Genomic DNA, 65,763 nt, shown 5'->3' on the forward strand with positions numbered 1-65,763 from the left:
GTACTGCTAATTACAGATTAAAATTCGCATTTACAAACAGTAAACCTTCAACATCGGTGGCGTCAGCCTCAGCAATAACTTATGGTGGTCTCCGAAGCGTATAAGGTCTTCCATCAGCGTGATCAACAGTATCTTTTGCAAACATTAACAAACACACATTGCGCATTACCATGAGGATTACCATCTGTTTTTACAAGCCTACCATGAACTTCAATAAATGCTTCAGAGGGTAAGAACTATCTGATTGTATTATGAACTTGAAGTTCGATTGATTCATGCTGATTTGTCTCTCGTGCTTCATAAGAATAATATTATTAATTGCATCTTTGAGAACTGGCGCATCCATGGCAAATGCTGGATCAGATATACGTTTGAGCATTTGTATTATAATTTATATCGTCTAACACGAAGACCACTTTCTACTATTAGACTAGCGGTTATATTTTTTGTATTTTTCTGACAGGGGTACACCCACGATCTCTGCTAGTTTTTTATTTGCATATTATTACTGTACTAACATTTTCAGGCATAATTTCGGTACTGGGTAATTTTACTGGTTGCGGTTTTCGAGGTGGGCTGAATGGCAAAACTCCGGGTAAGGACATATTTTCTTTGACTCGTCATCCCTATATTTATCAGTGATGCTTGGTATACTACGGGACTATCGAAATATAAAAGGAATCCCCTTTTTTCTGGAACACTGTTGATGTCTGGATCTAATAATTCATCACAATTTTGATATCCTGTTGCGAAAATCGTTACAGTGTTTTCTTAAAGTATGTTAAGACCTTATTGGTAAATCGGGTTGATGGGATTAGCTTAACAAGATTCCTTTCATCACCGACCGCCACATAGACTTTGTCAAGACTCTTAACTATTTGTTGTATTTCTTCCTGTAATTGTGGTTGAGCCGCAGCTACTTCAACTGGAAGTTCTCTTTGAATTTTGTTGTGCTTTTTTAGTTCTTTCTGCTATTTTTCCAGTTGCTTTAGTGGCTTGCTCCAACGTGGGAAGAAGATCTTTGGTAGCCTTTGTAACTCCTTCAGTAGCCTTCGTAACAGGTTTAAATAATTGTACTGCACCTTCTGCAAATTCCACCTGAAACTCCTGACGTGTTTGTAATTTTTGTCTGACAGAATCACGGACTGGAATATATTTTTTAATTGTATAGTTGCTATCGAGCTAATCTAGCTCTGCGAAATTCCATTATTATATAATAATGATTTAATTACTCACACACTACAGCAGCAGGAAGGGTGAGACCAAAAATGAGTGTCCGAAAGGAAACTAAACACGCATACAAATTTGAAAACACAAGCGAAAAAGATAAAGTAACAAAATGAACTAACTCAATTAGAAAAAATCTCGGTTGGTTAGAGGCTTCGATTTGACGTTATTAACCTTGTAGTTTCGTTTTTTTCGTATGAAGTTTTTTTTCAAGAACGGACATGTAAAAAATGTTGTCTGTTCACCCTGCCTGCTCGGGCAGGTAATAAAGACATGATCCAAACATTCAGGCATTGGTCAGTATAGGCAGATTGCACCCTATGCTACGTTGTTTGGTAAATACTCTCCAAAACGTCTGTCTGGCAACATAATTCCTGTTTTGAGTCTGTTGAATATCTCGATTTCGTTTGGGTTAGTTAGTTTTTTTGGGGGGAAGGGGTTCCTGACTTTCTAGTAAATGTTGGGTGGATTGAGTACAGCTCTTGACTTTAGTACTGCTGTCACATTCTCTTTGCTATTGATCATTGTTTTGTTTTGTCGAGAAAAACTATAACTTTCTTTTTAACTATGTTCCTTATCAATTGGGCTATTTGAGTTAATTTGATTTTTGCTTCCTTGTCTGCTTTTATATTGCCAGGGATATATACGATGGTACCCATATAACTTCTACTATGCATTGCTTATTTTGTAAATTTCTAAGGACGAGACTGACCACTTTTAAAAAGTTTTCTCTGCTAGTGGTCTTACCTGATTCAAGGGCAACACGCTGGAGGATTCACTAATTATGACATCTTTTGTACGTTGTTGGCTTGAATCAATTTGAGGAGTTCGGTTGTTTTATTGTCGAAAAGTTCTGCTGAAAAAGAGAACAGACATCCGGCAGTCTCGCCCCCAGCACCGTATCCTCACCGTGAATCAAAAATGCAGGAGCGTATTGTTTCTTTTTGTTGATTTTGATCCATCTTTGTAAATGTTCCTATATGTTTCATGTCTCCTATATATTTCTGAGAGAAGTTTTGCTCTTATTTACAGAGGCTGATCTATTTTGTTTCCATAAGAAATTGCATCGAGTTTGGCTTCCCACACTTACTGGAGGGGGGGGGGGTGTCTGGGTAGTTTATCTGTTCGGCTTTGGATGAGAGTTCTTGGATAGTCTTTCCTCCCGGTTTATTTGGCACTACTTTTCTGCTAATGTCTTGTTGCATCTCTCGATTATAATCGTATTCAATGTTTTAAAAGTCCCAAGCTTCGGAACATGTGCTATTTATTATGAATTTTGATAAGCTGAATTCAAATATGACAATTAGAACAACCGATTGGCTACTGCTTCCAAGATATTTAAGTTTATAGATTTTACGTCTGTGTATATTGTGTAGATTGTACATTTTTAATCATATGTTGTAAACCTAGGTCTTTTCATGTGTTTAAAGCTGCTTTACATGACAATATTTCACCTGTCCTGGTAATGTAACAATTTAAAGAACAACAGTAGGGTTATATAAATAAAATTTATTATGAAACAAAATGCCAATAATATATTACGTATATATACGTATATAATTTAGTCCTTAATCAGTGTCTACTTGGCGCTTCTTGGCTTGTCTCTTGTATTCGTGAAATAGAGCATCTCTTGTCGCTGTCCAGCAATAGTCTGCAAGCATTGATGGGCTCTGTTGGCCCTGATATAGTTTCTACATTGTTGCAATGTCCTGGAGAAAGTGCTCGCCGTGCTCGTCGCTCAATGATCGGCAGTTCGGTGGAACAAAATCTAGACGAGAGTACAAACAAAATGTATATTTAGTGACATGTTGCAACCAGGGCCTTTGTATGCCTTGAGAAGGTTCACCACCAGCTCCCTGTAGTTGTCTGCATTATTGTTTCCGATAAAATTTGTTGCCACTAACTGCAAGGTTTTCCATGTCGTCTTCGCCTTGCCACGAAGTGCAAGATGAAATGCATCATCGCGAAGAAGTTCTCGAACCTCAGGACCAATAAAGACACCTTCCTTTAGCTTCACTAAACCTTGGATATTTTCCACGGAGGTACTTAAAAGCTGATTGTGTTTTGTCCATTGTCTTGGCAACGTACTTCATCAGACCCAGCTTGATGTGCAAAGGTGGTAACATAATCTTCCTTGATTCAACAAGTGGTGGATGCTGAACACGTTTTATCCCAGGCTCAAATGACTGTCGGAGTGGCCACTCTCTCCTGATGTAGTGGGAATCTCCATTCGAAGAGAAAACGGCGGTACTTTGTGTATCCAGTCTGCAGACCAAGCTAGAGAAAAGAACCTTCAAATCGCCACAAAGCTGCTGCTGGTGTTGGTCATAGTGTACGCACCTCAAACGTTGTTTCATGTTTTCATAGGTTTCGTTCATATGGACTGCACGGCCAATTAGCATTGATGACAAAACATTGCAAGTATGCAACAAGACAGATTTGAGACTCATCGTCGACGAATCAATGAATAATCTCCACTCATCTGGATCATGAACGATTGTGAGGGCTGCCATCACACCGTCGATTTTCATGCAAGCTACAAGATCACCTTCCATGAAGAGGAATGGGACAAGATCCCTTTGACGGTCATGTAACATGGTAATCCTAACAATACCTGCCAGGAGATTCCACTGCTTTAATCTGGAGCACAACAGGTCTGCCTTACACTTGGACAAAGTAATCAGTTCACAATATAATTTCGACGGTGCCATCGGCAATGATTGTTGGTAATATAAAATAAGTAGATCATCAGTCACAAATTATGGAGAGAGAGAGAGAGAGAGAGAGAGAGAGAAGTTATTTAATCCTATAACTAGAAAAAGATCAATTGCAAAAGTCATTGTGGCTTCGATCAAAAACAATAGCTGCCGAGAACATAATATGAGACAAAAAACAAAAGTATTATATATATATATATATATATATATATATATATATATATATATATATATATATATATATATATATATATATACGATGTAAGCTAATCTGGCGTATTTGCACCAGAAAAAAGAGCCAGCTTTTAAGGTGAATAATTCATAGCTAAATGCTTGTAGGTACGCCATTTGGTGGCACTCGCCAGTTTCGTATTTTGCATTAGGTTAGAATTTTATGGAAAAAGAATTTACCCCGTGTGTCCTCACTGGTTATGCTAAGTCTTTAAAAAGGGCCTTGTATATCTTAGGTATTATTTAAAGAACCTTTAAGTTCTTTGCTTTGGTATATGATTGATGGGTGTAATATGGGTTATAGAGTATACAGCTTGGCCTTACTTTAAATGTGCTCCTCTCAAAAAAACTGCTAGCGCCGCTTGGTCATTTTTACTTCCTGGTCTTCAGTGGTAATTTATAAAAAATAAAAATGAAAGAGCCGATAACTTTTTTACATTTTTTATATTTGGTAATTCATTGACTGCTCTTTCAGAAGCTAGTATTGTATAGTCTGGCAAAATTCATGTTCCCTATTTTAATAACTGCTACAGATAGTGTACTTTAGACTAATTCAGGCTGATTGTTTTAGCACAAGGGAACAGTCATTTCAGTTAGCTGTGTGCTTAGATCATTTACAGTTTCCACAATATCCAATGAAATTTCAATCATATTACATTAAAGTAGCATAGAGGTATGCCAACATTCTCTCCATTGTGCATATTGCAAATGTAAACAACTTTACATACACCCAACACTTTAGAAGTTCATAATATATGTAGAGCGCCCAATTTAGGAATGAGTATCTGCTAATTATCTGAGATTAATGATATTGATCTGTACACAAAATCAGTTGAACTTTCTTTTGTTCTGTGTCAAATCCTAACTGAAGAAAGAAGAGGCAAATTCTAATAGGAACATCTGCTCTTTCAGATTTCTGAAGAAACTGGACTTCTGGAAGAGTTCATTGAAAACGACAATTATGCAGACAAGCGTTGATTCAACGATACGAAGGTTTTTCGGTTTTCCACTGTACTTGCGCACACACGAGAGCAATGAATGCTTATACACTATACACACAAACATAGAATAGGGGTGGGAAGATGGAAAATATTTAGTTATGACAAGACAGAAGATAAGGACACATATATAAAACTAAATACTGGCAACAACTGGATATTATCGCTGTCTCGGCATGGCCCTGAAAACGACCGCTGGTTTTAGCCGAGAATTTGTTATGAAAACACTTGTCTTTAGTGGCCAAGTTTCTCAGGCCGGGCTCTGCATGCCGTCTAAAATTGCTGCTGCTCCATTTCCTCACTTTCCTTTAGCTTCTGCTGAACTTCAATTACATTTTGATTGAAGCGACGCAAAAACAAATATATACAAAAACACCATGGTAGAATTTAGCCAAATATTTGGCAGTAGCTCTGTTTCCATTCATTCAGTCTGCATAATTTTGCAGAAACTGAGAAGAAAACGCCGGTTTAGTTAGTTTTACGTTCTTAGTCCTCCACGTTAATGAGTAGGCAATGGACGGAGGTGGACAAAGTTTTATGTTTTAAGCAAGAACATTACTGCCAACACACGCTGGTTGAGGCTGGACGTAAAATAAAACACGAGTTTCGGCAACTTGAAAGATTGATTGAAAGGGATGAGGAAATGCTGTCAGAAGAATTGTTTTCTTTCGACAAACCTTCAAATTATCTTTTCTTTCCTTCAACATCAGCATTTGTCTATAAGGTCTTCTAATGAATAGGAGAATCAATGGTAGTCTCTCCCTCTTTCTTGAAAATTGATGAAAATGAAATATAATGTTTCTAGTTAGGTTAACAACGTTGTGGAGTAAGACTAGACCTTCAATGATTTAGTACACTTTCATTTTAACATCGATGGACAATAAGTTCATCCGTTAATGAAAATATGTATCACAGTGATTACGAAGCCTCATTTTTATTTTGTATCGTTTCACCTCCAAAACAAGTAAGTAAATGTTTTAATATGAATCTAAGACTGCGTTGAGGAAATCCACACATCATGGAATCCGATTATTTAAGCCCACAGTATTGATTGAGTCTAGACAGCCTTTCTTCTCATCAAGTTGATGATATTTTCTTTGGTAGAATTGAAATCAAAATAGTCCACACTGTGTTTGTTAGTACATTAATAGGTTCCAAAACGGGTCATGGACCATGAGTATCGTCTGTGTTGATGTCTTCAGGATTTAGATGACACAGATCATCTTTAGCACAAGCCACTAAATTCCAGGAGGCTGTGAAGGAGCTGTAGATCAGAAGGTAATGAAGTTCCCAATTATTCATCCTGTTTCTGATAGGTAATGATTTCACACATAATATTTTATTGAAGAAAATATGTCAAATAGAAAGATGAATAGAGTGTCTCCTTATTCTGTTACAAGAGAGCTTCGATGCGTTTAGTGTCCATGGAAGTCAATATAGGTAGGGAATGATCACTCAGATCTTTATACTACTCCATTCAAGACCTTCTCTTTTGGGACGAATATCCATCCTTCAAGATATTCTTCCAACGTTTCTTGTCAACTCGTCAACGAGCATTTGTCTTGTTTTACTTGACAGGATAATCGATTGACAACCATAGCAACTTTTTTTGGTCAGGAGTGTGGCTCCTTCGGAAAACTGGCGAGCAGAATAAGACTTTGTCATATTTGTTCTGGTAGTCGGGGTCTATTTGAGAGGGAAAATACCACCATAGAGCCTGGCTTTTCATGTTACTTTTGTATTTGTTACCATCACATGTCAAATAGAACGCAATGCACATTTGATAAGGGAAAGGTTATTTTGTTCATATGACCAACACGTCCACCAAACATGCAAACACGCACTATCATACAAGCAAAGGAACATATTATAGACACCCTAATATACCCTTACATATAAACACACATTTTATAAGGGAAATGGCTTATTTTTCGGTGAAAGACAAACACACACACACACACACACACACACACACACACACAAAGTAGATAGCTGTGTATTGTTCGCTCAGTGTGTTGGTTAGTATATGAATAGCTGGGTGCTGGTCATTCAAAATCGCGTGTTGGATAGTAAATCAAGTTTTAAAATCACATTTCCCCATTTATCCTGAGTATCATTTTTCTATTTCAAAAATTCCTTTTGTTTCCATAGTATAATTTTTGTATATATAGCAAATAACTTTAAACATTACATTTGCCCTTGTTCACAGAAAGCCATCCTAAGTTATTGTTGTTGTGACCCTAATAATTTGCAGTTTTGATACGCACACATACACCTACATACATACATAGTCGCCTCATTGCTCCGTGACACTAATATAAGCCCTTTCACAATTCTTTCATTTTCTAGCACTTATTTTGCTGTATTTCTTAATATTGTCTTATTCTTTCTTTCCTTGATAAAAAAAAATTATATCAATATTGTATTGATTTTGACCTTATTCGAAATAAAGATTCTTGTATTTAATTTAACCACCAACGTGATATCTATCCCGGTGTTCTGATATATGTTTATATTAGTATGAAACGGAAAGGAACAAACAGACCATCCATAAAAGAACGGGGGGGGGGGAGAGAGAGAGTGGCATATATTTGAGAAATCTCAAACAAAACTTTAAATTTTTTAAATAAATATTCATAATATAATAATTTTAAAAATCACATTTTAAAATTCACTAGACTACCCAACATTGTTATATATTGCCAACTCGTGTAATAAATAAAAGTAGTTGCATAAGTAATGGCACAATCCATAGAGCTTTAACGCCAAGAGAGATAAATCTTTTGGTGCGTTTAAAGAATAAATTATTTTTTACGAGTTTCTTCCCATGGTGATTATATTAATCTCTCTCTCTCTCTCTCTCTCTCTCTCTCTCACACACACACACACACAGAATTACAAATATACAAAAACAACATAAAGTGCTAAAAGTGGATTCTACAAGAGACTGATAAATAATACATAGATCAATTTGTTTATACAAACGAATAAATAACATCATTGTACGGTTTAGAGAATTTGTCATTTGTACCAATAGAAATAAATAATATATATATATATATATATATATATATATATATATATATATATATATATATATATATATATATATAATAGTTTACCTCACACTGAAAAAGGCAGATTAGGCAACTGAAAAATATTATATTTTTAAATATTGGACTGACATTTAGTATATTTCTAGCGACAGACGTTCAGGTGCTATGCTGGCTTTTTTTTTTTTCTTATTAAAGAAGACCATTTTGTCCCTAAATGATCTTTATTTGAGTGGTGAATAATTTGTATCACTGAGAGTCCACACTAATCCACGACGATTGCTTACTAATAGGTTGAGTAGGTGATCAGTACTACGATGCCCTCAGGGTGAATCCGTACAATCACAAGACTATGTAAATGTTTGTCTTTTGGCAACACATTAACATACGGTAGCTACATTATTTATCATTGCTTGAAACAGATTTACCTGTTCATAAACTTTTAATCTGTAAAGCTAAATCTTACTTAATATCTCGAAGTCTGTATTAGTAGCGAGATTGTTCAAATTGGTATTTTCCCCTTTCCCTTTATATATTAGTGTAATCAAACATTTTTAACGGAATCAGGCATTTCTCCTGATAAAAATGTAGCATTTGTAGACAGGGCCGTAGAGAGCGATCACGATGTTGTTCGGCCCTGGTCCCGTTATTGCCCTCTCCCCCTCTTGTCGGCCCCGGTTGTAGAATATTTCTAGAATCAATGTTAGCTTCAGGGTTAGGCTTATTATATAACTCTGTTGTTAATGCTTCTGACATTGGTGATTTACCTTTGCTGAGTTTTCATTACCCATCTAATTCCCGAATTGGATATGAAGTTTTCACAGTTTTGTTCCAGACATCTGTCTGTGTGTGTGTGTGTGTGTGTGTGTGTGTGAGAGAGAGAGAGAGAGAGAGAGAGATATTGATTGATTTGGATTTTTAGAAATGCTTTATCAATGTTTCAGTCATATCACTACGATGTCTGCAGTCTATAGTGATGTCTAGCACTGGTGCATCATGCCGTAGATATCTAACATCATCTCCCACCCAGTCACATTATTCTGACACCAGTCTGACCAGTTCTAATACTAATCTTTTAATGTTGAGCGCATAGCGAGGCAGCTGCTAATACCATTTTAATGTCTTTGGTATAATTAGGCCATGGTTCGAACCAGCATCCCAGGCGGATGCTCGAACCACTAGGCCACCAGAGCGGTCTTCAGACATCTATAATCTGTAAGACATCTGCTCTGTTTTGTTGTATATGTTCACTTGTATATGGATTTTCACATTTAAATAGTGCTTGCATTATTTCATTTGTTATCTTCTGATATTTTCATTTATATTGTCCAACTGTCCAATCTTTCCTTCCTTTAGTGTTCTCCAGTTTATAAATCTTGCTAGCCTTCTTGTAGATATCCCTATATAGTCCTGTTTTAATTGTAACAACCATCTGACTTGCGTCGCTGTAATTCGTCGTATTTATTTTGATTTATTTTATAATCCTTAATAATTGTATTATATATATATATATATATATATATATATATATATATATATATATATATATATATATATATATATATATATATATATCTGTTTCTATATTCCTACTCCGCATCTTTTTATGCGCACAAGATCGTCTTGTAGTTTCTGTTATTTTTGTTTGTTTCAATACGTCCTTGTCTTTGATAATATTAACGTTTTCATTGTCGTAAAAATCAACAAATATCTGTTTAATTTCTGTCTAATATGGTTTATCTTCTAATACTGAATTGTTAAACTTTCAAATCCACTTGCGGCATTGACTTTTTGCAGCTACTGAGAACGTAAATTCGACGGGGTAATGGCTAGATGTCTGCTTTGCATTATTCTACATTATACTGGCATTCTTTAGTAACATAAACTGTATGAATCCTACTCTCTCTCTCTCTCTCTTAATAGTTATATGACTAATCTCCCCTATCTGACTTAATTTGCATGTATGCGTCAATTAGGTCATCATCAATTATGAAAGCCTGAATATATTTAACTGTTCTTCTGTCTGCTTCAGTAAACTCTATGCTTCTATTTCATTTTTGATGCAACTGAAATTTCCCTCCTCTCTTCTCCATTTCATATTGCATCATATAATTTTTTTTTATAAATTCGATTTTACCCATCTTCATCCGTGTTCGAATATATAAAATTATAAGGTGCTATTTATTTATCTTAAGTTGAACCAACATTCCATTCGAAAGTATCTTCTGTTATTGCATGCTGATATTTAAGTTGAATTAACTTTTTACGTGAACTATTGCTGCTCCCGAACGTTCCCCATCCTTGTTTCATTTACGAATTCAATATAGTTCAATTGTTGTTCAATATAAAATTGTAAACTTCACTGAAAGCTGTTTTTTTCTATGAAAATTACATTATACTTGTTATAATTATGTTTTATCCTTAAAATTTATTTTTATCCCATTAACATTTATTAAAATTATGTTGTTCTTATCCCTTGAATAAATGTTTACTGAATTTTTCTGACTGAAATCAATTTTACATTTATAATACTACGTTGTACAATTATATTTATGTTAGATTTTTGTGATTCTTTCTCTTGCATCATATTTATTTTTCATCAGAAATTGGGTTAAACCCTTATTCTTATTTTGATTTTGATCCCAAGTTTCACCTGTTACAGGTGCAGAAGTAGGTCATCTTTAGAGAGTTATCATTCTTTTTTTGGTTCTCATGTTTTGTTCAGAGTTTGCTTTAGTTCTTCATGTGTCTCTACCACCTTTAAAGCTCGATCTTTTTCTTTAGTTTGCTTTGTATTTATCCCGTAGACTTCTTTCTCGTTTTCTGAGGGCACTGGTATGCTTTCTTTGTTTTTTTCCACGTCTTGTCCCCAGCTCCTGTGACGCTTTTTCCCCCAGATGAAACTGAATTATTTCCCTTGAATATACAGTGGATACGTAATTACAATAGTACAAAAGAAATATAGCACACGCTACTTCAGTACAGTGAACTAATAGCCAATAACAGACGCACCGTGTTGCCTTGTTCGATCAGCAATCACAATTATTTATCCAATATAATTCTAAATAAAAGACAATAATTTCCTGAAAGCCCTCCTCAGACTGAAAAATAATGCACTATTCCGTAAACAAATGCCAGTTCTCCATGAAACAAACATCAATAAAATCTACAAATGAAAATAAGTTTTTAAAATGTCAGAGCTATAGTTTGCTATGAGAACAGTTACTGACGATGGTTCAGTTAACACCAGTTCGATGGAAATTAATGAATTCAATTTTCGGTGGATTAATTGTACGAAAATTTAGAAGTGATAGATGAACGAATTGTTATCAATCAACAGAAAAAATGCAGTGATACAACGAGCATCAATGATAATTAATCACTGTGTATCTATCTTAAGAGACAGACACAGATAAAAACGTTAAATGTGACCTTTAATTTTTAGATTACAAGAAATGAATAAGAGAACTGGATGTTTCTGAGATGGATGAAATCAAATATCTATGTGAGGGCTTATGGTGAAATCGTATATCAGTTAGAGAGTTTTGAGGGCTTGTCGTGAAATCGTATATCTATCAGAGAGTTTTGAGAGCTTATGGTGAAATCGTATATCTATTTGAGAGTTTTGAGAGCTTATGATGAAATCGTATATCTATTAGAGTTTTGAGAGCTTATGGTGAAATCGTATATCTATTAGACAGTTTTGAGAGCTTATGGTGAAATCGTATATCAATTAGAGAGTTTTGAGAGCTTATGGTGAAATCATCTACCTATTAGAAGGTTTTGAGGGCTTATGGTGAAATCGTGTACCTATTAGAGAGTTTTGAGGGCTTATGGTGAAATCGTGTACCTATTAGAGAGTTCTGAAGGCTTATGGTGAAAATGTATTCAATAATATTGAAAAATGACGACAAATTATAAATATTAAAGGAATAAAGAAATATGTATACTTTAAAATGTGCAAATAACTTTTTTATTCGATCACGAGACAATTACCAGAATTAACTCAGATCATACAATAATCTGATTATGAAATTGCACAGTAGCATTACCGGTAGCTATGACGACATGCGCTTTTAGTTTGTTTGCGTAAATTCATTACCTTTCAGCATGCCGAAAGCAATGTTTACCTACATTTTAATTGCTATATACTGATAAGAAAATCCAAGTGCATGCAATTTCGCCTTTCAGTTCCTCTTGAATTACATGGTTTTACTTGAACACTGGTTCCAAATCATTTTGTTGTTGTTCTAGTTGTAAAACACTATGAAAACAGTGTATACTTTCTGCAAAATCTTTAATTAAAAAGTTGTCGACAATGGACCATAATCATTTTGCAGAATGTCCACCATTAAAAGCTAGTTTGCTTACGTTAGTTGCTTTCCATAATATACTGTATTATCAATGCTGTCACACTGATCGATATATTAAACAGTAACTCTTACCACTTATCTATCGACACAGTCACATTTTATCCTTGACTAACCACTCTTGAGTTGTAAGTTGTGGTTGACAGAAAATATGGACAAACGCTAGCACTGTAGTCCAGAACGTGTCTGAATTATCTGTATTGGATATTTAGTACAAACACATTTGTTCATCAATTAAGAAACTCCACAATTTACTGATTTCTACGCTTCTTTCAGATTCAAGTACAATGACTAAAACAACTGATTTAAGTTGACCATGCAAAATGTTTACTTGTACATCAAACGCTAAATAAATATACATGTGTGCATCGACATTTTCTTTTATGTTCATTTGCAGGTGGTGTATGGTTGTACATTAGACACCTTATGTCCATTAGTACGAGATATGTTATTATTTATACTTCTCAGATCAAATCAAACACGATGGTTCAAAACATCTGAGCACTTTCGTGTCTAATTTATGCATTTATATTTTTCATTAACGAAATGCTATGTCTTCGGCAAACTGTTGCATCGGTCTGAAATTCTGGGAATACGTCATGTTTGTCAGACCTTTTGTAGTTATAATTTATGACAAACTTGTTTCCATAACCTTCTCCCCTCTTTTTAAACTATATCAAAACACATTTTAACTCATTCTAGGTAAATCGTGTGTAAGGGTTGTTAAATTTATATAAGCTACTGTGCCTATAATTATCTCCTTAATGATTAGTCATAACAGAAAGCAATTCAGTTTATGTTATGGTTATTAGGTAATCATATCGTACCGGATGCAAGTATTAGCATTTCGAAGTCCTGATTACCACCTTCTAGTATTTCAAAGAACTTCGCACGTTTTGTTAAATGTGATGAGTCTTGCAAGCGGATTATGATAACGTCCACAGTGATGTGGTGTATCTAAAAAGTCTAATGGAATTCTAAATTTGTTCCTTGCATCATAAACTGTCGAACTTCGATAGCAGTTTTAGTTCTTTATCTGCCCCAGGTCGCAGCTTTCTCAATTTATAGTTCACAATGCCTTGAAAAACCATACATTGTCAAAACCTTATGAAGTGATCGCAAAATTTTATCAAGTAGATATCGTAGTTATTCACCTTAACTAGGTACAGTCTATATGTTCACATATTCTTTGTTGAAAATATAGCTTATTATAGACTGGACGGTGTTGCTCTTTTTGTTTATGTGCACTGATACCCCGTCTCCCTGGGACCTCAAAACAGTTTTGTGTCTCTACTTCCTCTCCCGAGCACTGTCTAGAATTAAAGCAGATACGAGTTTGGTTATTGTAGTCTGCGTACATGTTAATACATATTGGTAAACGCTGAAACCTTAATCACTCCGTAGTCACACAAGTCGGAGAAAACATACTAAGAAACATTTACAAATGGTTTTTAGCACACTGAATGCGATTAATTTTTGTAGGTCTTGGATGCTGATGATATAAGAATTGGAATAAGTTTTCGTATCGTTTATTTAATAACATTTTTAAGGCACAGATTTTTACAGTATGTTATAAATGATTTCCAGGATGGAGTTTTCGTAAAGAATTTGTAAAACGGGCTCTACTAAATAAACTGTCAAACATTTTACTATGCTGTCCTTTCTTTAATTCAAACTGTCGACAACATTTATAGTTAAGCTTGCATTCAATCCCATAAGGCTAAATATCGCATTTAAAGACGGCAAAAAATTCGACTTGTGTAGGACATTCGTTGTCTAACAATCGAGTTTGACTTCGTTAAGTTGATTACGTGACAATCAAAATATTGAACTAAGACGTAATCTGCATGAAAGTGGGTGTTGCTGCGCACACATTAATTTATGTGATAATAAAAGACGATGTACTGCTGTCCCAATTGGAATGAAATAGTTTTAGTACGTACAAGTAATGTACTCTCTTTGAAGTAAAGCAGTTTTTTAAAATTCAGTTTTAGAGCAGTAGATAAAGCAAGTAATTCATTATTTATTGGCTCGTGGGGGTCATCTCAAGGTGTTATCAAGTAAAAGTTTACGTCAATTATCTCTTTCTCTCTCGTAAAAAAAAAGATGAGCCTACTATCTGTTTATGTATATGGCACATACTCATCTCAAGTTCACCCAAAGGGCAAGTTTAATTGTAATAAGTGAAGATGTAAATATAGGCGTTTTAGAATGAAGAAGACAGATATTTCATGGACACAGCTGGACAAAGTCAAACCAATAAAACTTAATGACATGATATTATACACGTATTTTTTTTAAAGAATTATGAAGGGGTAAACGAACATACTTTAAAAGAACCAAGGATGGTTAACAAGGCTCAGATTGAAATAATAGTAAAACAAAAATTAAAAAATCTGCAGGTTTAACTTGATTCGATGATTTCTTTTCTCCTAGTTAAATAAATTCAAGGATAACCTAATAAATGTTCAGGGAGAGGGGTCTGCAATATTGCAACCCCAAAAGTACAAATTCAAATGTCCAGCTTTCATTTAGCTTTTTAAACAATTTCTTATTTGTGGGAAAAGAACATACTATATCCAGTTATATTTGTTGAAGAGAATAAACTATCTCGAGGTAATATATAAATAATATTTCTGGTGTGAAAATGAATCCTAAAGACCCCCCATCCGCTAAAATTGGTTGGTTCCAGACAGTTTCTTGTTCTCCAAAAAAGTGCAAATGTAGAAAATGTACAAACTATTTAATTTCTAAATTGCCATAAGAATTTTAAAAATAGTAAAATAAGTTTCTACCTGGCTCGTGTCCAAGATGCATGGTTACAAGGAAGGTAAAGCTACATGACATTGAATAAAACATGTTATATTGAACATTTCTTGAAAGTTCGACAACAATAAATGAAGTGGTTTTGAAGGTGGGGAAATTATGCTTATCACCAGTCTGTCTTGGGAACCGAGATACATGTATGTTTGTGGATTTTTAAAAATATATTTTAACGTAGCATTAACAATTTTTCACTCATATCGCAAAGATGTCTGCAGTGTGGCAGTTTATAGTAATATCTAGCACTGGTGCATCATGTCGCAGACATGTAGCATGATGTCCCAAATAGTCACATTATCGTCACCAGGCCGCCTAGGGGGCCCCGAGTGGCCGAGTGGTCTAATGCGCTCACCGTTACGGATCACTGCCATCTCACCTCTGTCTGCGTGGGTTCGAGTCTCGGATTCGGCTTATGTGGTTATGTGAGAAAGCTTGCCAGTAGCTTCTTGTGGGTCGGTGGTTCTTTCCGGGTTCTTCCTCCACCATTAATACTGGCCGCCATGTATAGCCTATCTTGTGCTGAAAAGTGGCGTTAAACCCTACAACAACAACAACAACCAGGCCGCCTAGTCCTAACACTAACCTCTTAATACTGAGCGCATATCGAGGCAGCTATAAATATCATTTTCAGTATGACTCTGCAGGGGTTCAAACCCGCTACCACCCGCATCCGAGGTGACGCTCTAAACACTATACATATATTTGTTTGTTGATTATGGTATTAATATTGGTGTCATACTAAAATTAATGGAAAGCTGATTTTAAGAAAGGAATCCTCAGAAAAAGAAGCATGTCTTAATGTTATTCCCTTTCATGCTTTATTAACCTTATACTGCAATCGCTGCATGCATAGAACATCGATGGAAATTCCACGACAAAGGTGACCAAGTTACATACACTCAAAGCATCCACTATTTCATATTATTGTCACATGGGTTGACGGCAAAAGCATGTAGAGAAACCCTCTTAAAGTCTGCAGCACTAATCTTGAAAATGTCACCCAAACAATGAGATGTGACACAACCTCTTGGCTTTTAGTACCACACAGCACATTATACGCCCATCTCATGCCCTATTTTATGTTCACCATTTCCAGACTGGCTCCCATTCTTCCATACAATTAGTACCATGTGATCTATACCACTTTTTTGGTCTTTCTTAAATGATAAGGTATTCAACTGTTTGTCAAATAAGTTGCTCTGAACCCGTTTAAGATATTAGGAAACTGTATGTATGCTAATACGAGGAGCGTGTTATATACCATGTAAACTGTATGTTTGCTAATACGAGGAGTGTGTTGTATACCATGTAAACTATATGTATGCTAATACGAGGAGTGTGTTGTATACCATGTAAACTGTATGTTTGCTAATACGAGGAGTGTGTTGTATACCATGTAAACTGTATGTATGCTAATACGAGGAGTGTGTTGTATACCATGTAAACTGTATGTATGCTAATACGAGGAGTGTGTTGTATACCATGTAAACTGTATGTATGCTAATACGAGGAGTGTGTTGCATACCATGTAAACTGTATGTATGCTAATACGAGGAGTGTGTTGCATACCATGTAAACTGTATGTATGCTAATACGAGGAGTGTGTTGCATACCATGTAAACTGTATGTATGCTAATACAAGGAGTGTGTTGCATACCATGTAAACTGTATGTATGCTAATACAAGGAGTGTGTTGCATACCATGTAAACTGTATGTATGCTAATACAAGGAGTGTGTTGCATACCATGTAAACTGTATGCATGCTAATACAAGGAGTGTGTTGCATACCATGTAAACTGTATGCATGGAGTGTGTTGTATACCATGTAAACTGTATGTATGCTAATACAAGGAGTGTGTTGTATACCATGTAAACTGTATGCATGCTAATACAAGGAGTGTGTTGTATACCATGTTCTATCATTACTCAAGATCAAGCTAAGAAAACTTTATGGTGTCATGTTAAATAAAGATACGAGTATTGATGCATTTTTGCTTTAAAACCATCTTAAATTAGGCATATTATGTTAGCACATTGTCATTCCACCCTTAACATTTGCTTTACATGCGATTTTATTTCATTCTGCCCATGATTGTATCATATATAGATTATGTGTCACATAGCATATACAAGCGCTTTTCCATTAGGTTAAGTTCACAATAATTTAAGGGACATATTCAGATATATCAACTGTTGCCAAGAAGGGGGAGGGGTACAGTGAGTAAAGTATGTAAATTTGACCATGTTAGGTGGAATTTTTTCCACATTAGTTTATATCTATGCAATCACGCATATAAAGTTGATAAAATGTACCATTTATAGAGTAATTATGGTAAGCAATGAGATATTTCTTAGTTGTGTTTTGAAACAATATGTTTCAGATATTATCACTTAGGTCTCTACCACCATGCTTAATATTGATGATCTTTCATGACTCGTATCCTCTCTCTACACAGAAGCTGTCATCCAGGTTTCATCTATACTGATAAATATAGGTTTGATCATGAGCACTCAGAAATGTTAAATTATTGAATTTTTATTGTCATCATGTTTGCATAGGTTTACTATGGAAACTGAATTAGTAGTGTGAATCCTGTGACCATAACTTTGTCGTAAAGCTTACGAGTCACAAAACGTGGGTGGGTAAATTTCTACAGTATTGGATAATACTATTTGTAATGGCTTGAAAATGCAGCCATCACAATAAAGTAAATGGCAGATGACAGTTATCTTATGTTACATCTCTATGGCCATAATCTAAGTAACAGAAAGAAAGCAAAAGCAACAAGTTTTGTAAAACTTAACAAATAATTAAATTATCAAAGTTATAAATGAAAATGTGAGAGAAACTTAATGTATTATGAAGTAAATCCAAAATAATCCTGAAAAAGTTCTATTAAAGTCCAAAAGAATGAAAACTTCCGTATAAACTCCAGAACCAGAAATTACTGGTCCAGCAAGAATCGTGACGTCAAAAAACGGCATTGTCCAGAACTCATTTGAATAATAGTTCCAGAATAATATTATACTAAACAAGAGCACTTTCTATTTCCACTAAACAGTCCAAACAAATGTTTTTTCCTCTCACATAATAATTAAGTAAAATATAAAATATGTCTGCAGACTTGATTGTAAAACAGGAACACAAGCAATAAGAATGACTCAAAATCTTGACCAGTCATAATACTAAGTGGCAAGCTAAAAATGCGATTTTTACTCCCAAAACCCTTGACATGGTCGTGTTTTGAAAACACAATTTTCAACAATCTTCAAAAATAGAACTTCAAAGACCACTTCAGTATATGCATATTACATTTAACATGTATACATGGTAAACAGTCATGGTTGGAGCTAATGTAAAACTATCCTTTGGGCAGTTTAAATAGAGGCTAAGAGGTCAGGTATACACCACAATTTCATGTATCACTTAACTGACTGTCAACAGCTATTATGATGTGGTTGAATACTGCAGTGGGTGTGCCCGTTGTGCTAAACTGCATGTCCATTTCATATGGTGTGTGTAACTGGTCAACCGCCATGGTTGAAGCTGATGGAAAAATTATCATTCAGGAAGTTTAAACAGAGGTAATGAGGTCAGGTATAAACCACCATTAATTTTTTGTTCATTGCTTAACTGGCTGACAATAGTTGGTATGGTGTTTTTGAAGACTGCAGTGTGTGAGCCAATTTTGCTAAATTTGCATAGGTAATGATCACAAAGTGGAACAGCCCAATATCAATAGTTAAATCAAAGAGCTGCTAGATGCGTGTAGGAGAACAAAACTTATTATATATCATTGCCTTGAATGAAAATGTTTAAACGATCTTCATTAAAGATTATTGACAAGTTTGTGAACAGTGAAAACACTTCTCTGAAATCAGATTTTACTCCATATACAAAATGGAAAGCACGATTATTTCAGCTGTCGGAACAATGTTCAAGTGTGATCCATTTTTTATGGGGATTTTGGAAGCAAAGCAAGCAGAGCCCAGCAAAGTTAAATGTCAAAATTCTTGGATGATGGACTTTTACTTTGTGAAACAAACCACTAACAAAAGGGGGGGGGGGGTATTTAATTCTTTGCACATAGGCAAACAACATATCCACATACATGTACTTCATTCCTGTGTACCATGTGTGTTGAAACAAGAGCACCACCTGACATATTCAACATGCTGAATTGAACATTCTGATTAGTTCTCTTTATCATTATTTGTTAACTTGTTAAAATACTATAACTGACCTATGAGTTTCATGATGATTTTAGCCATGAATTAGATTGATTGAAAGACTAATAAACACATGCTCATGTTTGCACAGTTGATTTGTGATGATAAAGCGGAAGCACCCATACTGGACAGAGGTGTTTATTACTGTTGTATTACCTGTAAAGACCCCCCCCCATTAAGAAACATATTATGTTCCCTCCCCCAAAGAAATAAATGGTCAGTCCCAAATGTGATGTATATTCATTTATTTGATAGAGACAAGTATATCCATGAACACACAGCATGATATGCAGTTTTGATTAGGACAAGTATATCTCATGAACACACAGCATGATATACAGTTTTGATAAAAACAAGTATATTTCATGAACACACATCATAATATACAATTTTGACAATACTAATGTTATGGTTGTTGTCCAGAATAACTCAGTTCTCCAGACCTGGATTCGCCCAGAGAATCCAGCAGAGAAGTTTGAAGACCAAGATCATCCAGTCTCTAGTGAGTGTAGTAATGAATAATAATGACACTTGCATTACCTTCAAACCCCTTACTGACCCCTAAATATTTGAAGTGTAGCAATTGTAACTTTGGGTGACAAATAATATTAAAACAGGAGACATTTTAGGCATATGGAACTTGTAGTCCGTGCTAGTGGAATTTGAGTTAGAGCTAATTTACAGCCCTGGGCTTAAGTATTTTTTTTTTTTGAACACTGAATTTTCCTTAAATGTTTGCAAGTTACAACTCCAAATAAATACAGCTATGTCCCTACCTTTTTCAAATGAGAAAGTGGCAGTAATTTTACACCATTGTCTTACATATATGTAAAACCAATTTTCATACATGTACTACTTAAAAAATTAATAGTTACAAACAGTTCACTAAATGTAACCTTCATATGTGACCTTTACCTTCAACAGACTCTCTAAACCTTCAAAAACACTTTTCAGTTCTGATTTATAACACATCATCCAGACAAGCAAAATTTTGGAAAATCACAAAATTACACAAATATCCATACACTATGATTCAGCATTTTCTTCAAGAAGCAAGTGGAGAGTGTTAATTGTACATTTTCATATGGATGTTTGCTTGTGTAAATATCAAATTAAGTTTAATCCACATTGAGATACAGGAATAAACAAACAAACAACAAGAATAAAGTAAATTACATGACACTGCGTATCATCACACTTCCAATCTATACAGCTATGGGTATGGCCTGATCTATCTACCTATATATATATATATATATATATATATATGAGATCTTAACAATTTCCATGTTCTGAACCAGGGTCAATTTCCCAAACACTGGGGCATAAGTTAGAGTTTGTGCTAGACATATGTCTAATTTTGTTACCATATGCCCTTCAAACCTATATATAGTTACTAGCTGGGGATCTGAACAGTTTCCAAATGATGACCAAAGAGCAAACCTCCATCCCCAGGGTCTGTCCCGGAAATGTGTATCATTTCTTCTCATGTCCTTTAACCAATAAATGCTTAGAAGGTGTGGATCTCAACCTACAATCTGTATTGGATATACCAGTATCTCTAGTTCCATCTCATGTCCTTCTGTCCCATAAATGGTTGTTGATTGGGGATCTCAACAGTTTCCAAGATGTGACACAGGGGAAACATACCTACTGAGACCATCCCTGGGAAAGACCAGAGAGCATAACCAAAAAACCCAATACATATATCACAGCCCTGGTCTTGAAGATGATGCAAACCATCTTTTAGATTTCCACCTACAATGCCTCAAATATTTAGATTTAAAGAAAAAATTAAAACCACTGTGAACATCTAAAGACTACCCCATATCCTATTCCAATGTTTCAAGTGAGTGTATTTAATGGTGTAGTACATAAACTACATTACTAATGGTGGGTTAAGACAAACAGACAAACAGGAAGACATAAAGGACTTCAAAAAGTTTAAAACACAGCTTCTCGGATTATCCTTAGAGTACAAAGAACTCATCACACACACACCTTGCTCTATAACCTCCACTGGCTATCCATTTGATCCAGAATCAAATAAAAAAATCTGTTCACTATGCTATATTTCATTTACTGACTACAATCCAATATACCTATCTGACCTCACCCATGTGTACACCCCATCTAGAAACTTGCACTCTTTGTCCAACACTCATATTCTCATTGTTCCCACTGTTAAAACAAAGTCACATGTACAATGTTCTTTTGCATACCAGGCACAGCTAACTGGAACAAATTATCCATTAATCTTAGACACAAAGACACTGTAATCTCATTCAAGTGTGTTCTTAAAACTTGCCTATTTCGACTACACGAACAAACTTAGACAGAATACTGTTTACTTCCCTAATTATTGTCATCACGTTTTTATTTTACAATTTCAGTGTTTGTTTTTGTAATCTTGTCATTGTATATGTTTTATTGTGTTGTCTAATACTGTAAAATGCTTAGAGCTCCTATAGATTAGTCCACATTTTATTGTCATTATTATTATTATTATTTTTATTATTATTATTTTTATTATTATTATTATTATTATTATTATCCCCACCTTTACAAAATATGCATGGGGATAAAAGTCAGTTATTTTTGTTGAAAACTTAGACATTATGATTATGAAATCAATTTAAATAATATAAAAATCTTTGATTGGTTGCCAAAGTACACCTTACATGAAACATCTTATCCTGAAATGAAAAACACAATACAGGTACATACATTTATATTTTAATATAATGATATAACTAAAAACTACACACATTACTACATGAAACTATTTAGTCATTTTCAACACCAAATAAACTTTAATAACTATAAACAACAAAAACTCAAGCCTAAAAATTCTTTTATCTACCCAATTAATATGATGTTCTAATTGTCTTCCCATTTTTCATAAAATGTACATTGTACATTCATTTGTCATGACTGTGGAAGGAATGGTTGTGAGGTACAAACAATTAGTGATTGGGAAAAGGTAAACCACAAATTATAATACTGCAGCTGAATATTACTATTATTAATATAAAATTAGAAGGAAAAAATGTCTGTGGTTTTTGTGTAAAACTGTCTGTAGGGGATTTTATGGCATTTGTGAAAGATGAATTCCTCAGATTAATACTTATTCAAAGTCTAAAAATACTGCAAAACAAGAAAATTTGATTTCTTCCATTAATATGATGATTGTAAGATATTAAATTATATTCCATATCATGGTACTGGACAACGACACTGTTTTACATTCAAACATTCATACAAAAATTACTATCCTCTTTCCAGAACACAAACTTAATAATATTTTGTAAACAGATTCCAAAACCAATTCTTTGGAATCACAGTTGGTAATCTATAGATCTCATCAGAGTAAAAATATACACAGAATCCTTCACCACAACAGTTAAATTTCTATCAGTGTAAGCCAAGATAACATCAAGTCTAAACAGACAAAATGGTTTTGGATTCTAATATATGAGAATCACTACCATGTTTCTTCTAAGCTGGCTTGAATAATTCTGTTAAACAAAGGTTTTAAAATTCTTTATGTGATGTGATACCTGACAAAAATGATAATAAATAAGTAGTATAAACTAAAACAAATGCAAGAAGTAATATATCCAGCTGAATACATCTGCAGTTCATACAATGTGCAGCATAGAAATGTTGAGTAATGTAACTGAACTGTGATTTAACAAAAACAGTTCTCAAAATTAAATAAAATTAATGACATTATAAACAGTATCTAGTTATTTATATTGCATGTACTGCAGTCATGCACTCAGTTAAAGGTCAAAAGGATGACAGAATATACTTGCACCTTCATTCTCCATATTGATTTCCAGTACCACTATTCATTATATGTAATGCATATCCAATCCTCCTCCATTAGTGTAAAATATCACTATTCTTTCAATTTGCTGCAAGCATCTGCTGAAAATGATGGTACCTAATTAATACTTTAGCATCTGTATAATGGTTTTGAGATGTCCCTCATTCACATATGGTATATCAACTTACATAAAGCCAGTTTTCATACAGGTTGGAGGAGTCTGGCTCCATTGTATCTTTTGTATCTTCTATTTCTTCTTTCTTTATGTTCTTGTCCCAAATAATCTACTCTGTACGGTGGAATTTCCACAAAATGCATATCTTCTTCTGGGATATGCATTTCTGATAATTGTTCGAATAAGTGTCCATTAAGCCACTGTGCTATTTATACAAACTCAAAAACATCACCTTTCTTAAAATCTGGAAGTTGGAGCTAGTCTAAAATTATCTACGCCAAATGTCTGACATGTACCTGATGGGGCAGAATGCTGTTCATTTACAATATTCCTTTTGAGTTTCCTGGAATTTTATATTTTTTCATATTATGTATTAGTGCTTATTGAAGAAACATTTTCTATAATGTCAGTTTTACCACTGTGGTCTGATTTAAAGAAGTATCTTGGTATAATTAGTATACCAGTATACTAACTGAAGCGTAGCTTTATTTTGCAATTGTTAAAATAGGTAGCAGGTTCATAAAGCATTGTATGCTACTGCATGGTCAATATGTCATTTTAACAAATCAATATGTACATAAACATCAATATTCAATAATTCATTTGTGGAACGATCATACAAACTCAGGTGTCAAAATCATTTTACAAATAAAACATCAGATACTTCCATTGTCAAATCAGCTTTATTTTGTAGAATTCTTCATTAATTAATAAAGTACTTCATTAAAAATAGTAACTAAACACTACAGCTGGTTTACCAAATCACATCATCAGTTGAGGCTGCCAAACACACTGCTATATGCCCATCAATAGCCACCTGACACATGCTGAAAATATTTAAAATAGAAATTAAAAAAAGTCCCAATGAATATACTTTCTTATTATAAATTGGGTTCAAGTGCAACCAAAATAGAGTCTGATCTTCTGTCAAATAATGATATTCCAGATCTATGTCTATGTTGTTTGTTCTACCAATTAAATGACATATACAGTACCTAGTTCTGCCAGCTAATGAATCCCCAAGTCTATACCAACTATTACATCACTAGGACTGATTAAGAAAGGCATTGAATGGCAAGTCTCAATATCAGACACATGTTACCAAACTTAATAAGGTAAGGCTGATACTGAATCAAAATAGAAAGGTCCACCTGTTAGGCTTATGTGAAACTTTTCTTGTCACAGATGTACAAGATAATGAGCTGTAGGAAGGATATGACATTGAAAGAAAAGACAGAACAGGACCTGTTGATAAAGAGGGATTACATGTAGTATGTATATAAGCAATCATGTTTCCTATGAATGAAGAAAAGACCATGAGATCAGTCATCTTCAGACATCAGTCTTGTCTCATCAAAGTCTGACCCATTCGGTGTGGTCTATCTGACCTATTGGGTCTTTATATCGACTTTGGGGTGAGGCGAGGACCTGTGGTATACTAATTAAAACACTAAGTCATATTGTAATATACTGTTTATATCCAATATACACACTAAGTTCAGTCCACCTCTCCAAATGCTACACTAATGTTTATCTACATTGTTTTTCATTATATCTGTCCACTCAGAATATCTATCACTCCATAATGTCAATTAAGCATCCTTTCTCTTAACTCTCCATCTCGTAAATCTTTGTGTGATTCTTATTCCCAACTACATCTTATCTCAGAGTCTGCTGTCCATTTTTCTTTGCTTTCTTTCTGCTTTGTGTCCTTCTGCCTTCTGCTTTCTACCCCACACTATATCTTGTATCTATGTATATACGCATATTGTAATCCCACACCTTTTCCCCACATACAGAATATGATTGGCTAACCATTACTAGATGAATGATAGCTTCCTTCCCCCAGATCATACCATAAGTAAATGGTGCTGAAACAGCAGGATTATGACCCAGTTATCCAAATATGTCATGATGCTGACCTGTTTACCCAGATTTGTCAAAGCCTTCCTGAAACCCCAAAACCTGACTGCTATTTATATGTTCTCACACACAACTTACATTAGTTTCTATGATGCTGACATAGTTACCCAGATTTTTATCATTGCTTCCATCACATCTATCTCTGAAATTCCCATATTCACACAGACAACATATTACTAGCTAGAAACTTAATATTGGTAATGCTATATATTATACTTTTTCCCCAACATTAAAAATCCCTTTGGTCATAAAAGCCAATACAGATATGTTGTGTTTAGAGGACACCCAATGTACCCGTCTCTTGGACTGAGAAGTTTGAAACTGAATTAGGGGTAGCTCTAGATAAATTAATGATCTAGAAGTTATTGTGATGGGGATTTTAACAAAGACTACACATTTTTAACAATGCAATATCTAAGCATTGTCAAATTTTACGGTTATCACAGCATATTCCCTCACCTTCTGGACCTTCTTGCAATGAGCTTACCAATGAGAGAGGGAGACGGCTGCTCGAGTTCGCAAGCTTCAACAACTTGGTACTAGCCAACACCCTGGGACAACATAAAGCTTCATGATGCTGGGCATGGCACTCACCAAATGGAATCCATCACAACCAGATCGACTACATACTGGTTCAAAACCGTTACCGATCTGGAATCAATTGAGCAAAATCAAGGACATTCCCAGGCACTGATGTTGGGAGTGATCACGACCTCGTGATTATGAACTTCCGAGTGAGGCTGAAGAAAATTAACAAGCCAAAGAACATCAGGCTCAAATTCAACCTTGAACTGAAGGATCCTAACATTTGCAAGTCATTCCAAGCCACAATTGGAGGAAAATTTGCTTCACTCCTTGTGATGGATGGTGATGTCAATGAGATGACAGACACCTTCAACACAGTCATGACAGCAGCTGCCAAGAACATCATTGGCCTCCATCGCCTGAAGAAAAAACCCTGGGTTACAGAAGAGATTCTGAAGTTGTGTGATGCCCGAAGAGAACTAAAAAACACCAGACACACAACAGGGGTACTGAAGCACCGAGAAATAAACAAGAATATCAGAAAAAACTTGAGCAAAGCAAAAGAAAATTGGATTGGACAAAAGTGCACAGAAATGGAGAACAGTCTGATAAAGAATAACAGCAAAAAGGCATTCTAAATTGTGAAAGACCTCACCAGACAGAAACAACCAAGAGTCAGTACCATTCAAGACAAAAATGGAAAATGCCTCACAGAAGTGAGTGACATTGCAGAAAGATGGACTGAGTACTGGAAAGAACTCTACAACCATCAGTCCACAGGAGACCCAGAGGTGCTTGAAGTTCCAAACTCCTCAAATGAAGATGACTTCCCCATTCTCAAAGAAGAGTTGGAGTCAGCAATAAGAGCACTGAAGAATGGGAAGGCAGCTGGAGTAGACAGCATCCCAGCTGAACTTATCAAGAATGGGGGAGAATCAGTGAAAGAGCTACTAACAAAAATCTGCAACAAGATCTGGCAGACAGGTGAATGGCCAACACAATGGACCCAGTCACTGATTATAACACTTCCCAAAAAAGGCAATCTCCAGCTGTGCCAAAATTACAGAACTATCAGTTTGATCAGCCATGCTAGTAAGGTAATGCTGAAGATCATCTTGAACAGACTGAAACCACAAGCAGAAGAAATAATCGCTGAAGAACAGGCTGGGTTCCGGAGTGGAAGAAGCACAACAGAACAAATATTCAATCTCAGGGTTCTGTACAAAAAGTACTCGCAACGCCAACAAGACATCTATCATGTGTTCATAGATTTCAAAAAGGCCTTTGACCGAGTGTGGCATGAGGCATTGTGGGCCACAATGAAGAAGTATTACATAGGTCAAAAGTTAACCAATACCATCAAGCAGCTGTACGCCAAGGCTACCAGTGCAGTAATTGCCCAAGGTGCTGTGGGGGACTGGTTCCAGACAACAGTGGGAGTGCATCAAGGCTGTCTCCTGTCACCCACGCTTTTCAACATCTACTTAGAGCGCATCATGAGCAAAGCCCTGGAAAACCACTGTGGGACAGTCAGCATTGGAGGGCATAACATCACCAACCTCCGCTTTGCAGACGACATTGATGGGCTGGCAGGCAGTGAAGATGAGTTAGCCACCTTAGTGAAGAACCTGGATGAAACATCTTCCGGATCTGACATGGAGATAAGCGCTGAGAAGACAAAGCTGATGACAAATAGTGGCAAACAAATCTCAGCCAAGATTAAAGTCAGAGGACATGAACTAGAAACAGTGAGCCAGTTCAAATATCTTGGTTCCATAATCACTGAAGAGGGATCAAGAGCAGAAATTTTGTCAAGAGCAGCACAAACAATGGCAGCTATGTCAAAAGCTAAGACCCATCTGGAGAGACAAGAATATCTGTCTGACAACTAAAATCAGACTATTGCAAGCTCTAGTCATCTCAGTCTTTTTGTACTCATGTGAGGCATGGACCCTGACAGCAGAATTACAACGAAGAATCCAGTCACTTGAAATAAGATGCTACAGAACCATCCTTGGCATCTCTTACATGGACCACATCACAAATGAAGAAGTGCATAACACCATCAGGCGTGAAGTAAGCCAATATGAGGACCTCCTCTCCACCATCAAAAAGAGAAAGCTGAAATGGTATGGCCATGTCACTAGAGCCAACAGTCTATCCACATCAGTCCTGCAGGGCAGCGTCCAGGGTGGCAGAAGGAGAGGTAGACAGAGAAAAAAGTGGACTGACAACATCACAGAATGGACAAGGAAAAGTTTTGCGGAGACACAGGCATTGGCACATGATCAAGACAAGTGGAGGGAACTGGTCAGATGTTCAGCAGCACAGTGCCTCAACGACCACATTAGGTCATGAGACTGATGATGATGATGATTCCCTCACCTACACGAGAAACTGAAACATCAAGTACGCTAATTGATAATTTCTATAGTAATAAATCAGTAAATATCATTGAAGTACAAGGTTCCTTATTTCTCAGTGACGATTATATAATCTGTATCACAAGCAAATTAATAGTAACAATATATATATATGATGCTAAGCATAACATTATCTCTTATAACTGCTTCAAACAGTTAAATGTTGAAAACATTTTATCTGATTTAGCAAACTCCAAACTTTTCTTTGAATAAAATTCTTAAGTCCCCAATGAAGCACTTGAAATTTGGTATACTATTATAAACTCTGTTTTGGATCAACATGCTCCTATAAAAACAAAAAAAACACTCCCCCCAGAAACCTACATGACTCACATCGGAAATCAATGAAGTAAGATGAAATAGAGATTATTTTCATAAAGTCAAGGACTGGCATAACTACATACTCTGGCATAACAAACGTGTGATTCAATCTGCTAAATTTTTTTATCATGAAACATTAATTGAAAATGCATAAAGTAAAAAAAAAATATTGAAAATTCTGAGGGATTTTACTTCAAACATAAACAGTAAGACACCAAATCGACCAATAACACTGGTCTACAATTATTTAGAAGTCGTCTGCTTCAGAGATAAAACATGCTTTTTATTATGGATTTTGATGTGCCGAGTTCAAATATGGCAATTAAAACAACTGATTGGCTACAATTTCCAAGATATTTAAGTTTTTACATTTTACATCTATGTATTTTGTGTAGATGGTAGAATTTTATCATAAATTGTAAACCTAGGTCTTTTTATGCGTTTATGGTTGCTTTACATGATAATATTTCACCTGTTTATGTAACACTTTAAATTACAGCAATAGGGCTATATAAATAAAATTATGAAACACAAGGCAAAATATTACTATGTATGAATGTGTGTGTATGTATGTATGTATATATATATATATATATATATATATATATATATATATATATATATATATATATATATATACACATACATACATGTGTATATATATGTAAGTACATAGTTTAGTCCTTATTTAGTGTCTACTCAGCGCTTCTTGGCTTGTCTCTTGTATTCATTCAACAGAGAATCTCTTGTCACTGTCCAGCAATAGTCTGCAAGCATTTATGGGCTCTATTTGCCCTGATAGCATTTCTCCTTGTTGCAATGTCCTAGTAAAATTGCTTGACGTGCTTGCTGCTCACTGTTCTGCAGTTCAGTGGTGGTCAAAGTGGTTATAGCATCTGTTGCAGATGTAGGAGGTCACAGGTTTGAACCCTGGCTGAGTCATACCAAATACTTAAAAAATGGTACTAGCAGTTACCTCACTTAATACTTAGCATTAAGAGATTTCTGTTAGCACTGGTTGGCCTGGTGTCAGAATAATATGACTGGGTGTGGCACAATGCCACAGTGCTAGACATCATCATAAACTACCACATTGCAGACATCGTAGCAATATGAATAATTTTTTAAAGCTACGTTAAAAATATAAATCACACAAGGTCACACATTTCTGTCTTCTCCATTGTCACCCCACCCTCCTGCATCTAGTAACACGAGTTCCATCACTTCTTTATCACGTTCTCTCACTTCTTTATTTAGCACTACAGCACTGTTCCCATTTCAACTGAAAGCTGCCAAAGTTATGCCTGTTTACAAAAATGGCTTAACATGAAATTCAGATAATTACAGACCAATATCTATTCTGCAAACCATATCCAAACTGTCTGAAAGACATGTTTCCAAACATCTCAATGATTACCTTTCAAAGTACAATTTAATTCACCCATCCCAATCAGGATTTAGATGAAACCACTCCAGTCTGTCTATGCTAACAAAACTGACTGATGACTGGTTGCTTGCAATGGACAATGTGGAACTGGCTGGAACTGTATACCTTGACTTTAAGAAGTCCTTTTATTTAGCTGACCATAATATGGAAACTTGAAATGTTCTCACTCATCACTCTCATGGTTTACCGCTCCGGTGGCCTAGTGGTTAGAGCATCCGCCTTGGATACGGGAGGTCGTGGGTTCGATCCCCGGCTAAGTTAACAATCCAAATCACACACACACTCATGGTTTAAATCATACTTATCTGACAAAAGTCAGCAAGTTGATATTGGTAACATTAAATCACAGCTGATGTACATCAACAAAGGCATTCCACATGGAACTATTTTAGGGCCAGTACTATTCATATTGCTTATAAATGACTTGCCCCTGTATGTACAGCATTAAAAAAACAGAGATATATGCTGATGATACTAGTTTGCATATTTTCTGATTCAAATGTTAAATATTAAACAAACAGCTGAACAACGATTTATATAAAGTTGAACACTGATTTTCACTAAATAACATATCTATCAATCCTGTAATAACCAAGGCATTGTTGCCTGGAACTAGGCAAAGATTATCAGTGAACAAAAATCCAAATCTTGAGCTGTATATTGAAGATAATAGAACTAAAAATGTTGACACAGAAAAACATTTGGGGGTTCCATCTTTGCTGTCCAAGGTTCCGATGTGATAACTCTATCTACACATTGCCGGATCAAACTGATATATTGGTGCCTGTCCTAGCAATATCAGAAAAGAAATAAATCTACATGTGTTCAAAACAAAACTTTATAACAATTATCTTGAAGAAAGTTGTCACTTTAAATACTGAACTACTGAAATACATGTTCTCCAACATGCTCAGTTATTGTGTATGATATACACTTTGTGCCTTTATACATACCGTATCCTGAGGGCCTCAGGGGAGATTAGTACAGTAATACCTCGAACATTCGCGAGGTTAGGTTCCAGAACCAGTCGCGGATCAGGAGGAATTGCGAATGTTTGGTACAAGTCACTAAAAATGCTAATAAATGCTCTTTTCTAGGGTTTAAACCCTAAATATGACCCAAATCATGCTCCCAAAGCACTTTAATTTCATTTAAAAGTTAGCTTAATACATTACCCTTAAAAAGAGAAATAAATGGTTGACGTAAAAATCGAGTACAGTATCGCCTAATGGGTATTTGCCACACCAGCACATTTACAGTATGGTACATGTATACTAATATTACCCCTATACTAATTCATTGGCTGCCGTTTTCTTTTGCACTCACAGTAAGGTAAAACCAAGTAACGAATGGGACTGTAAACTTAATGCCTCATGTTTTCTTTGTCATTGTCAGGAAGGTAAACTAGGTAAACTTCATATGTCACAGAAGTCATATAACGAAGGTACAATTCAATAAAATAAAGAAAACATGTACGTAGAGGGTACCAATGAAAATTTCGCGAATCCGTGAATTCGTGAATCCAGAAACGTGAACGCATGAGGTATTACTGTATATTGTACTGAGTCACCCTATAAAATAAAGTGTTGATCATAAATATCATTATTATTTTCATTTTACATGTGAGTGTGTGTGTGTGTGTGCATACATATGTACATGATTTTGTATCTTAGTAGATATTTGGGGATAGAAAGCAAAGATACATAATAAAGGTTAATACACTGGAAAGGTAACTTTATAACAATGTAAATTTCTATATCAGCACAATGGAAAATGCATGAAAAACACAAAAGTACTTTTAAAATTACTGAAAAATTGGTATAAATTATTCCTAGGAAGAACTGTATAGCTAAAATGTTTCATCACATCACACACAATAAATTATCAAATTCCAACTGGCTAACAACTGCAATTACTTTTAGGGCAGTACACATTTTCCCTATTCTCATTCAGGGACACTACATCTGACTATATATAGTCATACTACCTCTTATAGTGGGCACCATTACCACAGGACATGTCATAAGAAATCAAATTGCATCATATAAAATATTAAATACGTCATTGCCTTCTCTCATGTAAACTGTTTTTCTACTTTTCTGTAAAATTGTCCTGGAGGTTATTTAGTTGTCTTGGTTACTCTCTCTCCCCCCCACCTCTATCACTTCGTATTTGAAAGTGTGTTATGTTTGGATGAAAAGATGGTTTTCCATGTATTTTGGCCACATTACTTCAAAAGAACATAGCAAAGACTATACAATGTAATTAATTTTAACTGACAGGTGTACCAAGATTACAGTATTGTAATGGCAAATAGGTACAGACACTCATTCATCTGTCACTTTATGATATACCTGTATATATAATTTTTAATTTTGTTTTTGCTTGTTAAAACTTCTCTAGAAAATGCACTTGAAAACATTTCCCAACCAGTCTGAAACCCATACATGTGTACACCAGAGAACATGCACAGGCTTGTTCACACTATAGTATTCATTCATTTAAACCACAATGGTCACTGATGAACTCTGAACTCTACAAGGCCATGTTGGGGAGTTCATTCAAAATTAAATGTGAATCTTTTGGACTGTCAAATTTTGGTGAAGTACTGAAAAGTGTAAAAATTAAATTTCTTCTTCATGTGGCAGTGGATTAATGATTTATTCCTATTTTTAATTATAATGGTGTATTCCTGGTATTCAGACAAAGGACTATATTGATAAGGTCCATTTTCTGACCCCTCTCCAACTTATTTTATACTGCATGTATGAGATGCTTAACTTTTATTTTTGACATCAGCTTTTGTGTTCACGTGCCAGTTGCCTTGGTTACAGTGTCAAAAAATTATCAAATAAAGACATGGAAAGTAGTCATCTTTTCCATTTACTTTTCATAGATACTGTTTTACCATGAACTTTTCACTCAGTTTAAAACTGCAATATGCATTTTCAATATTTTGGGGGTATAAGACATTATTATCAAACAAACATCATAAATAGCTATGTTGTCAATAGTCTTTGTGTTTTGCTAACTGGGTGCGCTTATGCATGCATGTACTCATTTAGAAGGAGAATAGCTAGTAGTAAGAACAAAATCTTGACAGAAGTGTTTGACTTCGCTTGCTGTCATAATTTACCAATAATTGATCATTGGAGCAACTTGTTTCATTAATACTGTTTTGTAATTTTTGTGGCATATCTTGGGGAAATTACTGGTTTTTTTGTCTATGGACTTAAGTATGAAATAAAGTCATCATCACCATCATTATTGTTATTATTCTAGAACAATCCCCTCAACAAAAAAAACAATTACTTAATAACAGATTAATGATAATTATGATAATACAGAGACCACTTCATCACCAGCAAATAGTGATCTCTTAAGACTGGTGGTCCCTCTAACATGTTTGTGCAAGATGATCAGTTTTTTCATGGTCAAAATGCAACAGACCCTAAGAATGAAAATTACCCACAATTAATGTACATGCATTTTATTCTTTATTCATAGCTTTTGATAAAATATTACATTCATTTCATTTCCAAATAATATTTTATAGCAATTAAGATTTACATATTTCATAAAACATTCATATTTATATTTGATGATTAATTGTGCATGTACATATATTACTATAGGAAGTGAAAAATTAAGCCGAGGTAATATTTCTTTATCTTCCCATAGGTTAACTTGACATGTACATAACTTTCAGAGTTAGTTCAAATGTGTCAATCGTAATAATTGCACAGTAAGCTCTATTAACACCTGTTCATCCTGTGTATGAGTAAGCAGTTTAGGTAAATATGAATATAAGCATATGTAAAAGTACAAATGAATGAAATAAACAACAGAATTAACCCATAAGGAAACAATATAAATTTTAATATAGATAAAAGTCAAAGGCTTGATTTACAGAAGACATAAAGATATTAACTCAATAGCCAAAGCATATATCTGCCTGCACTTGTGGCAAACAGACAATGGCTTGGATAGTGGGTTTTAAAAACTGTAACATAAACATCAAACAACACGAACCGTTACAATGACAATCAATCACTCATTAAGAGAAAGACAAAGACCTCATTCACCCCTGGCATTATGGATAGACTTCAATGACTAAAACAACAATTTGACCTTAAAGATTTCTTATTATGAGATTATCACAGTTATAAGGGTTTGCCAATGATAAAGAAATAATACAAATCACTGAACTGTCTGTGTACATCCTTGACTGTATCCTTTGAAGATGGAATGTTAAATCATAATTGGGGATTTACATGCATTTGGCATTAAAATGGTGGTAAATGACATGTACTTTAGTCTAGTTTATGGTCTGTAGCAGGTGATGCTACCATCATGACATGTAGGTTTTAGAAACCTTGTAGCCAGACCCAACCTTTTTTGTTTAAAAAACCTCATTAAGTGGTCATGTTTACAAACTTAAGGATTAAATAAAAAGGTCAGTTATGTTTATTTCTGTTCCTGTCACACAATCATTAATAGTAATATTGTTACATTCATTGTAGTGTTGTTATTGCAATCTGCACTTTGGTTGCATATACTCCCAAAGGGTCATGGTTACAAAGGATTAAATAAAGGCCATGAGGTTATCCCTGTTCTTTTGTGACTGAGTTGTTCATAGCAATGTCAAATAACTTATTATGCCAAACACTCAGTCACTGTTTGCATTCTGCAGATGACTGCTCTTGACAGTGCATTTATATAATAAATTTGATCTCTGCATTATGAATGTGGTTGTAACTGACAGGCAGTCACTCATAACAGAGGCTGCTCAAGACAGGTTTTACTGCACAATAGTGAAGACTGCACAAACCCTGACTTGCACTTATTTCTGTTTTGACACACTGTACAACTCAAATAGATGTGATCTGCATGGAAAGTCTACATCTCCATCATAACACGTAACCGCTATTCACTGAACTGGAACAGACGGTTTCTATTATTTCTTTTTTTATCTGATGCATAAACAAGAGAACAAAACATCCTTACCATCGTTTTAAATTTTTCTAACACGGTAAATGTATGAGCATGAAAATATTGTCTAGCACTTAATCTTTTTAAAGTCAAATTCCCAATAGTGCAACAAAATATAAATGGGATTCAAATCTGTGCCCATGTAACAACTAAATTTTATGAAACAACATATTTGGGTTACCTTTTTTGTACACTGAGAAGAATGGCTTGTGCAGTATGTAGATCATTGATATAGTTTTGACGGGAATCTAAATAATATATACATGTATAATGCAAGATAACAAAAAAGACAAATTTATACCTTGGATCAAATTTCTCTTGACATAATGGACAACACTGTTGGGTTGCATTTGTATTTCCTGTGGATTCTAATGGCTTGTCTCCTGCTTCAATGCCTATCAAAGCTGTGGAATTATCCATTCCTTTACAAATACTTGATGTGGCTGTTGTAATTCCTCTCCTTTCAACAAACATTTCTGACATAGATGAGATGCCTTCAGCTTGATTTGATTCTGATGGGTTGTCTCCTCCTTCCTCAATTTCCATCAGATCAAAACTGTCATTGGAGAATTCTGAATCATGAGTTTCCATTTTCATATGGACAGGATTATTTAACTTATTTCCAGGCAGATCATTAATGAAACTCCTGTACTTTACGAATGGACTGGTAATTTTTGTTTGTAACAACTTCTCTGTGTGACTTAAATTCGTTGAATCTTGACACTGGACAAAGGGCTGTTTTGCTGTACAGACTGTGGAATTTTCATTAGTGGTTACACCTGTTAAAAGTACATTTCCTTTCTTGTGAATTTCCTCTTCAAACAAGTCATACTTCACAGGTTTTCTCCTACGACACCAGTCACACATCACAGGAAGAGGAGATAATTCATTTAAGATTTCTTCTGAATTTACTCTGAAGGGGACAACATCTGCAGGGTTTCTATGTAAGGATTTTTCCTCGATCTCCAATTCCTGCTGATAAAATCAACAAAAAAAGAACAAAATAAGCAGGAAACTGCAGAAAATCAGAAATTTTCCAAGCAACATGTGAAATTACTTTCAGATGATCTTTATATGGCCAGCTATATTCAGGTCGGACTAATGGGAAAAGAAAATCTTTACCAGACCTTTTAAATGACCAGCTGATTTTTGAGATTCAAAAAGTACTGCAACTACTTTCAATTTTTCATTGATGTAACTTCTAAACAATTGACTTGAAAAAAGTTTGGATGCAGTGCCTAAAGTATAGTACTGTAATTCCTTACTATGTATCATTTGATTGGGCATCTCCAAGCCCACCAACTAATACTAAGATTTGTTCAAACCATTTTGATGTGGGAACCACTCAGAGTCTTAAAGGCTGTGTCAAAATCATGACAGTTAATGCATTTGTTCAGAACTGGTAGTCTAGTAAGTAGTAAGTTAATGAATCTGCAGCTTCAGGACCAATTGTCACCATCTTGTGAATTTATCAATGAATCTGCAGCCTTCAGGACTACAAGCCACCATCATGTGAGTTTATAAATGTATAACAGTCTACAGGACCAATTGTCATCATCTTGTGAGTTTATAAATGTATCACAGTCTACAGGACCAATTGTCACCATCTTGTGAGTTTATAAATGTATCACAGTCTGCAGGACCAATTGTCACCATCTTGTGAGTTTATAAATGTATCACAGTCTACAGGACCAACTGTCACCATCATGTGAGTTTATAAATGTATCACAGTCTACAGGACCAATTGTCACCATCTTGTGAGTTTATAAATGTATCACAGTCTGCAGGACCAATTGTCACCATCTTGTGAGTTTATAAATGTATCACAGTCTGCAGGACCAATTGTCACCATCTTGTGAGTTTATAAATGTATCAGTCTACAGGACCAACTGTCACCATCATGTGAGTTTATAAATGTATCACAGTCTACAGCACCAATTGTCACCATCTTGTGAGTTTATAAATGCATCACAGTCTGCAGGACCAATTGTCACCATCTTGTGAGTTTATAAAATGAATCTGCAGCTTTCAGAACTACAAGCCATCTTGTGAATTTGTAATTGTATCAGTCTACAGTGACAATTTAGCTACCGGTGTAATCATCATTAATTGATGAATCATCAAAAAGTAATAGACCTAGAATGTCAATGGTAATAAATTAAAATAGTGCTGTTATGATTTTTAAGCACACCATCATTTTCTTTCCTTCGTATTTTATGTTTTAAGTAATTTTTGGTTTATTACAAACTTAACTGTATTACATATATAAATCTGATGATCCATTAAAAATGATATGAACAACAAAACATTTAATTATAAACAGATCCAGCAGCATTTCAAAGTTACTTTATCTGCAGGACAGGAGGTAATTTCATTTTGCACAGTATTTCATCCACAAATAATCCGACATACCCACCCTGACCAATCATCATGAAAAGAATTATTTCATGATGTCCTCTGAACTATAATTCAACATGGTCAAGGGCATATATCCATCCAGTTTTCATGTAAGATAAAAAACATTTTGCTAACTTCAAAGAATATTTCTAAACCTTGAGAACTGAAACAGCTCAACAGAATCAACTGCCTGAGAAATGTTAATTCCAGTACCAAATGATTCCATCTTTACAAGTCAATATGCATCATTTACTACAAGAGATTACCAGTATTAGATTGACCACTCTGTTGGCCTATGTCGTTAGAGCGCCCAATTTGGACATGGGAATTCACAGGCTTGAACCCTGTCCGAGTCATACCAAAGACTTACAAAAATGGTATCAACAGCTGCCTTGCTAGGTGCTCAGCATTAAGAGGTTAGTGTTAGAACTGGTCGGCCTGGTGTCAGGATAATGTGACTGGGTGGGACATCATGCTACATGTCTGCGACATGATGCCTCAGTGCTAGACATCACTATAAACTGCCATACTACACACATCATAGCGATGACTGAAACGTTGTTAAAGCTACGTTAAAAATCCAAATCACACACACACACAGAAACACAAACCAGTATTAGATTCTTATTTCCAAAAGAAATTTGGATACAGCAGGTGAACTAGTGAAAGTACAACACTGCCAGTTATACCCACAAACCTTTGCAGAAAATTATCCATAATGCCTTGCAAAAGCTGCCAAATTGTACAAGCATTTTCATTTTTGCCACAAATCATACTTGTAACTTAAACTGAAATTTATCTAGTGCTCAAAACAACTGAGCCGTTGTGTTGTCAAGGTTTGCAATTACATTCTAGTGGAATATTTTTCCCTGTTTCTGACAACTATCCTCAATCCCTGTCTCGGACAACTATCCTCAATCCCTGTCTCTTACAACTATCCTCAATCCCTGTCTCTTACAACTATCCTCAATCCCTGTCTCTGACAACTATCCTCAATCCCTGTCTCTTACAACTATCGTCAATCCCTGTCTCTTACAACTATCCTCAATCCCTGTCTCTGACAACTATCCTCAATCCTTGTCTCTTACAACTATCCTCAATCCCTGTCTCTTACAACTATCCTCATTCACATGACAAGATTTTATTTCAATGAGATTACAAGGAACTGCATAACAAGATGCATGCACAGATCTGTATACAGGGCTCAAAATTAGGATTTTTTCTGCTAACACATAGGATCATAAAAATAAATTTGTGCATTGATCCTGTCCAAATTTCACTGATCCTAATAATATCAACAGAAACCAGTTCAGCTTCTAATTCAACAATTATTATTCATTAAATCATTAAAAATAACTCAAAATAATAAAAATTTCACGAACACGACTCGCAAATGGTGAACCCTTCTCATTTTTCCAAATACTCAGTTCATGAAGTGCACAATACAACAGCCACTCTTGCGTTACACTTCAGACTTCGTGTTATTTTCCCAGCATTGCTTGAATTTTTTCTGAGTCTTATCTCTTGATTGTTTTTGTAATCACATTCTTTTATCATCTAATTTTTGCCATTTCAGTGACCACTGTGCTCCATGTAAATTCTTCTATATGTTTACAATTTTTAATATACAATATTTTCAAGAATAAAATATGTAGTAAAGCATATTATACAGCATATTTCTGGACTATTTGTAGAGTCGGCGAATGTGAACTTTCCTGATTGGTCATTATTAACCTAATATCCTACAGTGTGTATCATTTCCTATTACTGTATATGCTCACATATAAACCCGTTTGCATTTAGGCCAAACCTCCCTCCAAACTTAATAGGTAAAAACATAAAGTGCATGACCTACATATAAGCCGACCCACAAATTCGAGACAATATCACAAGGTGCATGCGGAAAGTTCTAAATGCATTTATTTCAGCAAACTTATATTAACAAAAATAACATACCTCTCTCAGTGTTGGCATGTATGATTATTACATAGAAATGGTATAAATTTGTTTGAAAAGTTATGAATTTTTTAAAATTTTCTGTTTTCCTATTATTTCGACCTAATTCAGATTTGTTTATAACTTCATCGGACAATGACAAGAATTGAGCATTCGTGGGTTGCTATAACAATACCTCTCCCTTTTGCCTTGTAATTGTAGATACCAAACCCATTACAATATGATTCCAGTATGACAACAGTGAACAAATTTAGGGTTTGATTCAATGGTCACAATTAGGCTAGTGAGCATATTTACATAATGGTGCCAGCGCAAGTACATTGTTGGTTTGAACACGCGCTGAATGAAGTACATTCCATTGAATGACGTACATCCCTTAGATTTGATTCATGTGTGCAATGCACTAAATTTTAATGATATCTCCAAAATACAATAATTAAATTTCAGAAATAATGCATTAAAATTTAAGCTAATACTATAAAAATTAAGTTGCAGCTTGTTTAGACGTAAGCGATCTTACATCCCATTTTACAAAACTATGGTAACTGTGCTTATGGAGTGAAAGGCAATTACACATCAAAGTACTGGTATAGTTGCCGGTCGAAATTCCCTCTTAACCCAAGCCAGTATCAGGGTTTTAATGATTAACTGGCCTGTACTGCTGTCAGAAAACAAAAGACAAATCTGCAGCTTCCTACTGTGTGAAAAATTATGATTTTGTTCAGCCAAAACATAAAAAATAGATTGATGATGATAACCCCCATCTTCTTCCAGGTGTTTATTTGTTCCTAACTTATTCAGCTTATATGCAAGTATGTATGGTAGTTATGAAATAAATATTTGGGGACAGTACACCAGGCTAGTTCCACATGAAGACTGTTTTGACAACATCACCGTAAATTAATTGATGAGTGGTTTCGCACCTGTTCATTTGGACCATCAGCACTAAATGCACCTCATCATGAGCAGGATGTTGACAGGTAATCAGTTAAAACAATAAAAAGATTTGTGAAACAATTAAAGGAAACACCAACCTGTGACCACTTCTGAACTGTTATGTGAGGAACTGGTGGTAATTTTCATGGCTCAAACAGATTAGCAATGGCTGGGTTGTAATGATCCATCAGCAAAATCACTAACCGTTGCATAGTGAATTAAGATTAATTTCATGCCTTAAGTATGATTAAGTAGATCACCCATCTGTTTTATGAATCGAATTAACATTTAAAACATGGTCAATAAATTCAAGTTATGTTTCAGATTTGTGTCAAAACAATACAAAAACAAATAGCACATTAATCATTCTGTAAATTTTTAGTACTTGATCATGCTAAAATACAATGTAGGAATTCATTTCAATGAACTAAGCATATATACACAAACATACTGTATTAACAAGTATGTATGCACAGAAATACACAAAGGGCATGTAATTAACTAAAAGAAAGATATTGTAAAAATGTGCTTTATGAAATTTTGGTAACATTTTGGGATCAAAGATTAAACCTGATAAAGACACAAAATGGAGAAAAGTGTAATAAGAACTACATACTTGACCTGGGAAAGGCGGCAGATCCACAAGAGGTCTCGGAATGTATCTTGTCCTTGACTGCAGAACCAGCAGACGAATTTCTCTGACCCCAATATCAGCAACATCCAGGAATCCTTGACGTTGCACTCTAAAGAGAAAAACATTGTCAAAGAAAACAAGAAAATATAATTTAGTCCAGAAGCTTTCATGGACACAGAAGAGAGTCAAGTTTGTTAGCACTGTACATTTTTTTCAGTATCATGTAAAACAGATTTGGGTTCATGGCAATAAACAATAATTACATGGAACATTTCCCCTGAAATTTAACAGCTATTAAAAAACTATGGCTATGCTCATATTCTCTGCTAAAAAGATAGCAAATAACAATTCTCATACTAATCAATCTCTTAACATCAAAAGTAAGACAATTTCAAGGTATGAAAACTTTGACTGCTTAGCCAATTACTTTATAAATGCACTCAACTTTTAAACAATAACTACTGAAAGCAACTGGCCAACTAAATAGTTCTGCTGAAACAGTTGAAATTTTTTCATTCCAATCCATACATGGGAAATGTTGCATAATGCTGTCCTTTCTCACTTATTATTCCAATATCTGGTGAAATGTGACCAAAAACCAAATTGTAGCATGCACATAATTTCAAAGTCACATAGTTGATATAACTCAACCAGTTCAATTTTACTGAGATCGTAAAATAGATGATGTACAAATGATACTGCCTAATGTGGAACATCATGCATGACCTGGCTCCCAAAAACACTTAACAAACCAATTCACATTAGAGACTAATCCCAAACACTTAAAAAACCAGTTCACATTAGAGACTTGTGTGCTTTTCTCACCATATCAGGATGTCCTTCTTGGAAGATATCACAGCCATTCCTTTAGGTTGTTGAGGTCCAGGACATGGAATGCCCTCCAATTTACAATCCACATCCAACTTTTCAAACTTTTATTAAGATCAAATGAGCTTTATATGTAAGATCTCCAATAGATTCATTTTAATGTTTATGACCTGTGATAAATGACACATTATGTTTCTAATTGTTCATACCATATTAGTTGTTTTATGTATAAACGTTTTATGCTATATATCTGATGATAACATCCTAATGTCTTCTTGTTTGTGTATGTTGTATCTTCTATCATGTTTTCCACATGCATTTCATTTTGCTTTTATTTTTTGTACAATGTCCTACTAATACCCCATAGTCATATTTTTTTAATATAAGTCTCAACATGTTTTTAGGAAAGCTATGAAAAACAATGGTTTTACAACTGACAATGTAAAAACCGATCAAATAAAAAAAAAAATATTCCACAAACGTTCACAACCTAATTATAACTCAGGGGAAGCCTCTGACCTGATCTCTAGTAAAGAGCGTGTGTGTGTGATTTGGATTTTTAATGTCGCTTTAAGAATTTATGGTATATGGATTGGAAATGTGACTGTGCATGTGTTTTTATGTTTTTGGAATTTTAATGTAGCCTTAACAATTTTCTTGTCATATCACTATGATGTCTGCAGTGTGGCAGTTTATAGTGATGTCTAGCACTGAGGCATCATGTTGCAGACATGTAGCATGATGTCCCATACATATTATCCTGACACCAGTCTGACCAGTCCTAACACTAACCTCGAATGCTGAGTGCCAAGTGAGGAAGCTGTAAGTACCATTTTTGGAAGTCTTTGGTATGACTTGGCTGGGGAGCGAACCCAAGACCTCCTGCATCCGAGGCAGACTCTCTAACCACTAGGCCACCAGAGCGGTACAATATATATATATATATATATATATATATATATATATATATATATATATATATATATATATATATATATATGAGATGTATGTGGTTTGCTGATGGATTTGACTTGTAAGTGAGTGTATGTGGTAATCCATAACATAAATATACATACAGTAGTTATACAGATATCTGATGCTATTTTAAAAGGAAGCTAATGCGTTGGAGCAATTTTTAGAAATTAAGGGGAATTTATATAAAAAACAAACATCTCTAGTCTCCACACAAAGCCTAGCATGGTAAATAATACCTTGAAGAGATAGGCCAATTTCCTGGTTAGTAAGGAAAGGCAAGACTGGATGTAAAAAGACAAATCTTTTATTTCCTGTTTAGCTTTTACTGTATGCATTTTACTGGAATATATTATATATGTATTTATTCATGTACAAAAATATGTAAACTGATTTTGAAAATGAATGACAATTGTACCCTACTTTTAAACCGTGTTTTTTAATTATTTTGGCTTGGTATTCTGCTTTTTCAACATTTGCTGCAAGGGTGACTGACCGGCATGCTGTCTAATTTTGTCCATTCAGCATGCATCAGACTCATATTTAACACGATTTATGGGCTCACAATCACCCACTGAAATCTCCATTAACACTTTCCCCAGCTCCAATAATCTGATATACTTCATAATTTACAAATTATTGCCATCATAATCATCAGCAGCCAGTGTTTGCCTAATGAAACTGTCATCTAAATAATCAGCCATTTGGGCTTTTCTACATAGTATGTATTTTAAATGGTACATGGACAGAGAGAGTCACAGGACAAAAAGTCATGGACAAGTCACAAATAGTCACAGGACAAAAGGTTACAAAAACACATAGGACAAAAAGTCACAAAAACACATAGGACAAAAAGTCACAGGACAAATAGTCACATTTCATACTTGTATTGTTATGATGAACATGTAGTTCAAAAAGTCACAGGACAAAAAGTCACAATTCATATTTTTATTATTACAATGAGCATATATGGCAAAAGCTACAGAACAAGATGTCACACTTGAAAAATTTTTAATGCTATAAAATGGTAACATTAATATTGATGAAAAAAACAAACATTTTACACAGAATGTGGAGCAGTTGTGTTAGACAGGAATGCATAGTTCTGACAATAATTTAGCAATTTGGAGATTGTTTTGCTGGCTGGAAGGGTGGTGATAAGAATGTAGAGATTGGCTGAGGGTTTGTTTCTTTAATTACTGTGTAAACAAGGTTATAGCATATGTATGCTAGAAGCAAATGTCTGGTCTCTCTTTATCAAATTATATTTTATGCAGGAATAGGTGGAATTGACAATAATATAGCAGGCAAAAACGTGTAAGTGTTTCAAAACTAGATTTAATAGGACAAATAAATCATTATAGAATATGTTTATATACTACATATAACAAAAGCACAATTGAAATGTTTCATATACATGTATTGCATCAGTAAATGTAATTTTACCATTTTAGCTGAAAAACTTACAAAAATTGAATATTAAAAATTGTTGAATAAAGTAGGAAAGGGAGTATGAAAATCATGGTTGTAATTCATTCACAAAGATGACTTCAGAATTACAAAAGTCATATTGTGACTTGTTGACCAACACCTTTTTCATAACGCCACTAAAAATGATTGTGACACCTGACTTTTGTCTGTGACTTTTTGTCCTACCCCTCTTTTGTAACTGTAAAAATCAGACTTGTGACTTTCTGTCCATGACTTTTGTCCTGTGACTTTGTCCTACAATCATTTAAAACATGTAAAACTTTGTTGATGCAAGGTTCAGTCTATGACATAATGCTTGTTCCTGGGCACAATGTGGCAATCAAATTTAGTTTTACAACCATTTATGTCATGTGACTGGTTCCAGGACTACTCGGCCTATAATTGATTTTTTAGCCCACAAAGAACTCGGCCCACCCAAATTCTCCCATAACATTTCAGCCCATTACAAACTTGGCCTTTCATCCTGTGATTTATATAATAGAAATGTGGATGTATTTACTGTATGTATTTATATTTGTTCAACAGCCATTTCATTTTGTTATTCCTTGTATGTTTCTCGTAATGGTCATTTATTTTGCAATGGAAATGGAGGAAAAAGTCATAGCACCAGTTAATTAAATTATATACTGCATAATCAATATATTGAAACTGCCCTTGTTAACTGTTAATTGAGCTGAAGGTACCACGTTTCTACTTTACTATTTGTGACTGTAAACATGCTGACATGTGTAATCTGATTACAGTCAGATCTCCCTGCCATGGATGCAGGAGGTCATGGGTTTGAACCCTGGCCGAGTCATACCAAAGACTTACAAAACTGGAACTAGCAGCTACACTTCACTTGGTATTCAGCCTTAAGAGGTTAGTGTTAGGACTGGTCGGCCTGGTGTCTGGTTAATGTGACTGGGTGGGACATCATGCTACAAGGCTGCGGCATGACGCCCCAGTGCTAGACATCACTATAAACTGCCACACTGCAGACGTTTTAGAGATATGACAGGAAAATTGTTAAGGTCACATTAAAATTCCAAAAGCATAAAAACGGTCGCACAATCATGTCTCCAATCCATATACCATAAATTCTGTATCAACAGTAAATATTTTTGAATATTCTAAGTTTAAATGCCTCTGTCTGTGTAAAACCACTATGTTAATTGAAATAAATGTAATTTTTTTTTAACATGAGCACAATTGACAAAGCAAATATTTTAAATGCTTATATATTTATTTTTAATATAAAATTTTGTATCTTTGCCTACCTTACTCTGTCTTATTCCTTCTCTCAATGCTAACCATAGTTAAATATTTTATCTATATAAATTTATTATCAGCAGTAAATATTTGACGTCTCCCATGGGTCAGTGGTTCTCAACTGGGTTTCCATGTTTCTTCATCCACCACTTGCAAGGGCACCATATGTAGCTTATATTGCGCTGAGAAATGTCATTAAACCCAAAACAACAATATTTGATATCGTCTTTCCTGACCCAATTTAGTACCTGTAAATAGTCCATATGATGAACCATTTTCATCTGGAAGTTTTTTTAACGAGATTTAAGATGCAGAGCATTTAACAATCACAACTGAATTCATTTGGTTAAAATACTGTATTTAACTGCAGAACATATTAAGAATGTTATGTGGAGATTTCTTAACAAAATTTGTGCCAGCCAAAGCGGTATAGGCCAAGCATATGTGCCAACTCTATACTGGACCAAGAATTTTATGTGGAGATTTCTTAATGAAATTTATATTGGCCAAATCTGTAATGGTCCATCTCCATTATGGGCCAAGATCTCCAGCTACCCATGAGACAATGCAGATGGTAAGTTTTAGGTCATATTTCATCAATGCTATAGTTTAATTTCATCTGTCAGCAGCTTCAAGACATAAACAATGTTATACTCAAAATTTCTGAGAAAATAAATCATCTCCCAGTCAATTTCATGCAGGTTTGTCTAGACATAATGTTGTTTAAGTTTACTAGGCTTGCTAGTAAGCAGCTACCTGGGCCCCGAGTGGCCTAGTGATCTAAAGTGCTCTCCGTTACGGATCACTGCCATCTCACCTTTGCCTGCGTGGGTTCGAGTCTCGGATTTGGCTAATGTGGGTATGTGAGAAAGCTTGCCATTAGCTTCTATTGGGTCAGTGGTTCTTTCCGGGGTTTTCCCGGGTTCTTCCTCCACCATTAATACTGGCCGCCATGTATAGCCTATTGCGTGCTGAAAAATGACGTTAAACCCTACAACAACAACAAGCCGCTACCCTATACCAACACCACATACAACATTATGAAGCATGTCACTTCAGTGTTCATCTGTAGAAGGCAAGTTAGTGTTGTCGAGTCTTTTTCACTTTTACTAACAAAAATGAGTACCTGTGTCTGCTACAGCTGTCTCAGATGAATTTTCAACTAAAGAATAACAATTAAGGCATATGACTAATGATTACTCATGAAGACTAAAATAACTTTCATATGGTATATTGTTATCTTTCTGTAAAGATTTTCCATCTCTTGTATTGTTATGTGTACTAGCTACTACCGCAAAAATATATATGCATTGACATATCGATGAATCATTTCACCTCTAAAAGTGTACTGCTTTTAATTAAAACAAATGGAAACCTTTCATGGGGAAAGTATTGACTTTAATAAACAAAGTTGGCAATATTCTTCACACATCACCTTCACTACAGACAAAAACAGTAGTGGTCATGTTTAAATTATTGTTAAATGAAAATCATAAATGCATCTGTATAATCTAGCATTGTGATACATCAACATGTACAGCTCTTCTTGGGTTTTCAACGCTGAAATTATTATCTCCACTTCCAATATTATTTATATATGGATTTTGTAAAAAAACAAAAACAAAAAAACAAGGAGTCCCAAGCACAGTTGTTGGCATCTCCTATTGCCAGGGACTCTTTATGGGAATATAACGGAACTCTGACTTTGGAAATGTATATCTCATATCCAAATTTCATACACTGTAAGCTTTTAAAAAATTGTGTCAAATGGGAGCTTGAATGATTGTGAAAACCAAAAACAGCTGATTGTCTTTGAAAATGCCAAAGACAACAAACATATAACTTAATCTTAATCTTTAAACTATATGATATTTTATGTTTTATAGATGTTTATGTTTTCACTGATGCCTGTGCATGTGTTCCAGGCTTGATACTTTGAATTTTAAAATCACTTAATTATTTAGTGTCAAGCCAGACACTTCACATCATGTTGTATATACTGTATATATTGTACATAACAAATAGAAGACGTCAAGGTAGATTAGTTCTGTAACTAACTGAGCTACCTTCTCTAAATAAAGTATTATTATTATTATTATTATTATATCATTGTATTGCTGTTGTGTTGTAGGGCTTAACGCAATATCTCAGCACACAAAAGACTATACATGGCGGCCAGTACTGATGGTGGAGGAAGAACCCAGGAAAACCCCAGAAAGAACCAACCCACGAGAAGCTACTGGCAAGCTTTCTCACATACCCACATTGGCCAAATCCGAGACTCGAACCCATGCAGACAGAGGTGAGATGGCAGTGATCTGTAACGGAGAGCGCTTTAGACCACTCGGCCTCCCATATCATTGTATTTGTGCTGCATTAAGTACAAGAGTCCAAATTTGCAACTCATGTACTTTATAAAAGAAGCATACATATCATATTCAGTTTCAAAAATATGAAATAAAATACTTACAAATTTCTTACTTGTGTTAATTATGACTACAAGCTGCCTACCATGTAAAGAGAAAATTTGTCAGGTCATGACTGTTGTAATCAGTGATCATCTAATTCCAATGTAAGAATATAGGAATAATAGTCGTGGATTATCTTCATTAAAAAAAATGGGCTAATAAGTTTAGGATGCAGTATCCCTGGAGATAATGTTGCAGAAAATAGTGTTAGCTAACAAAGTTTAAAAACAAAGAAAGTGGCAGGATTCTAACATGGTCCATATTACAAGCAATATTAAATGTATTTTTGTTGAGTTTTACTGATTCACTCCAGATATGTTCAACATAATGGTGACAAATGACACAAAAAGGTAACTTTTGACTTGATAAACATTCAAGAAAATCAAGACAGTGTAACGGTTCATGTTGACAATAACATTCCTCCAACAAATCAGTCATCAAATGTTGAGGAAATGTCAACTCAACAAATGCTCTAAACAACATGACTATATTTATAAAATCAGTTTTGTAAATAAAGAACACCCACAATCTTTTCAACAACCAGTGTTATTCTGATGCAACGGAATGGGTGTTTAGCTTGGACCTATAATGGTTTCCTTGAATTACGTGATATGATAAATAACACCACATTATTGTATCAGCACATCCTTCCACAACTAAATCATTAACTTCCCATACCAAACTGGTGAAATAGACCTCAAGATTTTGAAGCACAGTATAAAAGATGAAGTCACCACCTGTAATCATCATCGTCATGAAATCCAATACTGATAACTACATGACTGCTATTGACTTGAAGGCACAAAAAGAACAAATGAAGGAGGAAATGTTGTTGTTGTTGTTGTTTTAGGGTTTAACGCCATTTTTCAGCACACGATAGGCTATGTATGGCTGCCAGTATTAATGGTGGAGGAAGAACCCGGAAAAAGCCCAGAAAGAACCACCGACCTACGAGAAGCTACTGGCAAGCTTTCTCACATACCCACATTAGCCGAATCCGAGACTCAAACCTACGAAGACAGAGGTGAGATGGCAGTGATCCGTAAAGAAGAGCGCTTTAGACCACTTGGCCACTCAGGGCCCCCAAAGGAGGAAATAGAATAGTGGATATTAAGAAAAAAAAATCACTTTAACTTCTAAAGAGCCTAGAAATGGCAAGCTTGTATATATAAATACAATAGACTGACAATGCACAGTGTGAAACTAGTATCTAACTAGCCTGAGCGATTTTGACTCTTTATTGAGTCTTTTTCAAAGGCAAATACAAACAAATAAAACAGAAAAACGGTTATGTTTGTGAAACTTTACATGACTGTTTGTACAGGAATTCAACCTTTTAACTTAATTTATGTTTCAACTTGTTTATTTTAGTTTATTGCTGATGCTGAAAAATATTTGTATTGACCAAGAAATTGATGAGTGATAATAACATGTTATTTTTTTTATGTAAATTTATGTAGGCGCAAATTATATCCTGGATATTTCATTGTTATAGTAGTCATAGGCCATTAAGCAAATTTAGAGAATTATTTAAAAGATAATGTGTTGGCTGCAAAAGATAATTTTATTTGTGCATGGTTGTCTTTTTTTTAGTCTTCTTGGTTTAAACTGCTTGGTTTCAATGTTCCAAGGCAGCATATCTAGTAAGATTTTGTTTTCTTTCCTGGTTTGGAGACTCCAGCTGGGGTTGTGAGCAATTGCAATACGTGTTATATCACTGAAAGTGTGGCCAGGGGAAAAGAAGTGTTCTGCAACCGGGCTTCTGGACAGCTTCATTGTCATCCAATCAGATTTAAGAAGGTTGATCTTTCTGTGTAGCTTTTCAGTTTCTCCAACATAATGAAGGCTACAGATCTTACATGTAATGAGATAAATGACATTCTCTGTTTCAGTTTCCTCTTGCAGATTAAGATCCCAGGGGTTTAGAGTTTTCAATCTTTTGATCCAATAATTTTCTCTTTTAGTTAGAAAGTCCTTTTTTCTCAACCGCTTCAATTGGAATGATGGCAGAATCTTTCAGGGAATGGTCATTACTGTTAAAATGATTTGCCCCAGATTTATTTTCTTTGTAATTAATGTCAAATCTATGTCTGGTGAAGTGGTCTCTCAGTGTGAGAGTAAGTCTGACCAACATATTGTTTTTGCCACTTTTTGCATGAGATCAAGTAAATAACGTTTCTCAAATCACAGGAAAAATTTTGCTTGACTGCATTGGTCTGATGAGTGGCATGGCTAGAGAAAGTTCTTTATTCTTCCAAAAAAGGGCACGTATTGCAACGTTTGCTGTGACAGGCTTTAGCTGTTCCGAATGTATGTGTGTAAGAGTGAAAATCCCATATTGTGTTAATTTTAATTGTTCTCAGAAATCACTTTGAATAACCCGTTCCACAAAGTGATCTAAATAGTATATTTATCGCTCTTTGAAAATCTATCTGTCTAGTGCAAAGTCTGTGAAACCTAATAATTTGGTATTTTAGAATTCCACTGCAAGTGTGTTTCGGATGGAAGGAAGGGTTATGTAGTAGTTGGTGAGTGTCCGTGGGTTTAAAAAAGACTTTAGTGTCTAAAAAACCCATCTTTCCGAAATCGACCCATTTAAAAACAACGGTACATGTATCTAGAAAATCAATGGAAGATTCCTTTACAGTTGCGTGAGACATCTTGCCAGTAGCTTCTCATGGGTTGGTGGTTCTTCCCGAGGTTTTCCTCCACCATTAATACTGGCCGCCATGTAGAGCCTATCATGTGCTGAAAAATGGCATTAAACCCTACAACAACAACTTTACAGTTGCCTTTAGTTTAATCGAGGGATGGAAATTATTTAAAATCTCGAAAAACCTATTAAACTTTTCCCTTGAAAATGTCCAAATGAGAAAAAAGTCATCTAGTTTTTTTAAAAAAGACCAAAGGGAGAAACTGACATTTCTTAAAAACTTCTTTTTCCCAGTTGGCCATAAAGATATTAGCATAACTTGGGGCGAATGTTTTACCCACAGCTGTCCCTTATATTTGTAAATACACAGTAACCATTGAATTCAAAATCGTTTTATTTTCTAAGCCCAGTTTCAATAACTCCAAAATTTCATGATCTGGTCTCTTCCGGTCAGGGTTATTCGTAAAACAATCCTGCACCGCCTTCCAGCCCTCCTTGTTGTCAATATTTGTGTATATGCTGTCTACGTCTAGGGCAATGAGGAAGCTTCTTTTGGAATTTTGATAATTTTAATTTTATCCAAATTTTTTGTGTGTATCCCCGAGATAAGATGGATGTTTTGTTGCTAACGGAGCTAAAAACCAATCCACATATTCTGATATTTTATAAGACTCACTCCCTACAGCTGATACTATCGGTCTTCCAGGGGGACTTTCAAAGGGGACCCACCACAAATCTGGATCTTTATGTATTTTTAGTAAAGTGTAAATGTGACTAGGTTTAGGGTTAACTGGCGGTGTTAAGTACACCACTTGTTTTTTTGCTAATAAATGTAATCTTTACAAATGATTAACAATTTCTGTTACAGTTTTACTAGTCTCTGGGAAGATTGGATTGTCTATCTTTCTGTAATGCTTTTGGTTTGCCAATTGTTGTTCAATCTCCCTTATGTAGTCTTCCTTATCCATAATCACTGTTGATGAACCTTTATCTGATTTTCTAATAACAATGGATTGATCTTGTTTAAGAGTTTGCATAGCATTTACTTCTTCCTTGTTGATGTTTGGTCTTTCTCACTGAAATCGCATTTTGGAGATTTGTGCCATCACCTTATCGGTTATTTGTCTAATAGTTGAAGGAAATGTTGAGGGTGGTGGACACCGAGTACTTTTCTCCATGACAGGTTCCTGTTCCCTATGTATGCCTGAATGGAAAAATGTTGTAATTATCAATTTTCTGGTAAATTTTCTAACTGGTTCTTTTAGCATCGAAACATCCACATATCTTGATGTGGAAACAAATTTCAATCCCTTGTTTAGCAAATCATATTCACCCTGCCTAATTCTCCTACAGCTAAGGTTAATGATTGTTCTCCCTAGCTGTTTTCCTATATACGTTCGTTTGCTGTCTTGTCTTTGGGAAAACACTGTTTACCTGAGTCTATTTGATGTAATCAATCATTCTAAAGCAGATTTGCTGAATGAGGAGACCAGTGGATCCCATTTGATGAAATGCCACCTCGTTCGCCATCCCTGTATTGAGAACAGTAACTCCATTCATTTGCATTTTTGATAGGTTTTCATTTAGTTTTTTAATGTTGAAGTTGCTCTGAGATGAGTATTTTTGTCACAAAAAATTTGGAATTGGGGAACTTTTCCCCGTGCAACTTTGAATAATTGTTTCATTTCCTGCCAAGTCTTATTAGTATTCACATTCATTTGCTTTGAGAGCACATAGACTTGTAACATTTATGTTGACCAATATCCTTCATTCTTTTTGAGATACACTGATGACTACAATGAGCTTAAAACTGTATTGCAAGGACAAAATTCACCTTAACGCAAAAGCAACTGCTTCACAGCTAACTATAAAATGTTATATACTGTGATGATACAAGCCAAGGATTGTTATTATTTTGGTCAAAGGGTGTTATTTTTGTGGTGAAACAGGATATTTTGCAGGCTCAAACAAAGCAGTGATTCCATTATCTTTCAATTTGGAAATATAGACACTTTAATGGGTTTAAAAAATATCAGAATGTTGACTCTAATTGCCCTGAGCAAGGGGAAACAATGCAAACATTCAACTAGTAAAGGATAAAGATCCGTGCCTGGCATACAGTTGAAATGAATTAAGACTTTATAGGAACCGATAGCGATCAGAGTTGAGTTTTACCAATTTTAAGCAAATGTATTAATAGCATGGTCATCAGAAACCAGGTACAACTTTATGGAAAGTGCTTACGGAAGATATAAATCACGTGTATCTTAATAACCTACTAGCTTGGAGATATTGGGTGTGATAGCTCCCTTTGATGTTTAGTGTAAATGACTATTCTTGGTGTGTTTTAGATTTGTTTACACAGGTGGTAGTATCATTTTAACCATTGAAGTGATTGTCCTTTGTTATCAGCATATATTTGTTCTTTTGTATTGGTATATGCTAGTCCACAAAACTAAATAACTACAAATATGAACACTTTGACAGGCAAAACCGTGAATTTAGGCACCCATTAAAATGTTTTTCTCACAAAACCACAACAATGAGGCTGATGAAAATCAATGATACTACAGTAATTACTTTGTATTTTAATCTGTTTAATTCAGCAAGTTGATAACCACTAGTTCTACTGATAAACAAAGTGCACATCCACAATCCCATGAAATTTGAAACTAATTTCTGATCCACTGACATAAAACGAAGACCACTGCCTCTCCAACCACTTCCATTTTCAACTTTGATGAGAAAAATATTTAGATGTTTGCTTTGTTGAGAAAATGAAAGCACTGAGTATTAATTTAAACCAGTCAGAAAAAAAACATGACTTTTTATGAAATCAAATCAAGTAAAAAAAGCTACGTAATAGACAACAGGGCTAATTAATTTTTATCTGTAGTTTCAGAAAATTCACTTGTCCAACCCATATTTTCACTTGTCCCAAAATGTCGATCTCTTGCTTAGATTTGACAAGAGGCATGCATTTTAAAACATATTAGAAACAATACACATAAATAATGTACAACATATATATTTTGTCCATGGGCTCAATTTTGTAGTTTTTGCTATTATCAATGTATCTCATATACATAATTTCTTGATATGATATGGCTGCACCAGTACTTCCATCAGCAAGAAATGGAAAGGAATTTTATGGAATTCAGACCTTCCCCAAATTCTTTTCTCAAAATTTATAGCACAAAGTCTTTTGCCCTGAGTATGTTCTAATAATTAGCACCAAGTTTAAGACTGTTCACCTGGAATGCACAGAGCATTTCCAAATCAGAAAATGGTTTTCCATATTGAGTTAGACTTCTGGGTGCAATAAAAATAGCTCTTATTTTATTTGTTTTTCATTTCAATCTCATTTGGTTTTAAAATATCCTTTCCTAGTTGAATGTTTGCAACTCAAACTTCAGGGATTTTCTGCACACTTTTATACTGTGCTGTACAGGCTTTATGACTTGCTTGACTAATCCTGAATTTGTCATTTCCTATGACTAATACAATGGCTGAATTTCCAACCAGTTTGGAATATTGTTTACAAAACTGTAAAATAGCTTTCCTTCAAGTCACTGAATTCAAGCCAAGAATAATTACCAATAGAATGTGGCTGAACATTTCTTTGATTGTAAGTTAGTTGTGTCATATTTGACACATTTGCTCCCACAGAGTCTGGCCAATGTCCCTGTGGAGGAACAGTTATCTCAGATGCAGTGTCAGCCTTGCATTTTATCCTTCCAATTTCATGTGAATAATCCTTCTCTGAATCTTCCCTATGACCTTCTTTGCGAAAATAATTTAAAGAACTCATTTTTATTCAAACGACCACCTCATTTGAAAACTACTTGTACTAGTGATCATACATTTTCTCCCTTAAATGCAAACAAAACTTTGCCTGAAACACAATACTGCATGTTGAAATTGAACCTCTGTACAATTAATTAAAAACGTAGAAAGACTTACTGTCATTTTATAAGTTCATAAAGGAAATGGACACTTACAGTCATCAAGTGCCTTGCATTAATTTTACTTCATTACTTTATTTGTTGAGATCAATTTTACTTCATTACTTTATTTGTTGAGATCAATTTTACTTCATTACTTTATTTGTTAAGATCAAAGGGTGATCTGCTACTTACATCTGTAAGGGATAAAATGATGCACATGTGCCACATACCAATACAATTCACGATACGCAGCCTACAATGCAAAACATTATTGATACACATATGAACTTCATGTTCCTTCCATCTTTCGAAGGTCTTCGGTGCTCAGTGGTGCCCTTTTATGTGTGTTGACATACTGCCTGCATTTTCAGTATACAGATGGCAGACATACTTGGCATTTATTTATATACCATTCTCATCAATGACAAGATAACAAAAGTATGTTCAAATTGGACTACCTATTAGTTGTCAGTGAGTTTTATTCATTGTTTTGGGGCGATTTAAAGCCCCAATGGCGCTTTGAGTCATATAAGTCAAATTATCTGAATATTACTGGATCTTGAAAGATACTGATACTAAACATTGTCATTTCCATTAGATCCAGAAAATATCTGTTTCATCACATTATGAGTCCTGTAATTTCTCCATCTAACTGAGATACCCTGTAATTTTCCACATGTGTAAGAAATAAGCCAATGTTGATCAGTGACATCCATGGATAAATCGATTTCGGTTGAAAGCTGCACACAAGATCTGATAATATCACCATTGTAAACAGAAGAAGCTAACACCATGCCATGTCAGACTGTCTTCAGCTTAAATCTGCCCTTCAAATGATTTCAGTTGAAAAATGACCCTAAGATTTGATGATATCACTGTAGTAAACATAAGAAGCTAACACCACAATATGCTGGATTGTCTTCAGCTTAATTGTTTTCCTTCCATGTATATTCCATTACGCCTGATGATCATTAATATTCCCTGTAAGTTTTCTTTTTATAGAATGCACACTTTTTCTTCAAAGATCTGCTTTTAAAAAAAGTGGGCATACCTCTCTTAATTCCCTCTCAAATCAATTTGTTTGTCCATTGCAAATGTCGTTGTTATTAAATTAATCTCTAACAGAATTTGTTAAATGTATCACATTACAATTATTTTAGCCCTTTCGAAAAAGATCAGAATTACAAGTGACTTCAATGACTAAATTAAGGAGTGGCATCTCTTAAATCTAAACTGGATATTTGAACATCGTTTAAACCTAACATCTTGATTATTTCAAAGAACGGTTCATATCAAATAGGTTTTTAAACATATCTTTCCTTCCTTCCAAACTATATTAGATTGTAAGAATTGTGAAATTTACCATAAACGGCAGCATTCAAGGAAGTCGACATTTGATCCGATACAGAACTCACTTTAGTCACTATGCCCTTGGTTTTGTTGTTGTTGCTGTGGGGTTTAAAGCCATTTTTCAGCACACGATAAGCTATACATGGCGGCCAGTATTAATGGTGGAGGAAGAACCCGGGAAAATCCCGAAAAGAACCACCAACCCACGAGAAGCTACTGGGAAGCTTTCTCACATACCACATTGGCTGAATCCGAGACTCGAACCGGCGCAGATAGAGGTGAAATGGCAGTGATCTTTAATGGAGAGTGCTTTAGACCACTTGGACACTCGGGGTCCCGCCCTTTGTTTTGTACTGCATAAATGCTTTCAAAGCATCTAACTACAATTTCATGTCACAATTAAACTTGGAAGACATTACGATGTTATCTTCAAAAAAGAAGAACAATACAGTTTCAGTATGCAAAGAAAATCTCATCTAGAGCAAATATAGGCATGGTAGTGGAGATTAATACCAACAAAATCTAACACAATGTATTTGGTATAGATGAAAAAAAAACTGCCATGGCCACTGGTACTTGTTAGTGAAGAAGGTAAACTATTGAAAACACCCAAAGTCGTCCTATAACATTTTCTATGCATGGTAACAAACTGAGGCAGTTTGAAACCTGCACCCTTGCTGATTTTACTTATCCCATCAGCTCATTCTGTCATTGATTATTTATCCCTACATTAAAAGAGACATTCCAAATTTGTTCCCCATGAATGATTTACGCTGAGATGCTGCCAGGACATTTTCAAAAGCAGGGAGTTTCCCCTCCCCCTGATCACCAAAATAAAGGGGATAGAAAACAAGAACTGTACAGTAATAGGAAATGGCCACAGTTCAACATCTACCTAACACTTCAATTTACCCTTTCTCTTTCTTCATACTCCACTCTATTTAAATCAAAATCTTTCAACTCTAGTTCGATGGGCAATATAACTTTCAACGATGTATCAAATTAAAAGTAATAAAAAAATACAGAAAATTTGATTATTTAAGAAGTGTCTATTCACACAGCCACCATGTACTAACTTTTGGAAAGACTATTTACATGGCTGCTGTGTAACTACAACAGAAAAGACTATCCACAAGGTGACCGGTCAATGCATTATGGACAAGTTAAAAAAATATTGCCAATTATGTAAACTCAGCTAAGCATAACAAATATCCATCAATACCCTTACAGGTTTGGTAGCCAATTTAACGGTTTACAAACACCATAAAAAATGCAAACTCTTCCATATTTTGTATGGTGGCCATGTACTAAATTTCACAGGCTTGCCGTTTGTGGGCAATATTCGCACTGCGATGAGTGCTAGTTATTATATGGTCTGCAAACAAATAGTGGCTGGCAGGTAAATCTGCAATTTTCCCCAAGAGAATGAAGTTGGACCATCAAAATTAACTTTGAAAGTCTCAAATTTGGTTATCAATAGTCAGATATAGCTTAACATAAAGAAATGCTATCGGCCAATGCAATCACTGTGGTCAAGTGGAAATGTGTTGACCTTTCATCAAAAAACCCATGAGTGAATCCCATTCTCTGCATTTTTATTTTTTTAGTGCATTCTTTGTTATCTTGAATGTACATTTTAAGTGTATGCTTTGTTATCTTTAATGCAGAAAAAGTGTTATTCTGTTTTCATGTGAAAATATAACACCAATCAGGGTAATATTGGTCAGTGTGCATTACTGGACAAACCAATAAAATTTTGAAAACTATTTACTGCAAAGTAGTAACATAGGCCTCGCTAGGATTTTAAAACTAGGAGTCCAGGACTCCCATTTTGGTAAAAATTGGAGTCCCACCATCAAAAGTTGCAGTCCCTTCTTTCCTAAAGAAACAACACAGAGTGCATCTATTTTTAGATGGAGGTTTGCGTAATGTAATCACTCACTTTAATATGGCTTCATTACAACAGTCCATTGACAGGATTGCAAATTTATGGCTTATTTATCTAAGTCTTTGTAGTAATTTTAGGCAATGGTTAAATAGTATCCGATTTGCTGTTTTTTCCCCTATATTTTCGAAAATACGTGTCAAGTCGGAAAACAGCTTAGACCTTAAAGCGCATATCACGAATTCCACAACATTGTCCCTTACGTTTCTGACCTACATAATTTGCATTTTAAAGTTAAATCTTTAATACAATAATAGATTGGCTTTGCTTTCAATGATTTGTATATTTTTCTGAAAATATTTGCCGATGATTTAAGAAAACAATCTAATAAACTGGTACATCCCAGACTTAGCTACGTCTGCCATTATTTCCCATTAGGCCTACTGGTTCACATACAGTTTCAAACTAATTTTATGACGAAATAGTGTACAAGAGGCAGTTAATATATATCCAGATCACCGATTCTGATCTTAAAACACATGTCTGTATGTTTTATCATGAAAGGATATCATGCAGGAAATTTATAGTTGCTACCTTACTCGGGAAAGGGTTTATGCTCAATCAGCTATCAAAACATATGCTTGTGAATGGGCAAGAGTTTGTTTTTCAACGTAACTTATATCAAACCTACGCCTAGCTACTGATCTATTGATGACTACATTTCGCTACAACACTAGAACGCGAGGGGCATTTTAAAAAAAGTATGGTCAGTCAATGTACTTCTTAAATAGCTCTTGTTCGTCCATCAGAGTGATACTGAATTTTGTTAATCCAAGTAAGGACTTATTCCAAACACTAAGCTAGGCATCATACACTTTATTACATGTAGGTAGTGTCCTATCCGGATTATCAATTCTAGTAGCTTTAGCACTCTTCTGAATCTCATTACAGTATTTGTAAGTTTGCTGTTTAACCCCAAAATACTTATCCAAATTTATGAATGACATTTTGTCTAAGTCTCAGCATGTCTTGATTCTCGTGCACTACTTATTGCGATACATTTGGAAATGAACACAATAATGAAAGCTAAAGTTGTTTATTTGATGTACTTTTATAAATGACCACATGTACATCTCTGGGTCTTTCTGACTCTGAATTCAATCACTGTAAATATCAGTACATTTCCCCACCCGCTGCCAGTCAAAGCCTTTGAACTTACCGCCCAGCTATTGCATCATGTTCTTTTTGATGTATTCTTATTATAATGGCAACATGTATGTACATCATGGGGTCTTTCAGTCACTGAATTATGTCATTGTAAATATCAGCACAGCTAATTGATGAACACATTTTCCCACAAAGCAGGTGGCTGAAGCAAGACTGGCAAGTCTTTTAATTTTGCCGCGCATCTATTACATGCGTATAGAGGACTCCCGCCTCAGTGATTTTCAAAAACTGGCGTCCAAACACAAATGCTGAAAATTCTATGCAAACATAAGAGAAAGTACTTCTTTCATTTGCCCTACTACAAAAGAGGTATTTTCTCTAAGTGATAACACTAACTGCATATCAACTGATGTGATTTATTTGATAACATGTAAAAGTTGTAGCATGCATTATGTTGGTCAAACACTTCAACAAGTTTCTACAAGAATGAATAATCATCACTTTCATATAAAAAATTATGGAGATCCTCAGTTTTCCTCTAATATTTCAACACACTTTAACACCAATAATCGCTCTTTACTCGAATGCACTATATAAACGTGTATATATTTTTTTAAATTGATATATTGTATATCCTTTATAACAATATAATTATATATATGACTGTTTGTCTCTATTTTATTTTATTATAACAATATTCGAGGTTTTATATCCTGCTTGTACAGAAGACTATGCAGCACTTCTGAACAGAAAACAGAAATAATAAACAAAATATAGGTAAACTAAAACGGTTTTCAATATCGAACATAACTAATGCTACCGTACTGTTACTAAGCAATTGTTTTCATCTCCGCAATATGGGGGAAGGAGGTGGCTAAGCTTGTGACGTCATGCCGACCCAACCTTATACTCCTTTCATTGTAACGTACCCCTGTGCACCGACCTGGTACACAGAATCGAACAATAAATACATAAAGCTAATATTTAGACTGTATAAAATTTCTGTATTTTACAATATCTACTAACTCTTTTCCACAATGTTGTAGATTCTCGCTCGATGGTGCCCCAGTCTTGGTGTCGTTTTTGCTAGACGATGGCAGGTCCTCGTCAGAACTCGACAATAGTGTCACGCAGTTAGCGTAATCTTCTATATTATCTTTAATTCTCTCTGAAAAACATTTCTCTTCCTTTGTTTCATAATTTTTTTCCACACTCAGACTTTTAGAAGATGTTTTTCGCTTTAATTTTAATTTTCCTGTTCTTTGCATCCTTAAAACTCCCGCTGGCAACTGGCATCTTTTATGTGAAGAGCTACAAGTTTGGGCATTTACTAATATTATAACCAAAGGTAGTTCCCATAACGTGTCGACGGTAGAATTATGTTTATTTATTTCTTTATCCAAACAAAGGCATGTATGTGGTGTTAATAAATATATATTTCATTTAAAATCTATTCTCGACATGCCCTCAACGTGAATTTGAAGGCTTGCATTAATACAATATAATATCGCAATAAACTAATAGATCAGTATATTATAGTAATCGTCGAAAACTGTCTATAAACACTCTAAAAATATTTAAGCAAACATTTTTCCGATCGTATTCAAATATGGCTAGTTCTGGAAGTTTGTTTATTTGAATTACTGTGGAATTCCCACCCTGGCTCGTTTTTGTAGGAAGTGAAATTAGTGATAGAAAGAGGTAAAGCTCCGAGCCCGCAGTCAGCAATACCGACAATTAAATTATTAAGAACACAAAGGTGAAATTCAAAAGAATAACAATTTAATACAAATTAAACGATATTAATTTCTCAACCAATCTTCCTCCTCTCGACCATGTAACAACCTATTTCATCACGTGATTATAGTGTAAGATGGCTTTCCCCTGTACTTGGTTTCTACTCATCTCTGTTTACTCTGCCAATTCCTTTCCTCTTTCCGGCGTTCTCCGTACTCCGATTCTTCCTATCCTCTTCCCCTTTTGTCTCCTTTTCTCCTTCTCTCTCTCTTTCTCCAGTAACTAGGCTTGTTCTCGGCCTACTGCTTTGTTCTATCCTGTCTCTCTGAGACTCGGGACTTGACTACCCAGTAGTTCTGTCCCCAAAAGCTTCATGCGAAAAACACAAGGACGTTAGCATTTGTGTTAGCCATCTCGCCTCACACTACATCAACAATCAATCATAGATAAAGGCTATCTACATCTTCGGTTACGCATTCGTGCACATCGAAAACCACACACATTCTTATAGAAAACAACGTTGCAATAAAGAGCGCTAACCTACTTAACATACAGACATCACTAAATTACGTCACATCAATATATATATATATATATATATATATATATATATATATATATATATATATATATAATCTCATTGTTCTCAACAATATCACAACAATCTGTACATTACACTCCCACAAGTGTACACAAATATTCAAATATCCACATTATTTAAATTTACACACTGCAACCATTTCCAAAGTTACAATTTAATTCAACAATTGCAAAATCTAGAATATTACAAATAAATACACTAGTTTACCACGAAGTAACTAAATAGCGAATTACAATATTAATTCTGACGAGCGAGCAATCTACATAATCATAGCTCATTTCTCAAGTACGCATGCAAATTAAACAATACAAAGGTAATTCTACGTACTAACGAATCTAGTAAGTTAATATACATACTGCACATAATTACAATTACAATGCCGTAACATTCTGCAACAATCGAGTAAATAACTCACTGACCTTTACGAAGCTTTCTGTCCTTGAATGTACCAAGGTTTTTCCAGCCAAATCACGAGTGGCTCCCGGAGTTATTGCTACAACTTGACAGCACGATGCTTCACAATGACTAATTCGTTCCCAGCCCAAATCATTGTTAAATTCTGGTTCGAACTGATGGCCCCACCCTTCATCAGTTCCGATTGGATATCAGTTCTACCCCAGTCGGTACAGATTAACAGACGAGCCCCAGGCCATCTGTCAAAGCGGGGAGATTTACAACAGCATCGAGGTCCTTTGTTCTACAACAAAGCTTCCAACGTCTACATGTGAGTTTTAACACCTAACAAAGCGGCTCTTGTACAAACACGAATCGCCACAGCAGTGCAGGGTCGACATACTCATGGCGCTAACCCATTTCTTTGTTCCTGACTTACGTAATCGCGGGCAGGCAAACGTGACAATTAGAAAAAAGTTGTATGCATAATATATTTAAATACGAATGGCACACACATGTATACATAGCAATGAATTTATTTGTGATAATAAAGAGTATGAGGAAAATATACATAACCATGTGAAATGGTGGCTTTTTAAAAAAGTTATTTAAATGGAAAGACATGGAACTATTAACATTTAGTATTCGGGGACGACGCTGTAAGTATGAGAATTACAGGTTCAATGAAGAGCGCTACAAAACTTTTGAAATTCTTGGATATGATTGGACATTGATTGATCGGTTTTGAATTGGTTAGATGCATTATTTAAACAGTAAATACACAATGATTTCACCAAATACACCCAAGAAGAAAATTTATATGAACAGGAAGAGCAAATGTATACCAGACTTATAAACCTTCCCCGTGGTACAATATCTTGCTTGTGATACGCTACCTTGCTTTGCATCAACACTGTTGGTAGCTAATAAATGGCATAAATCTGTATACCATCCAGTGCACCAGAATTTGATAAAGCGTCCGTTTGGGTTAACAAGCACCATACATTAAGAGGATAGATAAACAGAATATTATATTAGATCCGTCCTTAAAAGAAGTTCAGTGGCAAAGTTACACGATCAATGTAAAGGTATATGCCTTGGAAAATATGAAATTTGACAAAACATATCATTATGAATATTGCAAATCACACGTGCTCGTGATACGCGTTGGTTTGGGTGCTAGACCATGCCTTGAATGTTGTATTGGTGTAAAGTCTTGTAATCCGTTTTACCGGCCATCTGGATCTGTTCGCGAGTATTATCGCGGGTACCGTCGAAGAATCCTAATTGACTATGTTTGTAGATCTCTATTAAGTACAATAACGTTACTAAGTTCAGTTAAATATTCCTACCAATACAAACTAGATTATTGTGCTATTATTATTGTTGTTATTATTATTATTGTTATTATTATTATTATTATTATTATTATTATTTTAAAATTTCTTTCTTCAAAAACCGAATTAGGCAGAGGGCATCTTGCCATACAGTTGATGCAAATCTGCCACTGTTGCCAGAACAACAAGAACGAATTATGCCAATCTGCCACTGTTGCCAGAACAACAAGAACGAATTATGCCAATCTGCCACTGTTGCCAGAAATACAAGAATGCATGATGCCCATCTGCTATCAGATATGGCCACGGTTTGTAAAATTAGAAAAACTTCTAAGCGAATCTCACTAAAATCATGCATATAAGATTTTCACAAATTTAGCAAAGGGATTTCTGGTATAAAGAGCTTTAAGGTTCATGCAAACGATACCAAATTTGCCACAAAATATGGCTGCAGTTACTTAAAATACCCGGTCTTTCAATTGTTACTCATATAATTGGACCAAATGTAACAAAGAGCATTCTTTAACGAAGGGGGTTCAATTTTATGCCAGTAATGCATATTAACATTGATACAGTATTGCCGCTACTAAAAGTAATAAACAAACATTTTTGTCATTTCTTGTGAGAAAAAAACTCTAAACAAAATTTACCAAATGTGCAGTGATTACCCTACTTTGAAGTTATTTCAAGTTTATGTAAATTGTGCTAATCCATCATCAAATATGGTTACGTTACTAAATTTAGAACATTGGTTTTAATAAACTTTAGTTTTTCTTGAAGAAAAGAAAAGCAACTAAAGAGAACCTTTCCAAATAATTTGATTAAGTTTTAGATAAAGCTCTATGACAATGGTTTTAAATTTTCGGACAAAAGATGCTGATGTGACATAAATACAGATAAAAATACAAAAATCCGGGAAACCTTGAAACAACGTTTTAGTGTCATATGCAATAGACATCACTAGATGAAATTTCTGCGGAAAACAACATACTGACACCCACTATTGGCGGTCTATTCTTCCATTTGGCTATTTAATGCAAAGCAGCTGTCAGCAGATAAGTGGTATTAGGACCACTTCGGCATCACGTCTTTCTTTAATTTTCAGCATATTTTTATATATAGATAAATTCGTTTTGCAAATAAATTCAAATAGAAGAATAGTTTGTGTTAGGATATTAAATTATAGCATGGTCTTAACGATTTTTCAAAAGTTTTCAAACATTGAAAACACGATATGAATAAGGAAAGTTTTCTTTATTTCATTGATACGTAGCTCAGAAAATAACGTTAAACACTTTTTTTCCTGTAAATAAGCAGTATTGTTTAAAACAATAAAAGACTTAAAATGAAAAGAATTACTAGAAGCGCTTCATCTACAACCGGAATAATCAAATTCGCAGAATTAATGCAAGATTGCATTATCAGAATCACGTTGAAATGTTGATCTCCTAGCTAGATTCCTTATTTGGTTTGTGATCACAATCAGTCTGAATGGGATTGTGATGACATTCTATATGGAACAGTTAAAATTAAAATCGTTACAGCATATTTTATGAAATCTAATAATATTACCTTCAGGACATGTCTTTAAGTTAAAAGTGTGACGTGACCTTTGTTATCATCTATTTCACTGGACAACAAATTTTTACAAAAGTCATGTTACTGAAATAAAATTAGTCAATTCTTATCAATTTTTATGTGCTGAACACGAATATGACAGTCAAATTGCAAAATTGGCTCTAGTTTTTTTTGTAATCTGCAAGAAATTAATGTTTACATAACGAAATGCATTCCAATAGTAAAAGGTCAACTGTAATAGCCTACCTATAAAAAATCAAGTCATTGACTACATCTTAGATTTCTTCGCCTGTCTCTTGTACAGCTGTTCGGGAGCATCTCTGAGGAGTGTCCAGCAGTAGTCAGCCAGCATTGTAGTGGACCATTTTGCCTGGTATCTTTGTTCCATTGTTGCGATATCTTGATGAAAACGTTCGCCGTGTTCATCACTAACAATACTACAGTTGCTAGGAAAGAAATCCAAATGGGAATGAAGGAAGTGAATCTTTAGAGACATATTGCAGCCAAGTTTCTTATACTTCATCAACATGTCTTCTACTAGTTCCTTATAGTTTTCTGCCCTAACATTTCCGAGGAAGTTTGTAGAAACTAGGCGAAAAGCATTCCATGCTTGTTTCGCGTCACCTTCCAGCAAGTTGTTGAACCGGTCATCTTTGAAAAGCTCTCGAATCTGAGGACCCACAAAAACTCCCTCTTTAATCTTTGCTTCGCTGAGTCGAGGGAATTTTTCATGCAGGTATCGGAATGCTGGCAAAGTCCGGTCAATGGCTTTCACGAAGTTCTTCATCAAACCTAGTTTGATGTGAAGGGGTGGTAGCAAGATTTTCTGAGCCTCAACCAGAGCTGGGTGTTGGATATTCTTCTCTCCAATGGCTACATTCTGCCTGTGAGTCC

At 34.9% G+C, this 65,763-nt stretch overlaps 1 protein-coding gene across 2 annotated transcripts; it reads right to left on the reverse strand.

The window, feature by feature from the left end:
• Positions 1-20,931: 20,931 nt before the first annotated feature.
• Positions 20,932-60,511, reverse strand: LOC149781577 (uncharacterized). Of its 2 annotated transcripts, none has more exons than XM_089935618.1 (4): positions 60,250-60,511; positions 41,194-41,320; positions 35,590-36,260; positions 20,932-24,484 (listed from the first exon to the last, which is right to left on the reverse strand). In XM_089935618.1, exons 1-4 carry the CDS (start codon positions 60,489-60,491, stop codon positions 24,412-24,414), a joined length of 1,113 nt encoding a protein of 370 aa, XP_089791744.1. In that variant the 5' UTR covers positions 60,492-60,511; the 3' UTR covers positions 20,932-24,411. The 2 variants fall into 2 exon arrangements, with proteins under 2 accessions (XP_089791744.1, XP_089791743.1); XM_089935617.1 differs by having other exon boundaries at positions 35,590-36,263.
• Positions 60,512-65,763: the final 5,252 nt, after the last annotated feature.

This window comes from Sinohyriopsis cumingii, chromosome 15, assembly GCF_028554795.1.
Source record: "Sinohyriopsis cumingii isolate HCF-2022 chromosome 15, ASM2855479v2, whole genome shotgun sequence".
In the NCBI taxonomy this organism is placed as follows: Eukaryota; Metazoa; Mollusca; class Bivalvia; order Unionida; family Unionidae; genus Sinohyriopsis; species Sinohyriopsis cumingii.

Excerpts from the sequence above, each read along its gene's own strand:
- LOC149781577 (XM_089935617.1), bottom strand. The coding sequence starts at position 60,491 with ATGCAAAGAACAGGAAAATTAAAATTAAAGCGAAAAACATCTTCTAAA. Across the intron at positions 41,321-60,249 it reads CTACAACATTGTGGAAAAGA|AGTGCAACGTCAAGGATTCC; the intron begins GTTAGTAGATAT and ends TTTTCTCTTTAG. Across the intron at positions 24,485-35,589 it reads CAAGAGAAATTTGATCCAAG|CATGTGTCAGGTGGCTATTG; the intron begins GTATAAATTTGT and ends AAATATTTTCAG.